Source organism: Bufo bufo, chromosome 10, assembly GCF_905171765.1.
Source record: "Bufo bufo chromosome 10, aBufBuf1.1, whole genome shotgun sequence".
In the NCBI taxonomy this organism is placed as follows: Eukaryota; Metazoa; Chordata; class Amphibia; order Anura; family Bufonidae; genus Bufo; species Bufo bufo.
In genome coordinates this window covers 67,298,729-67,370,817 of record NC_053398.1, presented here as the reverse complement: position 1 = coordinate 67,370,817, position 72,089 = coordinate 67,298,729, and the positions used below count along the sequence as shown (strand labels likewise).

The following is a 72,089-nucleotide window of genomic DNA, read 5'->3' as shown; positions in this document are numbered from 1 at the left end:
CAGTCTGGGCTGGATGGTATCCTTCTCCCATTGTGCCATAAACATATTGACATAACTGGGGTCAAACCTGGTGCCCATGGCCGTTCCTTTCATCTGTGCATAAAACTGTGAATTAAATAAAAAAAATAATTATGAGTTAAGATGTACTAGACATCCTCTAATATAAATGAAATCTGATCTTCATGTAACGTATTGTTGGAGACTAGTTGTTCCCGGAGAGCTTTCAAGCCTTGTGTATGTTCTATTATGGTGTATAGAGAATTTACATCTAAGGTCCCTAAGATCCAATGGTCTTCAAATTCTATTTGTTCCTGTATAGTAATGATATCTGTACTGTCTTTTATATAAGATGGAATGGTTTTTACAACTGGCTGTAATAACTTATGTATTAGAAGATATAGACCCGATGCTGGAAACTATCAGTCTACCGGGTGGGTTGTTACAATTTTTATGGATCTTTGGAATACTATAAAAGATGGGAATTATTTTTTGTGTATGTACTACATATTTGAATTCACGTTCCAAAAGGATACCTTTATCCAAACCCTTATTACAATATTTAATTAGTTCTTTATGGTAAATATCTGTCAGATTATTTTTCAATTTGTTATAGGTGGAATTATCATCCAATTGTCTCCTACATTCTTGCTCATAGTCATTTGTATCAAGAATGACTATGGCTCCTCCTTTATCAGCTGGTCTAATTGTAATCTCATTAATAGATTGTAATTGTTTAATTGCTATTTCTTTTTTGTTAGAATATTTCTGACTCTATTGTCTTTAATTTTTCTTAGATCTATCCCCACATTTTTCTTAAAAGTTGCTATTTCCTGACTTATTTCCTGTTTCGGATATTTTTTCGATTTCATTTTTAATTCTGTATGTATATACTTGTTAGGATCTGTAATTTCTCTAGTAATTGGGTTTCTAATATAATGTTTCTTTAAGCAGATATTACGAATGAATTTCTCAATTCCTAAATAGGTTGAAAATTTATCCATAGTAGTTGTTGGTGCAAATTTAAGACCCTTATCTAATAATGAAATTTGTGCATCTGTTAATTGTATGTGAATAAGATTATTCACTGTTGACATGTGAAAGGGATTTTTCATAATCTTACTTTTGATACATCACAGATTAGACATAGATTATACAAGACTCATCTCTTGTGGAATACAGTACCCCGAATTAGCACATCTCACACCCTTTGCCAGTTGCTGGACACAATAGCAGCCTCCCTTAACAAAAGGCTATTTAACGTCACACCTCACATACAATGACAGCAACCTATGACAAGTTATTCAACTTGAAAATGCAAATGTGATCGCACTCTACATCCAGCACTCTGCTCTGCCTCCATGCTGGATGAGGCATTGGTGTACATTTTGGCCAAAGCGTAATAAGCCACTCACCACGTCAAGGTTGCCTCATTTGAGTGGTCCCTAACACTAGTTCCTACCTGTTTATGGGCCATGACAGCCACACAAAGTCCAGGGAATGCAGGTCAGCATGCAAGCCAAGCACACTCTGCTTTTAACCCCGTCCGGTGCCATTACAGCTTTCATCGGATCCAGGGATGCAAGTACCAACATGCATGCTGAGCCCACCATATACTTCTCCTGGAGCCAAATGGCTACTGGTAGGTTCTATATAAGCAGACTCAGTTTTATACTGACTTTAAAACCAGCCTCCAGGACAGATTGACTGGTCAGATGTGCATGACTGCATGGAGATCGCCACGCCTCCAATATATACTACAAAGAAAAATTGTGGGGGGTTGAGTCAGCACAACCCGTATGTAGGTGCATATCACTATGGCGAAATACATATACAAATGGAAAATGCAAATGTGATCGCACTCTACATCTAGCACTCTGCCCTGCCTCCATGCTGGATGAGACATTGGTGTACATTTTGGCCAAAGCATAATAAGCCACTCACCACGTCAAGGTCGCCTCATTTGAGTGGTCCCTAACACTAGTTCCTACCTGTTTATGGGCCATGACAGCCACACAAAGTCCAGGGAATGCAGGTCAGCATGCAAGCCAAGCACACTCTGCTTGTTATTCAACTTATTAGCATGTAGAGTAAACCTGTTCAATATGTAAGATAACCCTTTTCATGTAATTGTATATAGCAGATACCAGTATTGTTTAATGAAGTTTCAATGTATCTTGTCACACACTATGTTCCCACCCCTAAAAAGCCCTATAAGTATGTGCTTATAAAGATTTCAGATATTTGACAACCTTAGTTGAGTCTGGGCTGTCGTATCTCCTGATCAGAAGCAAACCGGATATTCGTTGCACAGGGAAATATTCACGGGTTGGAGGTCTGATGCCTCATCATATAACCATCATAAACCTGCCTGAGAAAAACCGCTAACAGTTTGGTGTCAGAAGTGGGATCCACCAAAAAACAGTATCGGGTAAGTGATTCTATATTTTTTATATATATTATTACTGCCCTATACTGTAAGAGTGGATTATTTGAACCCGGTAAGCGCTTCTGATAAGCGCAGTGGCGTAACTATCAGGGAAGCAGGGGAAGCAGCTGCTTCGGGGCCCGAGCTCAGAAGGGGCCCGGGAGCAGTCACTGTACTTCGTCACCCCGGGCCCCTGTCAGAGCAGCTGACTTCTCCTGCACTTGCACCTCTGACCTGACATCAGGGACATCGCTCCGCCTCTCCCCCTCCTCAGTTCTACTGATGGACACTGACCAGCAACAGCCAGATGTGGGCGGAGCTATAATAGCCCCACCCCCTTTTCTACCCGCGATTCCTGTAGCTTGAACCTTCCATGCCCGGCAAGCTGAACATCAGTTGGATTGCCACAACTGCACCAGTGATGTGAGTGGCAGGGGAACTGGGGTTATATTCAGCTTTCCCAGACTGTGCACATGTGACATGCTGTACAGTGGGAAAGCTGGGTGAATTATATCATGAAATGTCATCCAGCTTCCCTGCTATCCTGCATGGCACAAGTGCAGAGGCATTAGAGTATGGGGGAGAGGCACAGCAGGAAAGCTGGGTGTCTATATACACTCACCTAAAGAATTATTAGGAACACCTGTTCTAATTCTCATTAATGCAATTATCTAGTCAACCAATCACATGGCAGTTGCTTCAATGCATTTAGGGGGGTGGTCCTGGTCAAGACAATCTCCTGAACTCCAAACTGAATGTCAGAATGGGAAAGAAAGGTGATTTAAGCAATTTTGAGCGTGGCATGGTTGTTGGTGCCAGACGGGCCGGTCTGAGTATTTCACAATCTGCTCAGTTATTGGGATTTTTACGCACAACCATTTCTAGGGTTTACAAAGAATGGTGTGAAAAGGGAAAAAGATCCAGTATGCGGCCGTCCTGTGGGCAAAAATGCCTTGTGGATGCTAGAGGTCAGAGGAGAATGGGCCGACTGATTCAAACTGATAGAAGAGCAACGTTGACTGAAATAACCACTCGTTACAACCGAGGTATGCAGCAAAGCATTTGTGAAGCCACAACACGCACAACCTTGAGGCGGATGGGCTACAACAGCAGAAGACCCCACCGGGTACCACTCATCTCCACTACAAATAGGAAAAAGAGGCTACAATTTGCACGAGCTCACCAAAATTGGACTGTTGAAGACTGGAAAAATGTTGCCTGGTCTGATCAGTCTCGATTTCTGTTGAGACATTCAAATGGTAGAGTCCGAATTTGGCGTAAACAGAATGAGAACATGTATCCATCCTCTGATGGCTACTTCTAGCAGGATAATGCACCATGTCACAAAGCTCGAATCATTTCAAATTGGTTTCTTGAACATGACAATGAGTTCACTGTACTAAAATGGCCCCCACAGTCACCAGATCTCAACCCAATAGAGCATCTTTGGGATGTGGTGGAACGGGAGCTTCATGCCCTGGATGTGCATCCCTCAAATCTCCATCAACTGCAAGATGCTATCCTATCAATATGGGCCAACATTTCTCAAGAATGCTATCAGCACCTTGTTGAATCAATGCCACGCAGAATTAAGGCAGTTCTGAAGGCAAAAGGGGGTCCAACACCGTATTAGTATGGTGTTCCTAATAATTCTTTAGGTGAGTGTATGTGTGCGTCCATGTATGTGGTGACTGTGTGTATGAGTGCGCCCCTGTATGTGAAGAGTATGTGTATGAGTGCGTCCATGTATGTGGAGAGTGTGTGTATGACTGCATCTATGTATATGGTGAGCGCATGTATGAATGCATCTATGTATATGGTGAGTGTGTGTATGAGTGTGTCCATGTATATGTTGAGTGTGTGTATGAGTGTGTCCATGTATGTGGAGAGTGTGTGTATGACTGCATCCATGTATGTGGAGAGTGCGTCCATATATGTGGAGGATGCGTGCATGACTGCGTCCATGTATGTGGAGAGTGCGTGTATGACTGCGTCCATGTATGTGGAGGATGCGTGCATGACTGCGTCCATGTATGTGGAGAGTGCGTGTATGACTGCGTCCATGTATGTGGAGAGTGCGTGTATGACTGCGTCCATGTATGTGGAGAGTGCGTGTATGACCGCGTCCATGTATGTGGAGAGTGCGTGTATGACCGCGTCCATGTATGTGGAGAGTGCGTGTATGACTGCGTCCATGGCTGCAGTATGAAAGGTACAGAGGCTAAAATACTTGTGGATATGTAGAGGTAAATCAGAGATGTCTCTTACAATTGCAGCGCAGGTTTTAAAGGGGTTGAGTTGAATACAAACTCTGTCAGCAACTGGAAATGTTAAAATTCAAAGTCGTGCTAAAAATGACAGTAAATACAGTAAACAAAAAGTCACAAAATAGCCATATAAGAGGGGTTTGCACAGGAGGAGGCGGTTTGTGAAGAAGCGTGTAAGTGTGTGTGGGGGGCCCCGTACAAAAATTTGCTGTGGGGCCCAGTCAGTTCTAGTTACGCCTCTGGATAAGCGTCTCCCCGAGGAATCTGATATTCCTAAAGAAATAGAGGGATCTGAAGTCCCGCAGGAATCTGATATTCCTCAAGAAAAAAAAGGGGTCTGGAGTCCCCTAATCTGAAAAACAGTATTGTGTGCAACGAATATCCTTTGCTAAACCTGTATATTGCTGTATAGTTGCTTAAAGGGAACCTGTCACCTGGATTTAGTGCACAGAGCTGGGGACATGGGCTGCTAGATGGCCGCTAGCACATCTGCAATAACCGGTCCCCACAGCTCTCTGCGCTTTTATTGCGCTAAAAAACAGTTTTGATCCATATGCAAATGACCTGATATGTGTCCTGTGTCCGGAGATGAGTCCAGCGGAAAGGAGCCCAGCACCGCCCCGCGTCCTCCGAATCTCCTCCTCGCTGGCTGACGTGACAGAGCTGGAGCGCCGAGATCTCGCGATGCGCGAGCTAGCGCATGCGCAGTGTCGGCATCATGTTCATTCCCTGTACTGGCATCAGCACAGGGAATGAACTACGCATGCGCTAGCTCGCAATGCGCGAGATTTCGGCGCTCCAGCTCTGTGACGTCAGCCAGCAAGGAGGAGATTCGGAGGACGCGGGGCGGTGCTGGGCTCCTTTCCGCTGGACTCATCTCCGGACACAGGACTCATATCAGGTAATTTGCATATGGATCAAAACTGTTTTTTAACGCAATAAATGCGCAGAGAGCTGTGGGGACCGGGTATTGCAGATGAGCTAGTGGCCATCTAGCAGCCCATGTCCCCAGCTCTGTGCACTAAATCCAGGTGACAGGTTCTCTTTAAGCATTTTTAGTCGTTATATATATATATATATATATATATATATATATGGTTGAATTTTACTGTATAGACTGTGTATAGATTATGTATAGAATGTATGCAAGTTCATGCTGAAATTGAAGGTATAAAATCTGCCATAAATACAGGAGTACGATAGTTATGAGCCTGAATTATAAGAAATAGAAAGAAAAAAAACATAAACTGATAAGCATAAGGTTTATCAGTAAGTATTTTTGCACTAAACACAAACATAATCATCCTTTGATAAACCTCCAAATTCAGCTGATCTCACTGTATATTTTAGCTAATTAAGATGGGCAATTCTTATGGTAAGAAGGATCCCAAAAAGAAACTGAAGTTTAAATTTAGAACTGAAAATCATGTTCCTAAGTCTGCTGCAAATCGCTCTATGGTGAAACTGTCTCCTAAAAATGAATTGGGGGGAAAGTCCAAAAATGTTTGTCCAGAGGTGTTTAGGTCCATTTTATACTGATCCTTGGGTTGATAATATGTGTAAATGGACAAAAGGAATGAAATGTACTGACTAGGGTTGTCCCGATACCACTTTTTTAGGACCGAGTACAAGTACCGATACTTTTTTTCAAGTAGTCACCGATACCGAATACCGATACTTTTTTTAAATGTCATGTGACCGTTTTGGGCGATCTGTGGATCTGTGGATGACGCACTGTCATGTGGGGGATCTGTGGATGGCACTGTTATGGGGGACCTGTGGATGGCACTGTTATGGGGGATCTGTGGATGGCACTGTTATGGGGGATCTGTGGATGGCACTGTTATGGGGGATCTGTGGATGGCACTGTTATGGGGGATCTGTGGATGGCACTGTTATGGGGGATCTGTGGATGGCACTGTTATGGGGGATCTGTGGATGGCACTGTTATGGGGGATCTGTGGATGGCACTGTTATGGGGGATCTGTGGATGGCACTGTTATGGGGGATCTGTGGATGGCACTGTTATGGGGGATCTGTGGATGGCACTGTTATGGGGGATCTGTGGATGGCACTGTTATGGGGGATCTGTGGATGGCACTGTTATGGGGGATCTGTGGATGGCACTGTTATGGGGGATCTGTGGATGGCACTGTTATGGGGGATCTGTGGATGGCACTGTTATGGGGGATCTGTGGATGGCACTGTTATGGGGGATCTGTGGATGGCACTGTTATGGGGGATCTGTGGATGGCACTGTTATGGGGGATCTGTGGATGGCACTGTTATGGGGATCTGTGGATGGCACTGTTATGGGGATCTGTGGATGGCACTGTTATGGGGATCTGTGGATGGCACTGTTATGGGGGATCTGTGGATGGCACTGTTATGGGGGATCTGTGGATGGCACTGTTATGGGGGATCTGTGGATGGCACTGGTATGGGGATCTGTGGATGGCACTGTTATGGGGGATCTGTGGATGGCACTGTTATGGGGGATCTGTGGATGGCACTGTTATGGGGGATCTGTGGATGGCACTGTTATGGGGATTTGTGGATGGCACTGTTATGGGGATTTGTGGATGGCACTGTTATGGGGATCTGTGGATGGCACTGTTATGGGGGATCTGTGGATGGCACTGTTATGGGGGATCTGTGGATGGCACTGTTATGGGGGATCTGTGGATGGCACTGTTATGGGGATTTGTGGATGGCACTGTTATGGGGATTTGTGGATGGCACTGTTATGGGGATCTGTGGATGGTACTGCTATGGGGTGGGATATCTGTGGATGGCATTGTTATGGGGTGGGGGGATCTGAGGATGGCATTGTTATTTGGTGGGGGATCTGTGGATGGTGCTGTTATAGGGGATCTGTGGATGGAACTGTTATGGGGAGGATCTGTGGATGACACTGCTATATGTCATCCACAGATCCCCCTCATAACAGTGTCCCCCAATACACCGGGCCCCGCCGCTCACCGAAGTATTTATAAACGTGAATCCTTATCCTGTTATTAAGTTGAACTAACGCTGCCCTCTCCCATGTTCCCCTGTATCCCCACAGCACTTACTTAAGCTTCCATAGCAGGCAGAGCGGACGGCACCAGTAACGTCACTCACTGACGTCGCGCGTCTGCTCCGCCTGCTTCATTCATAAAGTGGGCGGAGCAGGCGCTCTACGTCAGTGAGTGACGTTACTGCTGCCGTCTGCTCTGCCTGCTATTGAAGCTTACAGGGGGATACAGGGGAACATGGGAACATGGGAGAGGGCAGCGTTAGTTCAACTTAATAACAGGATAAGGATTCACGTTTATAAATACTTTGGTGAGCGGCGGGGCCCGGTGTAAGAGTACAGTGACTGCACCGGGCCCCGCCCCTAGTTACGGACTCCAGCCCCTCCTCTCTCCCGATGCTGCATCTTTGCCGGGCCGCAAAAATATTCATTGCGGGCCGCATGACACCCATGCAGTAAGTAATACCCAGTCACATACCAGCAATAATTATCGTTGCCGGCTCTCTCCACCCCTTCTCAGCTGCCGTTCACTGCCCCCTCTATGCACCGCTCACCAGCCTGCTTGATGTAAAAAAAAAAAAAAAGTATTCTATTTATGTATCGGGGCGGGGTATCGGCGGCTGAGTACCGCCGAGAAAACTCGGAATCGGTCCCGATACCGATACTAGTATCGGTATCGGGACAACCCTAGTACTGACCCGTTCCCAAAAGAAGGGTCTTTTTCAGACTTTCATATGGCCATGATCAAGGGCCTATGTCTGAATGACATAGACACTTTTTCATGGTACAAAGGAGACCCTCACTGGAACAAAATGTATATGAAAACTTGTGGACTCCAACTCCTGTCCCACCCCCATATGTGTCATTGTACCCTGTAGTAACCAAGTTAACAACAGTAGCAGATGATGAGATATGCGCACACTTGACTCTACCACAGGTTCCTGGCTTTACAGAACCTGAGGAACAGGTTTTGTCTGAGCATGCTAATCAGCCTATTGTACAGTCTGCACAGCCCAGTAGAACAATATATGCAAGGGCTGCAAACATTAAGGGTTTTGAACTAGGAGATTCAAGGGTTGACCAAAGACGCTAACGGTCTATGGTCAAAGGGAGGAGTAGTATTTGGATGGGGAGACCCTTTCCAATCCCATGGACAATGAGTCCATTAATTCTGATGCCTAGAGACTTGCAGCAGATACAAGAGGAATATGTGGCAAAACTGATTGAGAAATTAAACATTGATTGTGATGATATTTCACTCTTGTTTCCTTTGCCAACAGGTGCATCAACCCAACCCTCGTCTTACAGGAATAGATGGCGTTGGATTATCTTTTAGCTTCTAAGGGGGGGTTTCTGTGAGTTTATAGGAGAGGACTGCTGTACTTGGATCGCAGATACTAGTGATAAAGTCCAGGCCCATATGGATAAGGTCACTGTAAATGAGGGATGAGAGCTAGGGCTATTGCTAATGAGGGATGGAATCCTTTCACGGCTTTGGGTGGTTTTAAAGATTTCCTGTTTTCCATAAGTAACTGGTTGAAGGAGATAGGAGTATATATCCTCATGTTGTTGTTTTTCTCTTTATCATATATATCCTGGTGAGATGCTCCTGCTGTTTGATCGATTGGATTTCCCAGTCACGTGCAGATAATCCATCCTCATCGCAGCTCCCGGATATACCATGGATCAACCTATGTATTTGATGGAAAGGATGTCCAACTAAATGTTCATCGCCACGCCACGCCACACCTTACCACATCAGGACCTCCCTCAGAGACAACTCCCCGAAGAATCGAACCGAAGGATGGAGCATCATCATGGAGGCAATGACACCCAAGGAGCACTACAATCGACGAGGGCAAGTTGAGGAAACCGAAGATTCAGCAAGAGATTCAAAGAACACAGGGGACATATTACAGAGAGGAGGGAACTGTCGTGGAAAGTTTTATTAAGCATAGGATGACTATAGTGGACTTTCTTTTTAGCTTAGGAATGATATGTAGGTTTATTTTGTATATGCCTCCCTGTGTAAGGTCTGAGCTGATTATGGTTATGAGAGCGTGATCGGGTCAGGTCGTTGCAAGGGAAATTCTATAGATCAGCACTCTGGTTCCTACTTTCCATGTGAAAGCCGCCACCGTTGGTTTGAGGGGGATCTAATGGCTGATGGCTCTGAGAGCAATGTTCTTAGTGAAAGCTACCAGCGGGTCCTCATCAGCAAGGGTGGGGTATAGCACGCTGACGCCGGTCACACTGAACCATGGGCGCCCCAACATGAAACATTGGTTGGTGGGACTGGTGTCCATGTGAATGCTATATCACCTTTCTTGGTCGACCCTGTTTTAAAAGACCTTCCTCAGGGACTGATTCCCCCTTTCGGAACCATATCGAACAGAGGTTCATTTTGGGTCAGTAGCATATTTGTACCAGATTAAATAGATGTCCGATTAGGGCCACATTTGTTTAAAAAAAGGGCTGATTCATTTGGCAGCATTTGTGCATGTTCTGGGTGTGGTAGTGGATGGTGAGTGTTTGAGCTCCACCCACCGGCACTCTCAGGAAATGTGCAAATGTGTACCTTCCAGCTATAAAAAGTACTTCTATTGGTCAAGGCATGAGGTGGAATGTACCTGCCTATCTGTAATATTACTCGGCAGCCATGTGCCATGGAGGGCGGGGTTAGCCCAGTAAAAGGTCTGTCACGGCAGACGTGCACAGTTAAACAGATAACACACCAACCAGGCTCTGGACGAGAGACGGGGGAAGGGTCACCTCCTAATTAATCCCTGACCTCTTTCCCTACAATGCTCAGCCCACAGATCAAATCTTGATGGTAGATTTGCTGTGTCCACCAGCCTATGCTAACAGAACCCTGAACTCCCTGAGATGGTGAAGTGGGGAGAAAGGAGCTGCCAGCTCGCACAGAACCTGGATGGGATAGATGACATAAACAACCAAAGACACTTATCTGCTGAGAACAGGAACAAACAGCCAACCTTCCTTTCTAGCTTCCAAGACCACAATGAAGAGTATATCCGCTCAGAGCACCTTAGCTGGAGACTATTTAAACTAATGACTCCACCCAGTGCACCTGATGCGAGGCGGATCCAGCACAGCATCAAAACAAATACTAGACTTGTGCTGCAATCCTGGCTGACCTCCGCACATCGTCAGAGTGGGGCATGACAGTCTAACCCGAACATCCTATCTATGTGTAGAGCTTGCATGCCTTATGTTTTGTGTTTTTTCTTACTTTTCTTTCTTCTCTCTCTTTTCACTAAGCAGGAGATTTTTTCCTACTGTGCACCAAATTACACAGAAGCTTTTTTTTTTTATCTCCTTCATAGTCTTTAGTGTCTTCATGTGTCACACACACATATATACAGTACAGACCAAAAGTTTGGACACACCTTCTCATTCAAAGAGTTTTCTTTATTTTCATGACTATGAAGGCATCAAAACTATGAATTAACACATGTGGAATTATATACATAACAAACAAGTGTGAAACAACTGAAAATATGTCATATTCTAGGTTCTTCAAAGTAGCCACCTTTTGCTTTGATTACTGCTTTGCACACTCTTGGCATTCTCTTGATGAGCTTCAAGAGGTAGTCACCTGAAATGGTCTTCCAACAGTCTTGAAGGAGTTCCCAGAGATGCTTAGCACTTGTTGGCCCTTTTGCCTTCACTCTGTGGTCCAGCTCACCCCAAACCATCTCGATTGGGTTCAGGTCCGGTGACTGTGGAGGCCAGGTCATCTGGCGCAGCACCCCATCACTCTCCTTCATGGTCAAATAGCCCTTATTTTCAAAGTTTTCCCAATTTTTTGGCTGACTGACTGACCTTCATTTCTTTACATATTTTCAGTTGTTTCACACTTGTTTGTTATGTATATAATTCCACATGTGTTAATTCATAGTTTTGATGCCTTCAGTGTGAATCTACAATTTTCATAGTCATGAAAATAAAGGAAACTCTTTGAATGAGAAGGTGTGTCCAAAATTTTGGTCTGTACTGTATATATATATATATATATATATATATATATATATATATATATGATCCCCATAAGTATACACTCACCTTAAGAATTATTAGGAACACCGGTTCTATTTCTCATTAATGCAATTATCTAGTCAACCAATCACATGGCAGCTTCAATGCATTTAGGGGGGTGCTCCTGGTCAAGACAATCTCCTGAACTCCAAACTGAATGTCAGAATGGGAAAGAAAGGTGATTTAAGCAATTTTGAGCGTGGCATGGTTGTTGGTGCCAGACGGGCCGGTCTGAGTATTTCACAATCTGCTCAGTTATTGGGATTTTCACGCACAACCATTTCTAGGGTTTACAAAGAATGGTGTGAAAAGGGAAAAACATCCAGTATGAGGCAGTCCTGTGGGCAAAAATGCCTTGTGGATGTTAGAGGTCAGGGGAGAATGGGCCGACTGATTCAAGCTGATAGAAGAGCAACGTTGACTGAAATACCCACTCGTTACAACCGAGGTATGCAGCAAAGCATTTGTGAAGCCACAACACGCACAACCTTGAGGCGGATGGGCTACAACAGCAGAAGACCCCACCGGGTACCACTCATCTCCACTACAAATAGGAAAAAGAGGCTACAATTTGCACGAGCTCACCAAAATTGGACTGCTGAAGACTGGAAAAATGTTGCCTGGTCTGATGAGTCTCGATTTCTGTTGAGACATTCAAATAGTAGAGTCCGAATTTGGCGTAAACAGAATGAGAACATGTATCCATCCTCTGATGGCTACTTCCAGCAGGATAATGCACCATGTCACAAAGCTCGAATCATTTCAAATTGGTTTCTTGAACATGACAATGAGTTCACTGTACTAAAATGGCCCCCACAGTCACCAGATCTCAACCCAATAGAGCATCTTTGGGATGTGGTGGAACGGGAGCTTCGTGCCCTGGATGTGCATCCCTCAAATCTCCATCAACTGCAAGATGCTATCCTATCTATATGGGCCAACATTTCTAAAGAATGCTATCAGCACCTTGTTGAATCAATGCCACGTAGAATTAAGGCAGTTCTGAAGGCAAAAGGGGATCCAACACCGTATTAGTATGGTGTTCCTAATAATTCTTTAGGTGAGTGTATATAAAAAGACAGTGACAAAAAATGAGCACGGAAGAAAGTGATGTACATACTGATCAGTGCTAGGCAGTCAACAGCTGACACACAACTAATCGCATGGCTAACTGGGGAGTGATTGGTGGTGTCCATTTCAGCACTAATCACCCCCATCAAAGCCCACCTGCCGCGGCCTCCTCATAGCTCACTAAGCACAGCGTTGTCCATTGGATAGCGGCTGTGCTTTGTATTGCAGCCCAGCCCAATTAACTTGAATGGAGCTATGCTGCGCCTAGACCACGTGAGGTCACTGTCCTAGGACGAGGCTGCAGCACTTGCTGGAGCACCATGGCCTCTTGAAACAGCTGAACGGGAGTTGAACCCTTCCAATCTGATATTAAAGGGGTTGTCTGGGTTCAGAGCTGAACCCGACATATCCCCATTTTCACCCAGGCAGCCTCCCTGATATGAGCATCGGAGCAGTCCAAGCATTTTCTGGAGTGTTATTGTAAATAAAAGAGCCCTTGTCCTGCGAGATCCAGTGCAGGGCATGGGAGAGCATCGGAGCATGAAATTCTCCAATGCTAACATCAGGGGGGCTGCCTGGGTGAAATTATGGGTAAGTCCGGGTTCAGCTCTGAACCCAGACAAACCCTTTAATGATCTATCCTGAGGACAGGTCATCAGGATCTAATACAGGGTGGCCAACGAAAAAATAGCCCGCCTCCAGCGATAGTATGGCAAGATGAAAGAGCAAGTGGATTTTTTTTATTTTTTATTACCCACAAGTCACAAAAGATGCTGAAACTGGTCCCCGTTCAGTCTGTGCACCTTTGGGCACATCGGATTATGTTGGCTGATACTGCTTTTGATCCTGCGGATGGTGTTTGTGATGTTCTCCTTGAGCTCATCCAGGGGATGTGGATGGTTAGTGGACACTTTCTGTTTAAAATTTCTCCACAGATAAAAATTGCATGTGGACAAGTCTGGGAAACATGGTGGCCATAACCCCTTGCTCCCAGAGAGTTCCATGAGGTGCGGCATGTTGCCCCATCTTGTTGGAAAAAGCAGGACACGTTTTTTTCTGCAGCATCACTGTTGAAGATGTACAAGCAGCCGACGTAATCCAACGTGCCCAAAGATGCATAGATGTGAACAGGGACCACTTTCAGCATTTTTTGTGACTTGTGAGTAATTAAAAAAAACAATCCACTTGCTCGTTCATCTTGTCATACTATCGCTGGAGGCGGGCTACTTTTTAATGGACCACCCTGTAGTTATCCACTACCTTATGGATACGGGATAACTAGATATAACTGGAATACCAATTTAATCTGAAAAACAGATTTTAAATGTACCGTCATGGTCCTAGTCACTCTGGTACCTGCTGGTACTACAGCCGTTTCTGCACACCTAACGTCTGAGGCTGGTAGGACATGAATGTGACAAGAAATTCATAACTCTCAAAGGGGTTATCCAATGACTAATGTAGAAATGACATAATATAGTACATGACAACCTCTTTCTAACAAAGCTAGAACCAGCCCTGTACCTCACATGGATCCAGAGATCTCCGCATTCATTGATCTGCTAGACTTGTATCAAGCTGGCAGCTCAGGGGCATGTCCTTTCTGCCTCAGCTAAGGGGGCGTGTCCATGCTCTTCCTATCACAGCTCAGGAGGCGGTTGAAAGATGAAATGTGCGACCATCTTAGGCTACTTTCACATCTTTGTTTTTGCTGGATCTGGCAAGGTTCAGTAAAAACCGCTTCCTTCTGGATAATATAAGCGGCAGAATCTTATCTGAACAGATCCGGTTGAATTATCTCTAAAATAGCCATGACTGATCTGGCACTAAAACCATTGTAAGACAATGGGTGCCGGTGTTCTGCCAAATCTCTATACCTTGCCAAAAGTCTATACCGGAAGTGACGCGGTCGCACCGTAAGTGACGAGATCTCCAAGGAATCAGCTGGAGGAGGGTGTGCGCGGCGCGCCGCGATAGAAGTACTTCGTACACCGCACATGCGCACTTAGGGGAATAGAGATTTTGCAGCGCAAAATGTTTCATCAGATCTCCCTACCCCTGAGTGCGCAGGCGCCCACAAATCATCAGAGCTGAGTGCTGCCTACCGAGCTCACCACATAGTAGAGCTGAACTGCAACTGATGATTTGTGGGCGCCTTCACACTCAGGGGTAGGGAGATCTGATGAAACATTTTGCGCTGCAAAATCTCTATTCCCCTAAGTGCGCATGTGCGGTGTACGAAGTACTTCTATCGCGGCGCTGCAATAATTCTTTGCTAAGCCGGTGGATGTGCTCTTGCGCAGCGCACACCCTCCTCCAGCTGATTCCTTGGCGATCTCGTCACTTCCGGTGCGGCCGCGTCACTTCCGGTATAGAGTTTTAGCAAGGTATAGAGATTTGACAGAACACCGGATCCATTTTCTTTTGTGTCCGAGAAAACGGATCCGGCACCGTTGACTTACATTGTGTACCATGCCGGATTTCTTTTGTTCTGCATCCCATGCCGGACAGAAAAACGTTGCTTGCAGCAGCTTTCTGTCTATCATGGGAACGCAACAAAACGGAACGGAATGCATTCTGGTGCACTCCGTTCAGTTTTGTCCCCACTGACGATGAATGGGGACAAAACGGAGGCTTTTTCCTCCGGTATTGAGATCCATGAAACGCTGATGTGAAAGTAGCCTTAGTGAGCCAGGCAAAGAAATAAGAAAGATAGCAAACAGCAGGTGGCGCTATACAGATATTGAATAACTCACTGGCTATGCTAAATTTTGATTCACATGCAATTACAAAAGAATTTAGGTCCAGGTGCTCTTTACAGGTCGTACACATTACTTTACAAATTTAATGTTTCCTTTATGCTGCAACCAACATGTCAGACAAAGTGATATCTCTGTTATGCTATGGTGGCGGTGTAAAGGCTGTGTATGTGCTAACAATGCTGTACGTCATCACAATGGGTTTAAACCGAAAGCAGTATTCTGATTGGTTGCAGTATCATAACTAATCCAACCGGAGACCAGCTTTTATTAATGGATTTATTTGGGCAGTGGTTTTCTTTATAGCCGCCCCTTCTCCTGTGTACACCCTTATGTGCCCGGTTGTATTACGAATGGCTTTACTGGATGTCATCTCAGCGCTCATACTGAGTAGACAATTCACCACCACCCGGCTTCCGTCCATGCTCAGAACTCCCTAACCTGCCGAGGAGGCAGACACCCGCCCTCAACCAAGATGGCCGACTGCCGGAAGTAACTTATCGCGATTGACCGGAACTTTTTGATTCGAACAAGACTCCATCAAACCCATAGCGTGTGAGAGTAGCTGGCAGGTAGGTGGCCCACCTCAGTGACTGGCTGTGCGGACCTCCTGTTATATGGAGGAGATGGTAGTTGGTGTGGGGGTCAGCCGTCGGTAAATACAGGCATACAGCTTCTCTGTCCTGTCAGCTGTCCAAATGAAACTCAGCAAGAGCCCGGCAGTCCGAGACCTCTGAACTGAGGTATAGATTTCTATTATTGCATTTACAAGATTCATCCACAAAGTGTTTAGCTGGTTCCCATGTGCATGTTAGAGCCCTCATTCTATATTATTTCATTATTCGATGCAATTAGAATTTAAAAAATTTCCATATTCAGATAGTTTTTGCACTATTATGTAAGAGAAAACTATTGATGTGTACAGATATGCAGGAAAAATGGATCTTTTACACAATGAGCCATAAGCGTTCCTCATTGAATTTCCAAAAAGTAGGGGGGTATGGCGATTACCCACCTGCAGTGTCAGACAGGGGCCCACTCAGGGCCGGCTCCAGGTTTATGTGAGCCCTTGGGCGATAAATCCCAGTGGGGCCCCCTTGAAGCATTTTTTTACATTTACATGTCCCCCTGTGGCTTCCACATGGTATAATGACCCCCACTGGCCCCTATACGGTATAATGACCCCCACTGGCCCCTATACGGTATAATGACCCCCACTGGCCCCTATACGGTATAATGACCACTAGGGGCCCTTCACACAGTATAATGACCCCCCAGTGGCCCCACACACAGTATAATGACCCCCCAGTGGCCCCACACACAATATAATGACCCCACAGTGGCCTTCTATTCAGAATAATGACCCCCAGTTGCCCCCCCCCCCATTCAGAATAATGTCCCCCATTGGCCCCCACACTGAGGGGTTATACTGTATGGAGTTGGCATTTGACCAAGATATTTCTCTCACCCAGCATGGGTATATGTAAAATGACACCCCAAAACACATTGCCCTACTTCTCCTGAGTATGGCGATACCACATGATTGACACTTTTTTGCAGCCTAGATGCGCAAAGGTGCCCACATTCCTTTTAGGAGGGCATTTTTAGACATTTGGATTCCAGACTTCTTCTCACTCTTTAGGGCCCCTAAAATGCCAGGGCAGTATAAATACCCCACATGTGACCCCATTTTGTAAAGAAGACACCCCAAGGTATTCCATGAGGGGCATGGCGAGTTCATAGAAGATTATTTTATTTTTTGGCACAAGTTAGCGGAAATTTTTTAAAATTTTTTTCTCAGTCTCCCTTTCCGCTAACTTGGCACAAAAATTTCAATCTTTCATGGACTCAATATGCCCCTCAGCGAATACCTTGGGGTGTCTTCTTTCCGAAATGGTGTTATTTGTGGGGTGTTTGTACTGCCCTGGCATTTGAGGGTCTCCGCAATCATTACATGTATGGCCAGCATTAGGAGTTTCTGCTATTCTCCTTATATTGAGCATACGGGTAATGAGATTTTTTTTTTCCGTTCAGCCTCTGGGCTGAAAGAAAAAAGGAACGGCACAGATTTCTTCATTCGCATCGATCAATGTGGATGAAAAAAACTCTGCCAAAAAAAAAGAGGGGAAAGGCGTCTGCCAGGACATAGGAGCTCCGCCCAACATCCAAACCCACTTAGCTCGTATGCCCTGGCAAACCCGATTTCTCCATTCACATCAATCGATGTGGATGAATAAATCATTGCCAGGATTTTTTTATTTTTTTTATATACAAAGTGTTTGCCAAAGCATATGAACACCGCCTCCCCCTCAGCTCATATGCCTCGGCAAACGTATCTTTTACTGCAGAGGAGAAATCTCGTCTTGCAGCGCCGCATACACCGACTTTTGTGTAATCTGACAGCAGCGCAATGCTTCTGTCAGAATGCACATCTGTGCTGCAGCTCGTTCATCGGTTGGTCCACCTGGAAGGTAAAAAAAACAAAAAAAAAAGCCGCAACGCAATAAATTTATTAACATTAAGTTTATGTAACATTTGAACGGAACATTAACTTATATAAACTTTTACTTTTTGAACAGAACATTTTTTTTTTTGCTTACCGGTGATTTTTTTTTTTTTTTTTTACCTTTATAGGACAAACCTCTCCTTCCCCATGGCACAATGTGCAAAGCGCAAATCGCCCAGAGATGTGGCGAAGTACATTATGCACTCTGTCCCAGGTGAAAGGAGAGGTTTGCAGCAGCTGTGAGTGAAAGGGCCCTAATAGCCCTGTGTGCCTGTCCTGTGAGATGCAATCCCTATGCTAGGTGTACCTGTGTGTGGTACTTCCGGAAACACTCCCCTAAGCATAGGGCAGGGTGGTCCGGACAGTCAGGACAGAAATAGCGGGTGTCACGCCTTATTCCACTCCTGCTACAGACACAACATTTTTTTCGGGGTGGCGGTCGGTTTGAGGTACCAGCAACGACACTAGGGAAATGTCGCTCGTGTAGACGGCTCACTACACTGGTGGTTGGGGCCACGGAACCTCCTGGATACAGGAGGTTCGCGATGATCTCTTCCTGAAATTTGAGGAAGGATCCTGTTCTCCCAGCCTTACTGTAGAGAACAAAACTATTATAGGCAGCCAATTGAATCAAATATACAGACACCTTCTTATACCAGCGTCTGGTACGTCAGGAAACTAAATAAGGAGCCAACATCTGGTCATTGAAGTCCCCCCCCCCTCCCATCAGCAAATTATAGTCGTGGACACAGAGGGGCTTTTCAATGACACTGGTTGCTCGTTCAATTTGTATTGTCGTGTCTGCGTGAATGGAGGAGAGCATGTAAACGTCACGCTTGTCCTTCCATTTCACCGCGAGCAGTTCTTCGTTACACAAGGCAGCCCTCTCCCCCCTTGCAAGACGGGTGGTAACTAGGTCGCGCGGTGCCACAGCAGCCAATCTGTTCTAAAAACAAATGCCTGAAGAGGGGCACACTTGTGTAAAAATTGTCCACATAAAGGTGGTACCCCTTGCCAAATAAGGGTGACACCAAGTCCCAGACTGTCTTCCCACTGCTCCCCAGGTAGTCAGGGAAACCGACCGGCTCCAGGGTCTGATCTTTACCCTCATAGACACGAAATTTGTGGGTATAGCCTGTGGCCCTTTCACAGAGCTTATACAATTTGACCCCATACCGGGCGCGCTTGCATGGGATGTATTGTTTGAAGCCAAGGCGCCCGGTAAAATGTATAAGTGACTCGTCTACGCAGATGTTTAGCTCAGGGGTATACAAATCTGCAAATTTGGTGTTGAAGTGGTCTATGAGGGGCCGAATTTTGTGGAGCCGGTCAAAAGCTGGGTGGCCTCTGGGACGAGAGGTGCTGTTGTCGCTAAAGTGCAGGAAACGTAGGATGGTCTCAAATCGTGTCCTGGACATGGCAGCAGAGAACATGGGCATGTGATGAATCGGGTTTGTGGACCAATATGACCGCAATTCATGCTTTTTTGTTAGGCCCATGTTGAGGAGAAAGGAATCCCAGCTGCTGTGTCTTTGTGAATAAGCCTCTTTTTATTTTCTCAAAGTAGAATGTCCTACAACCAGGACCGGTTTCGGCATGCAAGCCTTTCTCAACAGATACATCCAATACAGAAAAATCAAGCTATATATAACATATAGTACCGCCCATCTAGGGACGTCTCCACCCATTCTAATGGGTGGTATTCAATTAATGATCAATCAAACTGATTAAACAAGGTGAGACAAAGTAACATAACTGAAATTTATATTTGTATTCTACCTTGTTGAAGAATCTAAATGTTCATATTTATTCATATTTCCATCATAAGGCTGAGGTCTTGATAAAGTGCATAAAAGTGTATATCAATCATCTATAATAAACGTATTAATCTGTTCACGACAATCTTATAAATGTATGACCTCATAGTCCCTGTTTAGACCCCTTGGATGCAGCGTATCTAAGGTGTGGATCCAAAAGGCCTCTCTTCTGAGGAAGTCTTTTGACATCACCTCCTCTTCTAGGTCTCTTTATTTGTTCCAACACTTGAAACCGCAATTGTGCAACTGTGTGTTTACATTTTTAAAAATAATATGGGACCGGTAACATAAGTTTTTTTTTTTGTCCTTTATGCTTACTAATACGATCCCTCACCGCCTGCATGGTCTCGCCCACATACAAAAGGCCACAAGGACATTTAATAAGCTATATTACGTTTGCTGAGTCACAGGTAAAAAACCCTTTTACTCCAAAGCTTTTCCCAGTATGTGGATGGTGAAATGAAGGGCCTTTGATTATATGAGAGCATTGCAGGCAGAGGGAAGTACCCATCCGTGGCGTGGATATCCGTTGCTGTTTCAATATGGCTTTAGTACTACCTAAATCTGCTTGTACTATTTTGTCACGATAACTAGGGTTCTTTTTATTACAAATCAAAGGTTTTTTTTTGAATTCCTCAACCTGCGGATATGATTTATTCAACAAATGCCAATGTTTCCTGACAATGTTGTCAATGCCCACATTAAATGGATGGTGTTTATGTATCAAAGCTATTCTAGACATATTGGCCCCATCTTTTGGTGTCCTATCAACTTGTATCCCTTCCCTAGCTTCATTCAGAACAGTCAGTGGATAACCACATTCCAAGAATCTTTCCGTCATTTCTACTATTCTTATATTTTGCATAATAGGGTCTGAGACTATTCGTTTTACCCTTTGATATTGCGATCTAGGGATCGCTTTTTTTAGGGACACAGGATGGGCACTCTTAAAATGGAGAATACTATTTCTATCAGTATCCTTGCGATAAATATCAGTGGACAAATGACCACCAGGGTCCTTAACGACCATAGTGTCTAGGAAGCTCACCATATTGGTGTCAGTGGTAACTGTAAACTGCAAACCATCAACAGCAGAATTGAGATACTCCATGAAACTGGATAGGGTCTCACGCGGCCCCGCCCATATGCAAAAAATGTCATCGACAAATCTTTTCCAAATAATAATTTTTTTTAAAAATAATTCATTATTGTATACGTTATTTTCTTCAAATGTCGACATAAATATATTTGCATAGGGCGGAGCCACGTTCGACCCCATCGCGGTACCACGCCTCTGTAGGTAAAATGTATCCATAAATAAGAAGTAATTTTCATACAGGACAAGATGTAATAAATCAAGAAAAAATTCTTGTTCTAATATCGTATAATTGGTCCCATTCAAAAAAAAAAACAAAAAAACTTGTTACCGGTCCCATATCATTTTGAAAAATGTAAACACACAGTTGCACAATTGCGGTTTCAAGTGTTGGAACAAATAAAGAGACCTAGAAGAGGAGGTGATGTCAAAAGACTTCCTCAGAAGAGAGGCCTTTTGGATCCACACCTTAGATACGCTGCATCCAAGGGGTCTAAACAGGGACTATGAGGTCATACATTTATAAGATTGTCGTGAACAGATTAATACGTTTATTATAGATGATTGATATACACTTTTATGCACTTTGTCAAGACCTCAGCCTTATGATGGAAATATGAATAAATATGAACATTTAGATTCTTCAACAAGGTAGAATACAAATATAAATTTCAGTTATGTTACTTTGTCTCACCTTGTTTAATCAGTTTGATTGATCATTAATTGAATACCACCCATTAGAATGGCTGGGGATGTCCCTAGATGGGCGGTACTATATGTTATATATAGCTTGATTTTTCTGTATTGGATGTATCTGTTGAGAAAGGCTTGCATGCCGAAACCGGTCCTGGTTGTAGGACATTCTACTTTGAGAAAATAAAGAGGCTTATTCACAAAGACACAGCAGCTGGGATTCCTTTATCTTTGATACATTGGAGGTTGCTCCTCTCCTGTGCAGCGTGCAATACCAAGGTGAAGTGCTGACCTGTTTCCTTCTTTCCATGTTGAGGAGAAGGCCCAGAAAAATTTTAAATTCGGAAACTTGGACTGGTTTCCACCGGAAAGACTGGGCATAATAGCTTCCCGGGTTGGCGGCTATAAATTGAGTGGCATACCGATTTTGTTTCTGCCACGACTAAGTCCAAGAGCTCCGCAGTCAAGAACAGCTCAAAAAACCCCAGTGCCGAACCGATCTGAGCTGTCTCAACCCGAACTCCAGACTGGTGCGGCTGAAGTTGGGGGCTGCCAATCAGGGTTTGTCAGCACCTCAGGGACTCTAGGGGCTCTACGGGCCTGTCTGTGCGACGGGGGAACTAATGCACGTGCCACCGTACCAGCTTCAACTGCCCTTCTGGTGCTCGCCACTTCACCATGTTCTACGGCAGTGCTGGTACTAGGTCCAGGAAGGGCTGCGCTGCTGGTGTATGCCTCACCACGTAATCCGACAGCGCCAGCCCCATTCTGCTGCCCTTGAAACGGATCCTGCACAACCTGTGGTCTAGCGACACGGGGCCTGGTACGCCTGGTGCTATCAGGGACCTCCACCTCCTCGTCCGAACTTTGGGTCAGAGAGCCACTGCTTTCTACAGGTTCATATTCTGACCCGCTAGATTCGTCAGATGAGGGTTCCCATTCCTCATCCGACTGGGTCAGAATCCTGTAGGCCTCTTCAGAAGAATACCCCCTGTTTGACATTTGGTCAACTAAATTTAGGGGTATTCCCTGAGACTACCCAAGAAAAAAAGCAAGCCTGTCTTACAAAGGGGAGGCTAGCGAAGTACCGGAAGCCCCTGCGATTGATAAAAAATATCAAAACTGATTTTTTTATCGCCGCAGCGCGTGTAAAGTGATTGTGCAGTGATTAAAAAATAATAATTTCTTTGCCACTGCGGCGGGGCGGGCGTGGGTGAACGCATGTGTGGGCGACCGATCAGGCCTGATCGGGCAAACACTGCGTTTTGGGTGGAGGGCGAGCTAAGGTGACACTAATACAATTATAGATCTGACCGTGATCAGTTCTGATCACTTACAGATACTATAAAAGTACAAATGCTGATTAGCGATACGCTAATCAGCGAATCAGTGAGTGCGGTGCGGTGGGCTGGGCGCTAACTGACGCTAAGCTACCTAACCAAGGGGCCTAAACTATCCTAAAACCTATCAGTCAATACCAGTGGGGGGAAAAAGTGACAGTTTACACTGATCACTTTTTTTCCCTTTCACTAGGTGATTGACAGGCGTGATCAAGGGGTTAATTGGGGTGATGGGGGGTGATCTGGGGCTAAGTGTGGTGTTTGGTGTGTACTTACAGTGATGTGTGCTCCTCTGCTGGGACCAACCGACGAAAAGGACCAGCACAGGAGCACAGAAGCCATTTAACACATTATATTTATAAATATGTGTTAGATGGCTTCTGATTCGATTTTTTTTTTTAAAATCACCAGCCTGCCAGCGACGATCATTGGCTGGCAGGCTGGTGACAAAACGCTCCTTTAACTTTTGCTGGCCCGCAATGCGCATGCGCGGGCCGGCTCTGCCCGAAATCTCGCGTCTCGAGAGAGGACGCGCCAGCGCGTCCAGGAGGAATAACAGGGCCGCCGCAAAGACGCAATCCTGCGTACGGCGGTCCTGTAGTGGTTAAAGCAAGAAGGATCCAATTGCATCCAATACCATAGGAGTCCCTATGAATGGCAGAAGCGTCAACCACTGATACTCATGCTAAGGACGTTAGGGACACAATTGGGTCCCATTTTATAGATGGTCTCCACATATGGCAGATAGAAGGAGATCACGGTAAAGAAGAATCATCAGGGGGAACAGCATATCTATTCAAATGGAAAAAAGAGAATAAATCTCATACAATGGACAAAAAAGGGGGGGAGGGGCACTGCTCTTCATTCAATAAAACATGCAATGAAGTCGCATCATTAAGGCCCTTTGGTTTAACAGTGTTTAGTGTAAAAATCTACTGTGCCTCCTTTCTGAGGAGCAGTGTATCAATATCCCCTCCCCAGGGCTGTGGTCTGACATGTTCAATACCCTGAAATTTGAAACAGTCGATTGTCCTGGGCGGGTGATAAGTTGCCACGTGTTGCGCAATAGGGGTATCACCAAGGCTTCTGATCTTCAATAGGTGCTCCTCTATGCGCCTCCTAAATTCGCGCTTAGTTTTCCCTACATATTGTGATCCACAAATGCAGGTCGCGAGATACACCACCCCTACTGTCTTACAATTGATAAAGGATTTGATGTTGTATTTGTGCCCTGTGGTTGAGCTGGTGAAATGTGCACCCTTCAAAATAACTTTGCAGGCTAAGCAGTTTCCACATTTATATGTGCCATTTGGTATATTTGCCCCTAACCAGGTCTCATTAGTAGTGGAATTAAAGGCACTGTGGACCACCTTATCCTTAATGTCCCCCCCCACGACGGTATGTGATCATAGGATAACCACTCACTAGATGCCCGACATCTGGGTCAGTTTTTACATAAGGAAATTATTGGGAATGTGTGTTTGTACAAATGGAGACTTGCTCACTGACGACGCACTTTGCCTGAGATCCACCTAAGTGTATTGGCAAACTGCACCGCAGGGGGTTTATCTTTCAGTCTAATCTCAATGTATCTCTTGTTTCTTCAGGTGATGTTTCTGCAGGACACAGCATATTTCTGAGCTTGGCATCCTCATGATATCTTCACAGCCCCAGGGGGTCGTTCCCCAGCTCAGGTACTACTGCTTTATCTCCCTTTTTTTTACCCATAACAACGAACATAAAATTACAGCACATAGAATACAATAATTAAAGGGGTTATCCAAACCCTGTAATGACCCCCAAAATTCCCGTGGTCTTCATACTGGTTATACTTACCCCGCTCCCTGGCACTTGCATTGCTTCTGATGCACAGCCACCGCTGCATCTCCCCGTTACGCGGATCAGCCAATAGCAAGAATGAGCCATCCTAGCATTACCCACAATGCTACGGAGGCTCGTTCCCATCGCGGCCTGCTATTGGCTGTCCCCCATCGCCGGATGTTTTGATACGAGAGACTGGGAGATGCAATGGCGGCTGTGCGGGGATCAAAAGCGACCCGGTTGTCAGGGAGTGGGGTAAGTATAACCAGGATGAGGGACCTGGGCATTTTGGGGGGGCATTATAGTTGTTGGATAACCCCTTTTAATTTTATTTTTTCTCTTTAGTTCATCAAAATCAATAACTTTATCAGTGCTCACTGTATCACAATGCCCATCTCTCTAAATGAGGAGCTGGATACATTTGGAAAAGAATTGGTTACTTGGACAGGTTCATTTAAAGGGGTTGTCCCATTACAGAAACTTATTCCCAGTCCGAAGGATAAGAAATAAAAGCCTGATCTGCGAGTTCCAACCGCTGGGGCCCCCGCAAATCACAAGAACCCGTTCCCCTCTTTGAATGGAGTGGCAGACATCCTTTCAGATCTATGGGTCTGTCAGAGATGGACGAGCAGTCCCATATAGCTGAATGGAGTGGCAAACATGAAAGCTCTGAGGCTTGCCATTGTAAACTGCCATCCCCTGTGTCCATTGCTGAGGAATGGCGACAACTGCTTCCTCTGGCTGCTCCTGGGTACCTTCTATTCTGCACAGGCGCTGAGTGGCAAGTAGACACGTCCAGCACTTGCACAGATAGTGGCAGCAGAATCTGCTGCATCTATGCAGACGTTGTATACGTCCACTCGCCGTTCAGCACTTGAATAGAAGGTACCCAGGGCAGCCAGAGAAAGTCGTCGCCGCCGCCTTCTTTTGAGTTATCAGAGGCGTATCAGAGAATCAGGCAAACCATGCACAATTTTCACTAAAAAGACTTCTACAAATATGTTTTAGTCCAAACACATGCAAATCAATAATAAAAAAATTGCTTTTAAGGCATCCATAGCCTTAAAGAGAATCTGTCAACATGAAATGCAGTGCAATCTGCAGGTAGCCCATTATAGAGCAGGAGGAGCTGAGCAGACGGATGTATAGTTTGTGGAAAAAGATTCAGCAGGACTGATTTTCTTGAATTGGACACTCCCCCCATGTACAGTTATCAGTGACTGACCGCTATCTTTGTATATACACTTACAGACAGTATGCTATCAGTCACTGGTAACACCTCCCCTGTGTACTGAAGTCACAAAAAGCTGAGATTTAAATGTATAAAATACTAGCTTTACTCAATCTTTTCTTTCAAAACACATTAAGCTCTGCTCAGCTCGCCCTGCTATAAAATGGTGCCTGCAGATTACATTGCATTTTCTGATATGTTCTAAAAAATTGTCTAGGATTTTACTATTCATGGCCTTTCCCTGCCGATCAGCTGTTCTGCAGTCACTTTAATGGGAGCAGCACTACAGTAACCAGCTCCATCCACTACACCGTGGACGGAGCTGTGTAGTTCCAATGTTGGAGCTACCCTGAAACAGCTGATCAGAGGTGATGCAGGGTGTGGACCATTCATTTTACTCCTGTAAACTAGTCCATCTCTAATATGTGGGTGGACTGAAGCCTCAGCCCACGTGACATTGTAATAGTAGCCTTTGATAACAACCCAGCGCCCCCCTCCTTTGTTCTTGTTTGTTGTAGCATGATCAGGACAAAGTACTTCTAGCTAATTTTGGGGCTAGATACACATGTGCAGCGAAGGGTTTTTTAGGAGCCTTGTTTGCAGATTCTGGCAAACATGCAGAATGAAATACCACAGTATGCTGCACTGTTTTGTCTGGCAGAATGACAGAAACAAAATGGACCCATTATATTCAGTGGAATCCCCTAGGCATGGTCGGTGTCTATTATACCATGGATCTGGTACCCTTTAACCCCTTCCCGACCTATGACTTACTACTACGTCATGGGAACCACTGCGTTACCGCAATTTGACGTAATAGTACGTCATGGTGATCACTTGGGAATCGGAGCGTTGCGCGCACGATCACTGTAGGGGCCCGGCAGTCCCTGGTAGCCGGGCCCCTGCTGTATCCGCCGGCATTGCTGTAAAAGCCGATGCCAGTGGATTATCTCCTTTGTCGCTGACCGCGACACAGAATGGGTTAGTGTCGGGTGGCGCTGCTCTGGCGGGGACCCGATGCATGATAAGGCAGCCCGATGCCGTGCAGAGGCTGCCTAATGCCTTGCACAGCATCGGGAACTGCCTACTACGGGAGCCGAGGAGATCCAGCCTCAGGCTAGGTCTCCTAGGCAACCTGTTAGTGTATTGCCATACACTAACAGGCAATGCATTACAATACAGATGTATTGCAGAGGGGATCAGACCCCCAAAAGTGAACATAAAGTAAAGAAAAAAAAGTGTTTCTAATAAAATTAATAAAGTAAAAAAGAAAAAAAAAAACGCCCTTTCCCCTTATTTTATAATAAAAAACTGAAAAAAACCCACAAACCCACACATATTAGGTATTGCCGCATCCGTAATGACCGGCTCTATAAATATATCACATGATCCACTTGGTCCGATAAACACCATAAAAAAAATAAAAATAAAAAAAAACGGTGTAAAAAAAAGCCACTTTTGTCGCCTTACATCACAAAAAGTGCAACACCAAGCGATCAAAAAGGCGTATGTCCCACAAAATGGTATCAATAAAACCGCCACCTCATACCGCAAAAAATGAGCCCCTATCTAAGAGAATCGCCCCAAAAATAATAAACTATAGCTCTCAGAACATAGAGACACTAAAACATAATTATTTTTTGTTTCAAAACTGCTATTATTGTGCTAAAGTGAAATACATAAAAAAAATACATATTGGATATCGCCACGTCTGTAACAACCAGCTCTATAAAAATATCACATGACCTAACCACTCAGGTGAACACCATAAAAGAAATATATAAAAAAAAAAATAAAGCAATTTTGTTCACATTACATCACTAAAATTCCAACAGCAAGTGATCAAAAAGGTGTATGCCCTCCCCCCCCAAAATAGTACCAATCAGACTGTCGCCTCATCCCGTAAAAAATGAGACCCTATATAAGAGAATCGGTCAAAAAATAAAAAAGCTATGGCTCTCAGACGATGGATACACTAAAATATCATTAATAAAAACTGCACCAAAACAGCCAATTTTTTGGTCACCTTGCCCCATAAAGTGTAATAATAAATGATCAAAAAATCATATGTACCCGTGATTGGTACCAATAAAAACATTCTCTTCCTGCAAAAAATTAGACCCTGCACAAGACGATCGGCAGAAAAATAAAAAAAATAGGGCGTTCAGAAAATGGAGATACAAAAACCAAATTTTCGTTTTCAAAAATGCTTTATGTAAAACTGAAACAAACATTATAGAAAGTAGACCTGATTGATATCATTGCATCCGTAACAACCTGCTCTATAAAAATAGTGCATGATCTAACCTATCAGATGAATGTTGTTGAAAGTAGAAAATAAAAACTGTGCCAAAACATACATTTTTTGGTTACCTTGCCTCACAGAAAAAAGTAATATAGAGCAAATAAAATCATATGAGCCCCAAAATAGTACCAACAAAACTGGCACTTTATCCCGTAGTTTACAAAATGTGGTCACTTTTTTGAGTTTATGCTGTAGGGGTTCATCACGGGGACTTCAAATGGGACATGGCATCTAAAAACCAGTTCAGCTAAATCTGCGTTCCTTTCCTACTGCACCCTGCCGTGTGCCCGTACAGCAGTTTACGATCGCAGGTGTTTCTGTAAACCGCAGAATCAGGGTAATAAATATAGAATTTTATTTGGCTGTTAACCCTTACTTTGCTACTACAAAAAATTGATTAAAATGTAAAATCTGCCAAAAAAGTGAAATTCTGAAATTTTATCTCCATTTTCCATAAATTCTTGTGGAACACCTAAAGGGTTAACAAAGTTTGTAAAATCAGTTTTGTATACCTTGAGGGGTGTAGTTTCTAATGTGAGGTCATTTTTGGGTGGTTTCTATTATGTAAGTCTCACAAAGTGACTTCAGACCTGAACTGGTCCTTAACCCCTTTAGGACACAGCCTTATTTCACCTTAAAGGGGTATTCTCATCTTAATGATCACTGTTAAATCTGTTAATGATTTAACAGTGATCATTTTTCTAAATATACACTGCTCAAAAAAATAAAGGGGACACAAAAATAACACATCCTAGATCTGAATTAATTAAATATTCTTCTGAAATACTTTGTTCTTTACATAGTTGAATGTGCTGACAACAAAATCACCCAAAAATAAAAAAATGGAAATCAAATTTTTCAACCCATGGAGGTCTGGATTTGGAGTCACACTCAAAATGAAAGTGGAAAAAAACACACTACAGGCTGATCCAACTTTGATGTAATGTCCTTAAAACAAGTCAAAATGAGGCTCAGTAGTGTGTGTGGCCTCCACGTGCCTGTATGACCTCCCTACAACGCCTGTGCATGCTCCTGATGAGGTGGCGGACGGTCTCCTGAGGGATCTCCTCCCAGACCTGGACTAAAGCATCTGCCAACTCCTGGACAGTCTGTGGTGCAACGTGACGTTGGTGGATAGAGCGAGACATGATGTCCCAGATGTGCTCAATTGGATTCAGGTCTGGGGAACGGGCGGGCCAGTCCATAGCATCAATGCCTTCGTCTTGCAGGAACTGCTGACACACTTCAGCCACATGAGGTCTAGCATTGTCTTGCATTAGGAGGAACCCAGGGCCAACCGCACTAGCATATGGTCTCACAAGGGGTCTGAGGATCTCATCTCAGTACCTAATGTCAGGCTACCTCTGGCGAGCACATGGAGGGCTGTTCGGCCCTCCAAAGAAATGCCACCCCACACCATTACTGACCCAATGCCAAACCGGTCATGCTGGAGGATGTAGCAGGCAGCAGAACGTTCTCCACGGCGTCTCCAGACTCTGTCACGTCTGTCACATGTGCTAAGTGTGAACCTGCTTTCATCTGTGAAGAGCACAGGGCGCCAGTGGCGAATTTGCCAATCTTGGTGTTCTCTGGCAAAGGCCAAACGTCCTGCACGGTGTTGGGCTGTAAGCACAACCCCCACCTGTGGACGTCGGGCCCTCATATCACCCTCATGGAGTCTGTTTCTGACCGTTTGAGCAGACACATGCACATTTGTGGCCTGCTGGAGGTCATTTTGCAGGGCTCTGGCAGTGCTCCTCCTGTTCCTCCTTGCACAAAGGCGGAGGTAGCGGTCCTGCTGCTAGGTTGTTGCCCTCCTACGGCCTCCTCCACGTCTCCTGATGTACTGGCCTGTCTCCTGTTAGCGCCTCCATGCTCTGGACACTACGCTGACAGACACAGCAAACCTTCTTGCCACGGCTCGCATTGATGTGCCATCCTGGATAAGCTGCACTACCTGAGCCACTTGTGTGGGTTGTAGACTCCGTCTCATGCTACCACTAGAGTGAAAGCACCGCCAGCATTCAAAAGTGACCAAAACATCAGCCAGGAAGCATAGGAACTGAGAAGTGGTCTGTGGTCACCACCTGCAGAACCACTCCTTTTTTGGGGGTGTCTTGCTAATTGCCTATAATTTCCACCTGTTGTCTATCCCATTTGCACAACAGCATGTGAAATTGATTGTCACTCAGTGTTGCTTCCTAAGTGGACAGTTTGATTTCACAGAAGTGTGATTGATTTGGAGTTACATTGTGTTGTTTAAGTGTTCCCTTTATTTTTTTGAGCAGTGTATTTAATTAACTAATTCCCACCCCTTAGAAGAAAATAAACATATACTTACCTGACTGACTTGCGCAGACGGCTTCTTCTCTTCTCCCGGCCGGCCGCGCACAGTCCTGAAAGCACACGCCGAGGCCGCGCATGCGCTATGATAATTTCTTCCTGGCCAGTATAGTATAATTGCCAGGAAGAAGTCACCAGGGCGCATGCGCGGCCTCGGCGTGTGCGTTCAGTCCAGCGTGCGACCCGGCCGGGAGAAGACTTCAATCAAGATGGAGCCCGCCGAGTGCCGAAACCAGGAAGTGGACAGCGTGCCGGGAAGCAGGTAAGTATGAAACGGCGTGTTGAGAATACCCCTTTAAGGACCGGGCCATTTTTTGCAAATCTGACCAGTGTCACTTTAAGTGGTGATAACTTTGAAATACTTTGACTTATCCAGGCCATTCTGAGATTGTTTTTTCGACACATATTGTACTTCATGACACTGGTAAAATGAAGTCAAAAAAATAAATTTCTATTTATAAAAAAAAATACCAAATTTACCAAAAAATTTGTAAAAAATTGCAAATTTCCATTTTCTCTACTTCTATAATACATAGTAATACCTCCAAAAATAGTTATTACTTTACATTCCCCATATGTCTACTTCATGTTTGGATCATTTTGGGAATGATATTTTATTTTTTGGGGATGTTACAAGGCTTAGAAGTTTAGAAGCAAATCTTTAAATTTTCAAAAACCCAATTTTTAGGGACCAGTTCAGGTCCAGTCACTTTGCGAGGCTTACATAATAGAAACCACCCAAAAATGACCCCATTCTAGAAACTACACCCCTCAAGGTATTCAAAACTGATTTTACTAACTTTGTTAACCCTTTAGGTGTTCCACAAGAATTAATGGAAAATAGATACAATTTCAAAATTTCACTTTTTTGGCAGATTTTCCATTTTAATATTTTTTTACAGTTACAAAGCAAGGGTTAACAGCCAAACAAAACTCAATATTTATGGCCCTGATTCTGTAGTTTACAGAAACACCCCGTATGTGGTGGTAAACTACTGTACGGGCACACGGCAGGGCGCAGAAGGAAAGGAATGCCATACGGTTTTTGGAAGGCAGATTTGCTGGAGTGTTTTTTTTTTTTGTTTTTTTTTACACCATGTATCATTTGAAGCCCCCCTGATGCACCCCTAGAGTAGAAACTCCAAAAAAGTGACCCCATTTTAGAAACTACAGGATAGGGTGGCAGTTTTGTTGGTACTAGTTTAGGGTACATACGATTTTTGGTTGCTCTATATTACACTTTTTGTGAAGCATGGTAACAAGAAATAGCTGTTTTGGCACCGTTTTTATTTTTTATTTACAACATTCATCTGACAGGTTAGATCATGTGGTATTTTTATAGGCCAGGTTGTCACGGACGCGGCGATACCTAATATGTATACTTTTTATTTATTTATGTACGTTTTACACAATAATATATAATTTTTGAAACAAAAAAAAATCATGTTTTAGTGTCTCCATATTCTGGGAGCCATAGTTATTTCAGTTTTTGCGCGATTATCTTAGGTAGGGTCTCATTTTTTTGCGGGATGAGATGACTGTTTGATAAGGTGACAAAAAATGGTTAATTTAGCACAGTTTTTATTTTTTACGGTGTTCATCTGAGGGATTAGGTCATGTGATATTTTTATAGAGCCGGTCGATACGGACGTGGCAATACCTAATATTTAAACTTTTTTTTTTTTTTTTTTTCCATGTAAGTTTTACACAATAACAGCTTTTTTAAAACAAAAAAAATCATGTTTTAGTGTCTCCATATTCTGAGCCATATTTTTTATTTGTATTTTTTTGGGCGATTGTCAGGTAGGGGCTAATTTTTTGCGGGATGAGGTGACTGTTAGTTTGGTACTATTTTGGTGGGCAAACGCCTTTTTGATCGCTTGCTGTTGTACTTTTTGTGATGTAAGTTTTATTTAGCACAGTTTTTATTTTTTACGCTTTTCATCTGAGGGGTTAGGTCATGTGATATGTTTTATAGAGCCGGTCGATACGGGCGTGGCGATACCTAATATGTATACTTTCTTCCCCCCCCCCCACCTTTTTTACCAATTTTTTTTTTTAACTTTATTTGGGGAAAATCACGTTTTTGTTTTTACTTGAAATTTTAAATTTTAGGTGGGGGAAACTTTATTTTTTCAACTTTTTTTTTCACTTTATTTTTTGTCTAACTTTGGGACTTTAACTTTTGGGGGTCTAATCCCTTTACAATGAATTCCAATACTTCTGTATTGGAATGCATTGGCTGTATGAGTAATACAGTGAGTATTACTCATACAGCTTCCTGCCTGTGAGATCCAGGGGGCTGGATCTCACAGGCTCATCACCGGAAGGCAGCGCGCTGCCTTCCATGCCATCGGGTATTCCCTACAGCCGCATGGGGACCCGATGGCATCTCCGATCGCCGCCACAACAGCCCCCCCGCGCATTTTAGCCAAGGTGCCTGCTCAATGATTTGATCGGAACTATACATGACGTACCAGTACGTCATGTGTCCTTAAGTACCGGTACTCAGGTTGTCCTGGTACGTCATGTGTCCTGAAGAGGTTAAAAAGTGGATTTTGGAAATTTTATGAAAAATTTCAAGATTGGCTTCCAAACTTCTAAACCTTCTAACGTCCCCAAAAAATAAAATGTAATTTTCAAAATGATCCAAACATGATGTAGACATATTGGGAATGTAAAGTAATTACTATTTTTGGAGGTATTACTATCTATTATAAAAGTAGAGAAATTGAAATTTGCTAATTTTTCAAAATTTTTGGTAAATTTGGTATTTCTTTATGAATACATTTTTTTTTATCTTTACTCATTTTTACCACTGTCATGAAGTACGATATGTGACGAGAAAACATTCTCAGAATGGCCTGGATAAGTAAAAGCGTTTTAAAGTTATTACCACATAAAGTGACACAGGAAGGTGAAAACAGGCCCGGGGTTGAAGGGGTTAAAAATGTTCTGTTCCTAAACAGAAGACGCAGACGTGAACCTAGTTTAAATGTGTAAATGAATATCTATACTATGCCAGCCAGTGTCGTCCATGGATAAGGCTGCTGGTGGGTAAATGATAATGGTTTGTTTTAGGGGTGGGCGATATAAATTTGGGCCACGATATGGATTTTCGCCATATGGCCTATATCGCCGGACCGCGATATGATCGCGCTCTCTGCGCGCACCATTTTCTCCTGAGCCGGCCGGCACAGTGGAGGGAGAAGGAGCCACTGTGCGCGGCTGCCACTGAACACCAATGAGGACAGAGTAGGAGGAGGAGGGGAGGAACTGGCCACAGTGCCACCAATGAATGTGCCGGCCATATCCCACAGGGTCCCCCCCCCCATCATTGGTGGCAGTGGGCAGTTCCGATCGGAGTCCCAGCAGTGTAATGCTGGGGCTCCGATCGGTTACCATGGCAGCCAGGGCGCTACTGAAGTCCTGGCTGCCATGGTATGTTAGTGAGCAGCATTATACTCACGTGCGCCGTGGCCGCTGGGCGCTCCTCCTTCTTTCTGTGCGGCGCGGATTGCTAATGCTTATAGCATTAGCAATGCGCCGCACAGACCTATGAGAAGGAGGAGTGACCGGCGGCCACGGCGCACGTAAGTATAATGCTGCTCACTAACATACTATCACAGCCAGGACTTCAGTAGCGTCCTGGCTGCCATGGTAACCGATCGGAGCCCCAGCATTACACTCCGATCGGAACTGCCCACTGCCACCAATGATTGGGGGGGGGGGGGGGGGACCCTGTGGCCACTGCCACCAATAATTAATACTGGGGAGGGAGGGGGGTGGGTTTGAGTTACCAGAGGGGGCGGATCAGAGGCTGGGGCGGCACATGAGAGGCTGGGGGGGGCGGCACATGAGAGGCTGGGGGGGGGCGGCACATGAGAGGCTGGCTGCCATGCACAGGGCAGCAGGGAGAGTGTAAAGTCCTATTCACCCTAATAGAGCTCTATTAGGGTGAATATGACAAGGGTTCTAGCCCTTAGGCTGGGTTCAGACCTGAGCGTTTTACAGCGCGTTCAAACGCGCTGTAAAACGCTCAACACATGAAAACCAATGCTTCCCTATGGCTCTGGTTCTCACTTGAGTGTTTTACAGCGCGTTTGAACGCGCTGAAAGACGCCCTACGCTCAAAAAAGTTCTTGAGCTTCTTTGGGGCGTTTTGTCGCGCGTTTGCGGCCATAGAACACTGCTGTCAATCACACAAACGCGCGTAATACGCGCGTTGACTATGGACAAAAACGCACGTTAAACGCGCATATCAAATACGCTCAAGTGTGAACCCAGCCTAAAGGAGGCTAATAGTTATTAAATAAAAAGTAAAAAAATAAGTTTAAACACCCCCCCCCCCCAATATAGAAAACAATATATCGCAATATATATATATCGCATATCGCACATGCTTAAAATTATATCGCAATATAGATTTTAGGCCATATCGCCCACCCCTAGTTTGTTTCTTTTAGTCACCTATCATCTCTATATCTATCTCTATCATCTCTATATCTATCTCTATCATCTCTATATCTATCTCTATCATCTCTATATCTATCTCTATCATCTCTATATCTATCTCTATCATCTCTATATCTATATCTATCTCTATATCTATATCTATCTCTATCATCTCTATATCTATCTCTATCATCTCTATATCCATCTCTATCATCTCTATCATCTCTATATCTATCTCTATAATCTCTATATCTATCTCTATCATCTCTATATCTATCTCTATATCATCTCTATATCTATCATCTCTATCCATCTCTATCATCTCTATCATCTCTATCTCATAGACAGAAACTCATTTTTATATCTGTCTGTCTAGACGTTCTTTATGCGCGACCAAACGACTGGACCGATCTTCACCAAATTTGGCACACAGGTACATCAGGTGTCCGGGTGGTTTTAGACTGGGTCTCAGCTCTCTAGGACGTACCGTTACTGAGATATTCCCCAAAAATTACCCCCCCACCCCCAAATACAAGCCTGCAATTCTTTCTCTTCAAAGCCCAACTGCCATAAACACAGTTTTACTCCAGGTGTCCATAACAACCCAGTCATATTTCTTTACTGCTTAAAGGGGCGGTCACAGTTAAAGGGGCGGTCACAGTGAAAGTGTATATAGATGTATGTGTGTGTATATATATATGTGTGTGTATATATGTAGATATATATATATATATATATATATATATATATATATATATATATATATATATATATATATATATATATATATATATATATATATATATATATATATATATATATATACACACACACACACACACACACACACACACACACACACACACACACACACACACACACACACACACACATACACACATACACACATACACACATACACACATACACACATACACACACACACATACACACACACACATACACACACATACACACACACTGTTGACAAAAATAACATCTTTATTATTTCCCCACCAATGGGCGTATTTGTAGAATTATGTTGAGGATGGCAGAGCAGGATGCCTGGTAGCCGAATTAATCACCTGCATAGAGGTGGCTGGGCATGGAACTATTCTGTGTGCTCTAGCAGCCAAGTTAGCATGCTCAAGATAGGTCTGGGACCCAGATCTATTAGGCATTAAAGCAGTTGTCCGGCTGTTAATATTGATGACTTATCGTTAGGATAGGTCAGTGGTGGGCAACCTTTTTTTTCAACTGAGCCAAATCTCGCCAAAACCACGATTGAAATTTATTTTGAGAGCCACATTTTTAAAACCGAAAATACATAGGATGGTACACTGTTTTTAGTTTCAATAAGTTTTTATTGAGAATATTGTGCATGCAAGTATCCACATAGGTCGGGTACTGTGGGACTCTTTGCACCGGCCCTGTCACGTGGACGTGACCAGAGCCTGTGCAAGGATTTTTTGGCAACACAAGCGAAGCTACATCTCGGTGACCCCCTTCTCCCACCGCCCCGCCCGCAGCTCACCTGGTCCTGGTTCTGTCTGCAGCAGCTGGCTTCTCCTCTGTGTGGTCCTGATATCTTCGATCTGGTTTGAGGACTGTACTTTTCGCCCTATAAGATGCACATAGGTTTTAGAGGAGTATAATCAGAAACAATATTTTCCATTATACCTCAGGTCAGACCACCAATCAGACCCCCAATGTTAATCATACCTCAGATCAGCCCCCTATATCAGCAGTCAGCACCCCATCCATCATGCCCATGTCAGCCCCCATCCATCATGCCCCCATGTCAGCCGTCATGCCCCTATGTCAGCCGTCAGCCCCCCATGTCAGCACCCCATCTATCATGCCCATGTCAGCCGTCAGCACCCCATCCATCATGCCCATGTCAGCCGTCAGCACCCCATCCATCATGCCCATGTCAGCCGTCAGCACCCCATCCATCATGCCCATGTCAGCCGTCAGCACCCCATCATGCCCATGTCAGCCCCCATCCATCATTACCCCCCATGTCAGCCATCAGCCCCCCATGTCAGCCATCATGCCCCCCATGTCAGCCGTCAGCACCCCATCCATCATGCCCATGTCAGCTTTCAGCCCCCATCCATCATGCCCCCCATGTCAGCCGTCATGCCCCTATGTCAGCCGTCAGCACCCCATGTCAGCCGTCAGCCATCAGCCCCCCATGTCAGCACTCCATCCATCATGTCCATGTCAGCCGTCAGCCCCCATCCATCATGCCCCCCATGTCAGCCATCATGACCTTATGTCAGCCGTCAGCACCCAATGTCAGCACCCCATCCATCATGCCCATGTCAGCCGTCAGCACCCCATCTATCATGCCCATGTCAGCCATCAGCACCCCATCATGCCCATGTCAGCCCCCATCCATCATTACCCCCCATGTCAGCCATCAGCCCCCCATGTCAGCCATCATGCCCCCCATGTCAGCCGTCAGCACCCCATCCATCATGCCCATGTCAGCTGTCAGCCCCCATCCATCATGCCCCCCATGTCAGCCGTCATGCCCCTATGTCAGCCGTCAGCACCCCATGTCAGCCGTCAGCCATCAGCCCCCCATGTCAGCACTCCATCCATCATGTCCATGTCAGCCGTCAGCCCCCATCCATCATGCCCCCCATGTCAGCCATCATGACCTTATGTCAGCCGTCAGCCCCCCATGTCAGCACCCCATCCATCATGCCCATGTCAGCCGTCAGCACCCCATCCATCATGCCCATGTCAGCCGTCAGCACCCATCCATCATTACTCCCATGTCAGCCATCATGCCCCCCATGACAGCCGTCAGCCCCCATCCATTATGCTCCCTAATGGGGGACAATGTTGGAGTCTGCACCATCGGGGGGGTGACATGATGAGGGACAATGTTGAAGTCGGTACCTGATATATCACTGGGGTCTGGCTGGAGTGGGGTCGGTCTGGTCCTGGCTCCAATCTCAGCTGGCTCTGCCTTAAGGTGTCTTCTCCAGAGTCCAGACTAGAGTCCAGCAGGGTCGGCCAAGTTCCAACAAGTCGTGCCTCAGTGTTACTCTGTGACTGTGTTCTTCTGCTGCCAGCCTGGAGGGGCAGCTTTTACAGGTCATAGCAGACAGAGCAGCTCCGCCTCCTCGCCTCCCTCCGCCGCGGCCCCACTGACAGTCAGTGACGCCTCCTTTGGCCTGAGCGCCGCACGGCACACATGTAGGCAGGACAGCCGCAGGCTGCCGCCCCCGAGAGGAGGGAGGGGAGCGGGCGCCGGGCACACAGAACAGTGCTCCAGACTAAAAAAAAATTCCAAGTAGCCATTGGCTCCTGAACTGAAAAATTTAGGAGCCAAATCAAATTTTTAGTTGCCAAATCGAAACTGAATCAAAATTTTGGTATCGTGACAACGCTACGCCGATCAGATCGGCGTAGGGTTGTTTTGAAACCAAAATTTTGATTCGCTTTCGTCACCATAAAAAAGTATTGTGATACTCAATACCGTGCAAAAAAAAAAAAACAACAAAAAAAGCTGTGTGCATTTCGCATTTTATGAAACATTCGGCCCATAATAGAACAGTCCTATGCTATTTTTTGGGGTGACAAGGTGACTAAAAAGGCTATGTAATATGTTTATTTATTTATTGTTTATATATTTTATATGTAAAATTGGGAAAGGGGGGATTTAAACTTAATATTTTAAAGTACTTTCACATTAGCGTTTTTCATTTCCGGCACTGAGTTCCGTCACAGGGGCTCTATACCGGAAAATAACTGATCAGTTTTATCCCCATGCATTCTGAATGGAGAGTAATCCGTTCAGGATGCATCAGGATGTCTTCAGTTCAGTCATTTTGACTGATCAGGCAAAAGATAAAACCGTAGCATGCTACGGTTTTATCTCCGGCGAAAAAAAATGAAGATTTGCCTGAATGCCGGCTCCGGCATTTTTCCCCATAGGAATGTATTAGTGCTGGATCCGGCATTCAAAATACCGGAATGCACCCGCACTAAATCCGGACCCATTCACTTCTATGGGGCTGTGCACATGAGCGGTGATTTTCACACATCACTTGTGCGTTGCGTGAAAATCGCAGCATGCTCTGTTGTGCGTTTTTCGCGCAACGCAGGCCCCATAGAAGTTAATGGGGCTGTGTGAAAATCGCAAGCAAGTGCGATTTTCACGCATGGTTCCTAGGATGAAAGTCTATTCACTGTATTATTTTCCCTTATAACATGGTTATAAGGGAAAATAATAGCATTCTGAATACAGAATGCTTAGTACAAGGTCAATATAATAAACATTGGTGGCGCAGTGCGCCCCCCCATCACCCCAATATAATAAACATTGGTGGTGCAGTGCGCCCCCCTCAATATAATAAACATTGGTGGCGCAGTGCGCCCCCCCCCATCACCCCAATATAATAAACATTGGTGGCGCAGTGCGCCCCCCCATCACCCCAATATAATAAACATTGGTGGCGCAGTGCGCCCCCCCTCAATATAATAAACATTGGTGGCGCAGTGCGCCCCCCCCATCACCCCAGTATAATAAACATTGGTGGCGCAGTGCGCCCCCCCCATCACCCCAATATAATAAACATTGGTGGCGCAGTGCGCCCCCCCAACACCCCAGTATAATAAACATTGGTGGCGCAGTGCGCCCCCCCCATCACCCCAATATAATAAACATTGGTGGCGCAGTGCGCCCCCCCTCAATATAATAAACATTGGTGGCGCAGTGGGCAGTGCCAATGAGGGTTAAAAAATAAAAAAATAATTAACTCACCTCCTCCAATTGATCGTCTCCTGTTCTTACTTCTTTCTAGTTTCTTCAGGACGCAGGACCTGTGGTGACATCACTGTGCTCATCACATGATCCATCACCATGGTAATGGGCCATGTGATGAGCTCAGTGACGTCACCACAGGTCCTGAAGAAACTAGAAAGAAGTAAGAACAGGAGACCGGCAGCTACCTGATCAACTGGAGGAGGTGAGTTAATTTTCTTTTATTATTTTTAACCCTCATTGGCACTTCCCACTGTGCCACCAACGTTTATTATACTGGGGGAGGGGGGGCGCACTGTGCCACCAACGTTTATTATACTGGGGGGGGGGGGGGGCGCACTGTGCCACCAACGTTTATTATACTGGGGGGGGGGGGTGGCGCACTGTGCCACCAACGTTTATTATACTGGGGGGGGGGGCACTGTGCCACCAACGTTTATTATACTGGGGGGGGGGGGGCACTGTGCCACCAACGTTTCTTATACAAATACAGGAGGCGGGTGCCGGAATCAAATAGCCGGCACCCGACCTTTGTGACAGGGAGCTGCGATCAGCGGCAGTTAACCCCTCAGGTACCGCACCTGAAGGGTTAACTCAACTGCAGCGGATCGCAGCTCCCTGTCACAGAGGTCGGGTGCCGGCTATTTGATTCCGGCACCCGCCTCCTGTATTTGTATTAACAGGTCAGTTTTCTTCATTGGTGGCGCAGTGGCCACAGCCCCTCCCCTCCTCCTCCTGCCTCTTCTTATTGGCAGAGGCGGCGGCAGCAGCAGCACAGGGGGGAGGGAGAGACTCCTCCTGCGCTGCTGAGAACGATCATCTCCTGTGCCCGCCGCTGTATTGAGCAGAGCTGCGGCGGCGGGTCTAGTCGCTAATGGCATCTGGAGCCCTGCAGAAGAGCCGCATTAAAGTGTGTAAAGAGCCGCATGTGGCTCGCGAGCCGCGGCTTGCCGACCACTGGGATAGGTCATCAATATCAGATTATTGGGACCCACGCCAATCGGCTGTTTGCAAAGAGATTCAAACAAAAAAGAGGAGCATGAGCAAGGGGTTAAGGACCGAGTAAGGAAGGGTGGGATATATGGAGGGAGTGGAGTGGGGAAGAGGAAAGATATAGGATAGGGGGGGTAGAAGGGTGGGGCGCCACGGGATGTTTGCGACTAGAAAGAAATGAAAGGAATATCATTCAGAGTAGAGGAGGCAGCTCACACCAAATGGGACCAGATGTCCCTGCCGGCCTGACTCGCAGGCTGTAGTAAATGTCAAAGGAACAAAAAACTGGGTGGTTGTGGAGCGCCAAAGTACTGTAGAGAAGTAAGGGAAAAAGGTGAACACCTGCAGATAGGGAGGTTGGTGTATCGAATGTTCCACCAGAAAATAACAGGCCAATTATAGTGCACTTATTAAAGGGAGTCTGTCATCAGCATTTCACTTTTTTAACCCTTCCCATAGCTCCCTAGCATGCTTACTTCCGGTCCCCCGACGCCTGGAATCACCTGCAACTGGCGGCACGGCCTTTCTACAATAAGAGTCCCAGATTTTATCCCACAAATAGAATCCACTATACCACCAGGGAATTGATCTGTGTGGATCTCTTTGAATTAACTTTATGTACCCTAATACCCCTGCTAGAAGTTGCGTTCCAGCGTGGTCATCTGAACCGGAAGTGACATCATTATTAACGATTTGGCGGTCCTTTTTCAAATCCCTATATACACACCACACATATACCACCTCTGTAATACAGCTATTCTATTGCTCCTGAAGAAGGGGGATTGATGTGACCCCTAAACGCGTCAAGCTCATACTTAAAGTTCTTTGTCTATAAATTGGAGTCCACCGGGTCATCCGTTGGAGGGACTACCTGAGAACCACTATTCTACAGACGACCTCGGCGACAAGTGTCTTGAGTTTATCTTACGCCATCCTCCCTGGCGAAGTGAGTAAATGATCTTTATCGTGCAGTATGCATTTTCTCAATTGAAATTGACAAAATGTTTTTTTTTTTTTAATACAATTTTAGTCTTTATCATCTATTTTCCTGCAGTGTGTTTTACCTCCACTATGGTCACAGAGAAGTAACAAATCATTTGCTATACAGAATCACGGTCTTCCTTTTTCATTATACACATCATCACCTATAGCAAGGGCTTTAATAAGTGCACTATAATTGGCCTGTTATTTTCTGGTGGAACATTCCATACACCAACCTCCCTATCTGCAGGTGTTCACTTTTTCCCTTACTTCTCTACAGTACTTTGGCGCTCCACAACCACCAATCAGCTGTTTGAAGAGGACGCAGTGCTCCATGCGAGCGCGCTTCCTCTTCATTACTCTGCAGTTCATCTCGGAAGTGCAGTGTAATATACACATACTCTCTCTATTCAAGTGAATGGAGCGAGTGCTTGTAGTTACATTACGCCACTGCTCCACAGGAGACGAGACGTAGTGTGATGACAAGAAAGCCTCCTGGTCTTAGGGCTGATCGGACGACCACTGATAAGATATTGAGGACCTATACTGACGATAGGTCATCAATAATAATGGCCGGACAACCCCTTTTAATTGTATATCCTGTGACTCTCCCAGTAAATGTCATATATGAAACTACCCCTATATGTAAACCTTTTCTGTTTTATTACCACACTAATTTTCTAGCTTTTTTTTTCTCCATACAGCCCACAGGAGCTTTCCCTTCAGATCAAGTCATTTTTAAGTGGCTCAGACCCCCAGCATGGGCAGAAACTAAGCCCACGTGACCATGCCAGATGCTCATTGCTGCTATTACGTTGCCTTCCACCTGCACGGCTTGCTGTACTGGAACATCTACGATCTGTTTTTCATGACTGTGTCTCATCATTCTTAAATGAGAGGGACTCTCAAGACTGCCTCCCACAGTCATCATCCTCTCAACGGAGAGGCCCACCACCACCATCTACTCCAGGTCTGGAAGAGGTGACGCAGGAAGTACAAAAGGTGTTAGAGGAGTTCATAAAGCTGAATCCTCGGTCATGGGCACCTCTCATTTCTGCCTGGTCTATTGAACTTATGGGACAGTTAAGCAGCAAACATGCAAGTAGACAGGGCATGCCACACTCTACAAGTCTCAATGAACTGTTGCAACTTTGGATGTCCTGTGGAGCTACACGCGTTCTTATGGACATCTACACACTTTGTCTGTTTACCATGATTGACAGCTGCCCAGATGCTTGTGTAGATGCTCTGTTGGATACCTCTGTGCAACATTCTCCACACTTTGACTGGGTGGTAGCTCACATCGGGAATTCCTTTCCAAGCACCATAATTAATAGAGTGTTGACCTGTGGCCTCAAGGATTTCTGTGCGCACAGCTCAAGTTCTGAAACTCCTGAGAAACGTGTGCCAAAGTTGGGTTCAGTGGTTGGCATTCTGGGCCATTTGAGCTCACGCCATGGAAATAGCATTCGTCAAGAGATTCTCAGAATGTTTCATGAAAGTTTGCGCCCTGGGAGCAAGCATCAAAGGGCAACATTACCTTATCTCCTACAACTTGCAGCTCTCTCACCATCTTTATTGGGAACTGTCTGCCAAGACTTGGTGGACTCTTTGAAGCCCTCCACACTGGCCCAGCTGCAGCAGCACTGTTCTACACTTCCTAGAGAGGAACTGGACAATATGCTAAATTTATGTATCCACCTGGCATGTCAGACATCCACAGGTGCCCCACGGCTGTTGCGTTTTCTTCTGGATACAGCAATGCCAGCCTCTGTTATAACAACCCCAGGACTTGCAGTACATGATTCTGTGAGGGAAGCTTGTGATCGTATTGTAAGGCTTCTGCTACTCAGCCTTCAGAAACAGGTCTATGGAAGGACAGCGGGAAGAGCAGCATCTGATACTCCACCAAAAGCTGTGCCTTTCTTGGATGCAATGAGGGGATATTTGCCAGAATTGTGTGCGGAAATGCTTCGCTTAGAAAGGAAACGCCATCTGTGGCTTCATCAACTCTTGGGTCTACTCTGCATATATAGTAGCCCCCCATGTGCCCCAGAAGCACTTTGCCTTTTACTCACCTTGGCCCAGAGTTCTGAGGAGTTGGGCCTAGCAGTTCAGCTTCATGCAGTGCTGTCTTCCTCTATGCAAGGTTTAGCTCAAGCAGCAGTAATACGTTGTGTGGCTCAGGTTCATGCTGGTGCCCTGACAGATAAGAGAGCACTTCAGCTGTTGCAAAATCTGGCACTAATTGTTCAGAGTGAAGAAGGTGGCATGGGTAGGGAGGTAGGAGTGGCGCTTTCTGAGTACTTATCTGATTTTGGACAGCTTCTATTGCACAGCAATCCTGCAGTGTGTGAAGCTGCCGGTCTGCTACTGTGCTGCTGCCCGTTACCTTCATCTATACCTTCAGCCCAGCTCCATCTTCTTATTCGCTCAGCTTCTTACCTGCTCTTCCATTCCATGCATATACGTAGTAGTGCTGGAATAAGCAGTGCTTCCAGACTGCTCTTAAGGCTCTGTAAAGTATCTCATGCTGCTAGGAAATCTGTATTACACCAGCTAGTAGAAGGGGCTCTGCATCAGGGAAATGTAGGGCTTTTTGGAGGGCACAATTCAAAACCAGCTCCTCAAAACCTAGAGGGAGCATCTGCCTCCCTTTTGGAGAATAACAGCCATCTTGGCTCAACTGTAGACTTCTCAGGAAGTGTGTGGTCTGTCTTTCATGCAGGTGTCATTGGTTTGGGGCTAAAACCTGAAGTAAAACATAGACAGTGTGGCCAGGTAGAATGTATAGAAAACACCCAAAGCCTTCTTTCCCTCTTATGCTCCTGCTGTGCCAAAACTGAAGAGGATGGGCTGCTGATTACATTGGATCCTGAAGCACTTAAGACGTTGGCTGTAACAATAACTGAATGTGCTTGCCCTGATGTGACAAATAGTGAGTTGTCTTGGCCTCCTGAAGAGCATGCACGAACCACAGTACAAAGAGACCTGCTGATTTACACTTGCTTCCGGAGGAACCCATTACTTTTCCAGCTTCTCCATCTAGTTGCTCAGGGTCGCCCTGCCCTTTGCTACTGCTCAGTTCTGCTTAGAGGTCTTTTAGCTGCGTTGTTAGCACATTGGGAAGCATCACGCGAGTCATCTTCTGCACACTCACCTTGGCATCTCATGGCATCTTGTGAATTAGTGTCTTGCATGGGTGAAGGACAGCTGCTTCCTCCAGCACTTGCAAATATGCATGAGATGTTTTCCCTCCTTGCACCATATGAAGTCCGTCTGCTGCTTCTCAGTGTCTGGGAATTTGTTCGCGAAAATGGGCCATTTCCCCAAAGGTTTGTGTTCCAGGCAGGTAGAGGGATATTTAGTAGAGACTTTACTCGAGAAGGTGATCATACAAAATACATGAGTATTGTACATAGTGTTTTACACCGTAACATTGACCGTCTTGGGCTGTTGTCTGGCAGGTTCCAGTTGTGACATAAAACATTGACTATTATGTTACAGTAATTATCCACTGAATATATCTACATGAATTGAATACATTTGTTTTCTGCAGTATTTTAATGTTTCCTGTGACAACACAATGTAAATAAAGAAGACATTGTTACCCTCCAGACATGAACATAGAAGTGATAAATTGTAGAAGATATTTGGCATGCTAGTCAATTGTGATACGTATAACTCATTACTGAATGTGATGGTATCAGGTTATTGTTTTAATATGATTTCTCTGTGTACAACATCTTCATCTTGACTCGACAAGTCCCAGAAGCCAAATTAGACAATGCTCTTAAAGGTTATGGACACCTAAGGGGGTAATTTTATTACTGTATTCTACTCATTTTGGGCTAAAAATGATTTCAATTGGTCTTTTCCTGTACAACTTATATTTTCTGTGTATTTGCAGACTGACAGTTTCTCCCTCTCCCTACCAGCCGTCAGAGCAATTCTGTGATGGGGTCAGTATAAACAGCCTGCTAGTCTGCAAATACACTTAAAGTTAAAGCTGTACCTAAAAAGCTGTTGAACTCTTTTAATAAAGACAAACTAGAAAAAAATGATTTTTAGCCCCAAATGAGTCAAATGCAATAATACCATAAAAAAAATTGCCCCAAAGGTTTTCTTAGCCTTTAAGAATGTGTCCCTGCCATCTGGACCGTGCCTGGAGACTGGACCTCTTAGGCTTCTGTACCTTGCAGGGCCGAAGGCCTTTGTAAGGTTTCTGGGAGCCCTGGCAGTCATCAGGAGTTTGTGTTGCAAGTTGCTGATGGGTTGAGAGAGGGAGCCCTTTACCTCTGTTAACCCCTTAGATACCATAGTCCGCATTGACCACACCATCTTAGTGGATAATCCACTGGTATCTGTGTTTTCAGGCAGGGAAACTCCGGTCGCCATGTCATAGCACATGGCTGACACTCCATGGTAATACAAGAGATAGGGATAGTGTTTCAATCACAACATCCTACCTGGATGGTGTTCCTCAATTGTCAGTGTGCACTAGGTTTACACCCTTCATCCCCTCCTCCCACTTGAATGGGGTCCGCGATCCGCATTTTGCGGTGCGGAGGCATGGACAGAAACCCCACGCAAGCACTCCATAGTAGTTCTGTGCCACTGTTCCACACAGCACCTTCCGGATTGTGGACACATTCAAGTGAATGGGTCTGCATCCGTGATGCGGTGCAAAAACGTCCGGACCTGTATTTTGCAGACCTAAGGGCTCCTGGCCCGTGCTGCGGACCGCAATTTGCAATGCACAGTCCATGGGGCCACTGCATGTGGATCGCGGACCCATTCCCTTAAATGGGGTCCGCATCCAACGGTCTGCACCGCAAAAAAGTAGTGCATGATGTCCTTTTTTATAGTGCAGAGGCACGGACGGAAAACCCACGGAAGCACTCTGTAGTGCTTCCGATCCATTCCTCCGTTCCGCATTGCATCTCCCGGATTGCGGACCCATTCAAGTGAATGGGTCCGCATTCGTGTTGCGTGGTGCATACGGCCAGTGCCCTTGTATTGCGGACCGCTCTATGCGGGCCGCAATATGGCAACTGCTGCGTGCATGAGCCCTAACACTGAGAGAAGTTAAGGGAAGAACAGAGAACCATCAAAAACCAAAGCAGAGCTTGACACATTATTGTTAAATTAGGCAGCAACGCCATCTAGGTGAAGGACGTACACGTACTCTGCAAAAGCAAAATGGTAGGAAATCCATAAAACAGGACTATAGTTAATACACTTGAAAAAATACTAAGTCCATCAAGTTCAACCAATGGATAAGTCCTTTTTAAAACTGTCCACTGTTCCTTTTGTGACCATGTCCTGAGGTAACTATTCCACAGATTCACAGTTCACTGGAGACTGAACTTTTTCTTCTCCCAGATGGAGGCAGTGCCCCCTTGTGTTTTGAGGGGATTTCACATGTAACCGTTTCACCATATTTTTTTGTATTGCTCATTTACAGTTGCAAGAAAAAGTATGTGAACCCTTTGGAATGATATGGATTTCTGCACAAATTGGTCCTAAAATGTGATCTGATCTTCATCTAAGTCACAACAATAGAGAATCACAGTCTGCTTAAACTAATAACACACACAGAATTAAATGTTACCATGTTTTTATTGAACACACCATATAAACATTCACAATGCAGGTGGAAAAAGTATGTGAACCCTTGGATTTAATAACTCGTTGAACCTCCTTTGGCAGCAATAACTTCAACCAAACGTTTCCTGTATTGCAGATCAGACGTGCACAACGGTCAGGAGTAATTCTTGACCATTCCTCTGTACAGAACTGTTTCAGTTCAGCAATATTCTTGGGATGTCTGGTGTGAATCGCTTTCTTGAGGTCATGCCACAGCATCTCAATCGGGTTGAGGTCAGGACTCTGACTGGGCCACTCCAGAAGGCGTATTTTCTTCTGTTTAAGCCATTCTGTTGTTGATTTACTTCTATGCTTTGGGTTGTTGTCCTGTTGCAACACCCATCTTCTGTTGAGCTTCAGCTGGTGGACATATGGCCTTAGGTTCTCCTGCAAAATGTCTTGATAAACATGGAAATTAATTTTTCCTTCGATGATAGCAATCCGTCCAGGCCCTGACACAGCAAAGCAGCCCCAAACCATGATGCCCCCACCACATTTCACAGTTTGGATGAGGTTTTGATGTTGGTATGCTGTGCCTCTTTTTCTCCACACATAGTGTTGTGTGTTTCTTCCAAACAACTCAACTTTGGTTTCATCTGTCCACAAAATATTTTGCCAGTACTGCTGTGGAACATCCAGGTGCTCTTGTGCAAACTGTAAACGTGCAACAATGTTTTTTTGGGCAGTGGCTTCCTCTGTGGTATCCTCCTAGGAAATCCATTCTTGTTAAGTGTTTTACGTATCGTAGATTCGCTAACAGGGATGTTAGCATATGCCAGAGACTTTTGTAAGTATTTAGCTGACACTCTAGGATTCTTCACCTTATCGAGCAGTCTGCGCTTTGCTCTTGCAGTCATCTTTACAGGACGGCCACTCCTAGGGAGAGTAGCAGCAGTGCTGAACTTTCTCCATTTATAGACCATTTGTCTTACCGTGGACTGATGAACAGCAAGGCTTTTGGAGTACTTTTATAACCCTTCCCAGCTTTATGCAAGTCAACAATTCTTAATCGTAGGTCTTCTGAGAGCTCTTTTGTGCGAGGCATCATTCACATCAGGCAATGCTTCTTGTGAAAAGCAAACCCAGAACTGGTGTGTTTTTTATAGGGCAGGGCAGCTGTAACCAACACCTCCAATCTAATCTCATTGATTGGACTCCAGTTGGCTGACACCTCACTCCAATTAGCTCTTGGAGATGTCATTAGTCTAGGGGTTCACATACTTTTTCCACCTGCACTGTGAATGTTTACATGGTGTGTTCAATAAAAACATGGTGACATTTAATTCTTTGTGTGTTATTAGTTTAAGCAGACTGTGATTGTCTATTGTTGTGACTTAGATGAAGATCAGATCACATTTTATGACCAATTTGTGCAGAAAGCCGTATCATTCCAAAGGGTTCACATACCTTTTCTTGCAACTGTATATATTTGTATAGGTTAATCATGTCCCCCCTTAGACGTCTCTTCTTAAGACTATAAATTTTATTCGTTTAGTCTTCCCTCATAACTAAGACCCTCCATGCCCCTTATCAGTTTAGTCACTCTCCTCTGTACTTTTACCAGCTCCAGGAAATCCTTTTTGTGGACTGGTGCCTGGAACTGAACTGCATATTCCACATAAAGCCGCACCAATGCTTTGTAAAGTGGTAATATTACATCCCTGCCCCGCGAGTCCATGCCTCGTTTAATACATGACAATATCCTGCTAGCTGTCAGCTGAGTGACATTGTATGCTGTTATTTAATCTATGATCTACAAGGAGACCCAAATTCTTCTCTAAGTGACTTTCCCCAGTGTTACATCCCCTAGGACATATGATGCTCAGAGATTATTACTAACCAGGTGCATAATTTTACATTTATCCACATTGAACCTTATTTGCCAAGTTGATAGCCAAAACACTCACTATGTAAAAAAAAAAAAAAAAAAAAAAAATCCTTACCTTTCCAGGTGCCCTGTGCTGCACAGACCAGAAGTGACTGGTACCCATTCTTGGTCCCAAGACTGCTGCAGCCAGTCAATGGGCTCAGCGTTCACATGTGCGAGAACGACACATCACTGCTGAGCTTCTAAATACACCATATTTATTACACAGCAAAGGCACTGTAATAAATTTGGTGCATCTTTAGATTACCTGGTCTGAGTTTTTTTTTTTTTTTAAATGCTGTTGCCCTTTTATTTTTTTTTAGCCAAAGCCAAGTGTGGATTCAAAATAGATAGGAAGGACTACTTCTGCTTTGGTTCAAATAACTGCAGTGATGCTTTTCCAAAACAACACTTTGTGGAGATTTCCCAAGACCTGTGCTTTCTGTGCTGCTCTAGATATCCCCTGTGTTGCAAGAGGATGCGCCTAATTTCTGATGAGGCACACGCCTTGTCATAAATTAGGCGCATCCTGTAGCAGTCTGTGCACCTGAACAGAAATCTGGCTTCATTTGCACCAGTAAACTGGTGTAAATGAAGATAAATTTGTCTTGGCTTTTTAAAACCACTTCTGGCGCAAGGGAAATGTCCCCCTATGTGTGAAGCTACCTTAGAGTTTGTTCATGTGATGTACTATGCAAGGTAAAATCTCTGCATACTACAGATTTAAAATCCACACTATGGGTTAGTTTCCTAGCAGATTTTTTTTTCTGCATCATGTGGATATAAAATTTTGTAAAATCTAATTTCCTTTGCTGCTATAAATGTGCTAGCTTTTCCGCCTGCAATTCTGTATGAATAATTCCACAGCATATCCATTCCTGCATACTGTCGCAATACTTCATCGAAAAGGCTCTTTGCTGAATCATATTAGAAATCATGAGCTGATCACAGACACTTCTTTTCTGGGATTTTAATATTGATGACCTATCCTCAGGATAGGGTGGGGGTCCGACACCTGGCACACCTGCCAATCAGCTGTTTGAAGAGAAAGCCGCGCTCCGTGCAGAGGCAAGCGTGGCCTTCTCTTCAACCAGCTGATTGCCGGGGGTGTTGGGTGTCAGACCGCCACCAATCTGATATTTATAACCTATCTGGAGAATAAGTAATCAATATTAAAATCCCGGAAAACCCATTTAATATGCACAGTAGAAAAACATATCTAATGGGAGATGCTATGGAGTAGAGAGGAGCGATTCGTCTAGATCAGTCTTGTGAATCGAGTGGAAGACTGACATGCACTACTGATTAACCCCTTAAGGACCAGCGCTATACATGTACGGCGGGCTGATCGGGCAGGTGCAGGAGCTGCAACCGCCCGATCAGCGGCAGGGGTCCGGCAGTCACTGATACCCTTTAAACACAGATGCCGACGCATTAAACCTTGCACTGCCGCGGTCAGCACTGACCACGGCACATGTGGGATCCTGCCGGGTGCGGGGTGGCCATTGGGTTCTCGCGCTGCAGTGATGGGGACCCGATGGCAGGGAAGGCAGCCCGAAGCCAATGTCATTTACAAAAGATCCAAACATGAAGTAGACATATGGGAAATGTAAAGTAATAACTATTTTAGGAGATATCACTATCTGTTTTAAAAGCATAGAAATAGAATTTTTTTAAATTGCAAATTTTTTGTAAATTTGGTATTTTATTTTTTTTATAAATAAAAATGAAATATTTTGACTCAAATTTACCACTGTCCTGAAGTACAATATGTGACGAGAAAACAAGTGACATGTCAAATTTAGCAAAAAAATGTCTGGGTCCTGAAGGGGTTAATTCAGAGTAAATTACTTAACTATCCATGGGATAGTATTGACATGACAGGAGGTCCAACCCTTGTGTTGTGACCCCCCCCCCCACAATGATCTTGAGAAGGAAACCTTCCCCCCTCTGAATAAGGCGGTAATGCACATGTAATTTCTACACTGCATTCCTAGGAGAATGTAGATAGTACTCTGTTGATAGACCCGAGTAGAGTGGTGGACTGACATATGCATTACCACTCTATTAAGAGGAGACTCTGGATTCCAATGGGGAGTGGGGGTGGAAAGTACTCCCCCCTGTCCATTGGTCTCCCATCAGGGTAAAGAGAAATGAAAGTACCCACAGGAGACTCAACAGGGAGAAATGACATGCTTAGCAGTATCTGTATGCATAAGATCTCTCATGAACTGTGTGGAAGAGTGAAAAATTAAATCTTGAAAAGGAACACCCTTCAAGGTACAATGAGAGTAGATAAAAACTCTGATCAACAGAAGCTAAAGGACCTTTGATGTCATGGGGGGGGGGGGGGGGGGCAGAACCAGAACCAGGAAGAGAATACTGTGATGTAAGTGTATGTAGGGAACTGTGATCTTTTAATAAAGATAATTGTGTGTCTGTGTGAGAGAGGCATATATAGCAGTGCTGTGTTCCCGTATGTCAGCTGTGTTCCCGTAAGACAGTGTTTGTCATGGGGTGTATGCAGCTGTGCTATGTGTGTATGTCAACGGTGTAGTCACAAAAGCCCCCCATCTGTAACAGCCACTACATCTGTATTGCCTTTTTTTTTTTTTTTTTTTTATAGATGTGTGGTAGGTGTAGATGCTGTAAGGTCATAAAAAACATACATATTGGGCATATTATAGACTAGGTTAATACATTGTATTTAATGTGCTTTAACATTAAAAACTCTCCCCCAAAAGTAATATTTTAGTGGGGGAATAACTGTATAGATGGGGTCACGTGATCTCGCTTGTGAGCGGTCACATGACCCGTTGTCATGGCACTCAGACGCTTCAGGGGTGCTCGCCGGCTGCAGGGATTAGTTTTCTTCTGGTCACGTGATCGCAGTGGGTGCTTTGTTTAGATCATGTGATTGCTATCAGCGCGATCGCATGGCCTTAAGGATATTAGCACAGAAACAAAGGACCGCCTGAGTGAAAAAACAGCATGGAAATGGCATGAATTAAATAAAAAGAATGGAGATAAGACCCTAATGATAATGACATATAGCTAGACGAAATAAAAATGCCCAAAAATATTATAATATAATCAATAATATGATCTAATACAAACAAAGGACCGCCTGGCTGAGAAACAAATGTAAAAACCAGCATGAAATGACATGGATTAAAAATGGAGACTATAATAAGACCCTCATGGCGGGGGTATATCAATATAAATGGATGAGAATACCCAAACAGAAAGTAATCGTAGTATAATTTTATCATAATGTCTGAAGTACACATGGGGGAAATTTAATTGCCTGGATAAATACCCTACGCTATAGCGGTGTATGGGGAGAATGCAAAGGGTTACTGATCACTTGTAAATATATAGTGAGTCTTGGGGGTTTAAAAAGGGGATACAATTAGTGTAGAGTAGAGCTATATGAGGTTACAAATAGATAAAGAGAGAGGGGCGTGGCCTGACCGAGCTTGATGGCGGCTGCTTGAGAGCGGAGCTCCCGCTACTAGATTCCACTACAGCCTATTTATCAGCACTACCCGAAAGCTGGGATGAAGATCCAACCAAAAGACCCTCCTAGAGTCCCAACAGACCAGAAGCGGGACCCTCCTCAACGCCCTGACATGGAAAAATACTTCCAGAAGTCGAACCCCCAGACACCAGCACGCTCCGGCAAGATGGCGCAGAAGCGGCATGGGGAAGAAAGCACCTCAGGAGATGCGGGCTGTGAGACACAGCGTACAGAGATGGGAGAGGTATGTGGGCTGCAACTCAGATGACTCAGCGGTACTCACCCGAGATTTTCTGGAGGAAGCTCTCCACAAATCGCTGGCCCCGATCGCAGCAGACCTTGCTACCATCAAGGCGGATGTACGCCATATCGGGGAGAGGGTTGAATCCCTGGAGCAGGTGCAAGACGCCATGCTGACCTTCAATACAGCAGTTAAAGATTCGCTGGGGTCACATACTAGGGCCATGAACAGTCTGCTCCTCCAGATGGAGGATCAAGAGAACAGGAGTCGTCGGTGCAATATTAGAATAAGAGGATTGCCAGAGGCAGAGGAGAAAGAAGACCTGACAAACGCCATGGGCCTGCTTTTCACTTCACTGCTAGGCCCGGACAGGGCCATTAGAGGTAATTGTGGAACGAGTACACAGGGCATTGAGGCCAAAACCTGGGTCCTCTGAAAACCCTAGAGATGTTATATGTGGCTTGTTAAGCTATCTGGACACGGAAGAAATTTTACAAAAGGCAAGGGCCAAAGGAAATGTACAACTACTGGGGAGAAGCATTCAAATTTACCAAGATCTGGCGGCATCTACGCTCCAAAAAAGAAGATTGCTTAAACCGTTAACGGACATACTCCGGTCTTCCAAGTTGCCTTATAGGTGGTTATTCCCATTTGGCATATTAATTACAGCGGGGAACCGTAGGTTCACTGTCAGAACCCCTGCGGATTTAATACCAGTCTGGGAAATGCTTGATCTGACGCCGGTGGAGGTCCCTTCATGGCTCCCTGTCCCTTCAGAGGAAGAACTTCCACCATTGCCTCAAATCTCACCTTGGCAGAAGCCGAAGCAGCAGAGAACCGGTCGCAACAAGAAGACAGCAAGCAGAGATATGGACGCTTGAAATTAGACCGTTGGGCGGATGCTTTAGGTCTTGTAAGCATATGGAGACATTGCTAATCAGAATGTTATTAACAATGCAATTTGCCCCTTTTCTTCCCCCCCTCCTCTGTTTTCTTCTCACCTAAGTTTATCCGTATAACGCTGGTTATGTATATGGAAATGCAACTATGGTTCACATAATTTCTCTATGTAGTTACCTCAGACTAGGAAAGTCGACTTTATGGCACTATTACTACTGCTGGGTAGTTATTCAAACTTTATTACCTGCACAATAGGTTGTAAGGGGAATCTAGGCCGATCAGGGAATATTGATGATATTTAATTCTCTACCCCTCCTTCCTCAACAGGAACTCTTAAAGAGTTACCTGGTATGTTTCCTCTATAAAGGATTCATGTTCAGTTGGTTATCTTTTATTAATGTTTGTGCTCCACCTTCTGGTTACTCGTATATTTACAAGGGATTCTCTTGCACATTGATAGCACATGAATGGCACCTTTAGTTTTTAATGTTGCCACTTACAATGTACATGGCTGCAATAGTCCGGTAAAAAGGAGTCGTGTCTTCCGGAGTATTAAAAAGGTGGCAATAGATATTATCATGCTACAGGAAACTCATTTCACTACTCAGCACATCCCCAACCTGGGTAACTCTACTTTCCATCACTGGCACCACTCATGCTCTGATAATGCTGCATCGAGGGGAGTCAGTACAGGGTTTAAAAAGAATGTTCCGTTCATTCTACATTCAAAATTAGCAGACCCGGAAGGGAGATATCTCCTACTAAACTGCGAGATAGGACAGAATAAATATACAATATGTAACTTATATGCACCTAATATAAAAACAGTTCACTGGCTCATGGAAATTCTGGATAAGATAGCAGCATTTGCCTTTGGTTGGCTGATTATTGGAGGGGATTTCAATCTAACTCTAAATCCGTTATTGGACTCCTCATCCAAGAAGTCGGCTATATCGTTTAGGGCATTGCAGGCATTGCAGACGCGCTTGAGGGAAATTCAGGTAGTAGATATATGGAGGTCGATTCATGGAGATAGAAAGGACTTCACTTTTTACTCGAATCCTCACAAATCGTACCAGAGACTGGATTATTTAATGATCAAGGAAAATTGCCTGACCTCAGTTCAGTCAGCTACTATAGATAGTATCACAATTTCCGATCATGCTATGGTGTATTGTAATTTGCAGATACCTAGCATGAGAGGGAAGGAGTGGTCATGGAGATTAAATCATACTCTATTAGATACCAAATCAGAGGTAGAAGCTATCACTAGGAAATTGAAGGAATATTTTGATCTTAATGCGAATACCGCCTCTTCATCCGCCATTGTGTGGGAAGCCCATAAGGCGGTCATAAGGGGAGAATTCATTGCCGTAGGTTCACATATTAAAAGAGAAAGGACAAAACAATTGACAGTTATTGGCTCGCATCTCCCAAGTAGAAAGAGCACATAAAAGATCTTTAGCAGAGAAGGATTTAGAGACTCTTGTGAGGCTTAGACAGGATCTTAAGTCATTGCTTAATGTTAAAGCTGCTAAAGCATATTTAAGAATAAAGCACAAACACTACATACATGGGAACAGAGGCAGTAAGGTACTGTCCGCCATGATTAAGAAACGAACAGAGCAAACTTTCATTAAGCAAATGACAACTCAAGAGGGGAAAGTTACAGTAGATGACCTGGAGATTTCTGACGTATTTACTACATATTATTATGATTTATATAATCTACGCAAAAGTGAGACTAACGAGGAGCAGCAAATTAGACCGGAAAAGACAGAGTCCTTCTTGCAAAACTAGGGTTGCCATCTGTGTCAGTAGAGGACAGGGAGTCTTTAATAGCTCCAGTAACACTTGGGGAGGTTGAGAAGGTCCTAAAATCAACGCCCAAAGGGAAAAGCCCTGGTCCTGACGGGCTGACTGTAGCCTACTATAAAAAGTTTTTTCCAGTACTAGGCCCTCATATTGTCTCTCTCTTTAACTCTCTGATGAATGGAACCCCTCTGCCAAAGCAATCATTGGAAGCCCACATTACAATACTGCCGAAACCTGGGAAAGACCAGAACCTACCATCTAGCTATAGGCCAATTTCACTGCTTAATGCAGATGTTAAGTTATGGGCGAAGATCCTGGCTTATAGAATATCCCCCTTACTTAACGGCCTAATCTCCCCTGAGCAAGCGGGTTTTGTGGGCGGTAGGGAGTGCAGGGATAGCACTTTCCGAGTTATAATGGCGCAACAATATGCTTTGTCACAACATTACTTTGTTAAGCACCGACGCTGAGAAAGCGTTCGATAGAGTGGACTGGCAATTCATGGCAGCAACTCTTCGCAAATTCGGCTTTCCTCCTCAATTTGTTTCCGCGGTGCTATCCCTGTACTCCTCCCCCACGGCAAAAATTCGCATAAATGGCAACCTTTCTGCCCACTTTGATATTAGAAATGGGACTAGGCAGGGCTGCCCTTTATCGCCAACACTATTCATCCTCTGCTTAGAAACCTTTCTCCAGGCAATTAGGCAGGACAGTGAAATACAGGGTGTTAAGATTGGTACCCACACTCATACCGTTGCAGCGTTCGCTGATGATATGCTCTTGATGCTGTCAAACCCTAGAGTAGCTTTTCCAGCGCTGCTAAGACTATTAGATGATTTTGGGTTTGTGTCAAATTTTAAAATAAATTTAGCCAAATGTGTCGCTTTAGGCTACTTTCACACTAGCGTTCGGAGCGGATCCGTCTGATGTTTCATCAGACGGATCCGCTCCGATAATGCAGACGATCGCATCCGTTCAGAACGGATGCGTCTGCATTAAAACTTAGAAAATTTTCTAAGTGTGAAAGTTGTCTGAGCGGATCCGTTCAGACTTTACATTGAAAGTCAATGGGGAACGGATCCGCTTGAAGATTGAGCCATATTGTGTCATCTTCAAGCGGATCCGTCCCCATTGACTTCCATTATAAGTCTGGACGGATCCGCTCGCCTCCGCACGGCCAGGCGGACACCCGAACGCTGCAAGCAGCGTTCAGGTGTCCGCTCACTGAGCGGAGCGGAGGCTGAACGCTGGCAGGCGGATGCATTCTCAGTGGATCCGCCTCCACTGAGAATGCATTGGGGCCAGACGGATGCGTTCGGGGCCGCTCGTGAGCCCCTTCAAACGGTGCGCACGAGCGGACACCCGAACGCTAGTGTGAAAGTAGCCTTAGGGGTTAATACCCCACAGTCGACCATAGCACATCTAAAAGCGAATTACCCCTTCAAATGGAAAACGGACAGCATTGATTATCTTGGAGTGCAAATAACAAAACACCCTGACCAATTGTTCTCCCAGAATTACCCAAAACTATTAGAAGACATTAGACTGCAGCTTAAAGATCTTAAAATACCATTCTTGACATGGCTAGGGAGAAAAAATGTAATTAAAACCTATATCTTACCCAAACTACTGTATTTAATGCAGACTGTGCCAGTAGCATTGCCCCGCCAGTTCTTAGGTCAGGTAAGAAGGATTTTTTCCTCATTTGTGTGGAACCAGGCAAAACCCAGGATCGCCTACAAGAGGCTAACATTGCCCAAACATAAGGGCGGATTTGGACTGCCACATGGGAATAATTACTACAGAGCAATACAGATAAGGCTTCACTCTGAGATAATAAACCCAAAGGTCGATAAATTAGGATGTCAGATAGCGAGGAAACTGTTAGGACCCAGAGGGCTATCCTTGTTATGGGGAGTTGATCACAGACCCATTAGTGGAGGTGATATTCCGAATTCACTTAAAGGTGTAGTTGACTCCTGGTACAAATTATCTGAATTCTTGCACCCTATTAGCTATATCTCACCCCTAACACCCATTAGATTACTACCCTATTTGTTGGAATTGGAGTTTAGAGACAACATGGGACTATGGGCTGCCCTGGGTGACATAGCAGTAGGGGATGTGCTAGTAAATCGTAAGATACCAGATCTAGCATCTTTGAGGGACACTTTTCAGAGGTTACCCTGGATATTGACACATCACTCGCAATTCAAAAAAATCTGCCAGCAATATTTAAATACTGCCTCTAGTAGTTATACCCCTACTTGGTATGATGGGATATGGAACCAGTCAATTAACAGGAAAGGAGCCATTTCCCGGATTTATAACAAGGTTCTGGAAATAGGTTCGGATACCAGACCAAAGTTCATTGAACAATGGGCTTCTGAAATGGATTTTAAAATTAGCAATGACACTTCAGAGAGAATACTTGCCCATTCACATGGATACTCTCGCTGTATAAAAATACAAGAGAATTCTTTTAAAATAATCACAAGATGGTATAAGACCCCTGACAAATTACATATCATCTCACCTTCTAATTCAGCAGTTTGCTGGAGATGTGGGGGGGCCAGAGGAACCATGTTTCACATCTGGTGGGCCTGTCCATTAATTAAAAGATTCTGGGACATGGTGTCAGAGAAAGTGCAACAAATATGCAAGATTGGATCTCCTATCACGCCACAAGTAGCTATTCTAAATTTGCCAGATTGTAATTATAGGTTGACTACACATTCCTTACTAGCACAAATGATAGCAGCCGCAAAACTACTGATACCAAAATATTGGCTATCCAGAGATGTACCGAGTCTGCGTGAATGGATGAACAAAGTGCAGGAGATAAGCCAGTTAGAAGAGTTAACAAGCTGGGAAACCTTATCCCATGACAAGTTCTTAATGTCCTGGAGTAAATGGAAGGATTGGTACACTTCTGTCTCAGATGCTGTGTAAAGAGAATGCCATACTCGTACTCTAGATCATATAGAGGTGCAGGCAGGGGAGCTAATCTTTACAGTCATACCACATAAGATGGTTGGAGAAAGTCTTTATGTTGCTGGCCAATTGGGTGGATTGGGATGTTTGCATGGGATTTATATTTAGTAATGTACACTGTACGTAGGCTTATGGTTATGTGGCGATTCATGGATTTACTATCTAAGCTTTGTGCCTTATTGATATATACTATGTTCAGTCTGCAGAATTGAACCCCTACATGTACCTCAATTTTCTCAACACATGTAACCAGATATGTTCTTTATTATGGAGCAGTTATTCTTATTTAATATTTTATTTTCACATGTACTTGTAAAATTGCATGAAAAAATCTTAATAAATAAAGATTTGATAAAAAAAACAGATAAAGAGAAATCTCGAGGAATTGTGGAATAGAATGGTTCCATTGTATGGATGAACACATTGGGGTATCTTACATTATAGCAAAAAGAAGAGTAAATGGTGCTACATAGAGGTGTATCGACAATTTTTTGACCAGATAGACGAGTATGTAATAAGGATATCTAAATATTTGTGATAAAGTACGTACAAAGCTACTTTCACACTTGTGGCAGGACGGTTTCGACAGGCTGTTCACCCTGTCGGATCCGTCCTTCCGCTATTTCCCTGGACCGCTGCTCCATCCCCATTGACTATAATGGGGACAGGGGCGCAGCTCCGGCGAAGCATGGCAGTGCACGGCGAAAGGCCGCCGCACTAAAAGTCCTGCCTGTCCAACTTTTTAGTCCGGCGGCCTCTCACTGCAAACTGCCGTACTGCGCCGGAGCTCCGCCCCGTCCCCATTATAGTCAATGGCGTCGGAGCGGAGGCATGGCGAAATAGCGGAAGGACTGATCCGACAGGGTGAACAGCCTGTCGAATCTGTCCTGCCGCAAGTGTGAAAGTACCCTAAGGTGTTTTTTAAAAAGTTATAGTCAAGTGTGAGTTTTGGGTTATCAACAGGATAATTTATAAATACCGTATTTTTCACCCTATAAGACGCACCGGCCCATAAGACGCACCTAGGTTTTTGAGGAGGAAAATAAGAAAAAATAATAATTTGAACCAAAATGTGTGCTTTTAATGGGTTTTAAATTAATGGGGGATCTGTGGGTGACACTGTTATGGGGGATCTGTGGGTGACACTGTTATGGGCGATCTGTGGATGGCTCTTATTGGGGTCTCTGGATGACACTGTTATGGGGGGGGGATCTGTGGATGACACATATATAGCATCTTATGCTATGTGTCATCCTCAATCCCCCCCATAAGTGTCCCTGCAGTGTGAATGACCCCCAATACAGGGGGTGGGGGTCGCATCTGGTTTTATAATGACAGCGGGGCCCGTGCAGTGACTGTATTCTACTACATGGGCCCCGCTCACTGTATATAATCTTATCTATAATTGTAGGCATTGTTAATATATTAAAGTTAAGGGTAATCAGCGCCTGTACACCGTACTTACAAGCGCTCGTAGCAGAGAGGAGGCAGGCCAGGAGGACGGGCGCTGGCAGCGTGAGTCACTACGTCATGCGCCCACGCCGCCTGCTTCATTCATAAAGTGGGCGTCGCAGGCGCGTGACGTAGTGACTCACGCTGCCAGCGCCCGTCCTCCCGGCCTGCCTCCTCCTCCCTGCTACGAGCGCTTGTAAGTACGGTATACAGTCGCTGATTACTCTGAACTTTTATTATATTAACAATGCCTACAATTATAGATAAGATTATATACAGTGAGCGGGGCCCGTGTAGTAGAATACAGTCAATGCACGGGCCCTGCTTTCATTATAAAAGCAGATGCCGGCCCCCAGGCCCTCCTCCCTCTCAGCTGATATGCCGTGCAGCGTATCATTGAAAATTCGGAAAAATGCAGCATTCGCCCCATAAGACGCAGTGCTATTTCCCCCCCACTTTTTTGGGGGGGGGAAAGTGCGTCTTATAGGGTGAAAAATACAGTAGATTTCGAAGGCTTCATTGAGGCCATATGGATTTAAAGTGTTCAGTTTGTGTGTCCAATACATTTCACTTCATCTTATGCATTGTGGGTTGTTTCGCTGGTGGATTGGAATTTGCTCAATCTGTGTTATTTTGAACGCTAAGAACAGTCCCCCATGAAAATTTGCCGCGTGTCTGGATACGCTGTATAATGGTTCCGGACTCCACACTCACCATTTTTTATCACCTTCCCAAAATCCATAAAAGCCTTGTAGACCCATTATCTCAGTAGTACAATCCTTCACTCGCAACCTATCACAATATATATATATATATATATATATATATATATATATACTTCCTACAGAAACATGTTACAAGCCTCAGATCATATATTAACCTCTTTAGGACACAGCCATTTTTTGCAAATCTGACCAGTGTCACTTTAAGTGCTGATAACTTTAAAACGCTTTGACTTATCCAGGCCATTCTGAGATTGTTTTTTCGTCACATATTGTACTTCATGACACTGGCAAAATGAAGTAAGTTTTATTTATAAAAAAATAGCAAATTTACAAAAAAAAAATTAAAAATTGCAAATTTACAAGTTTCAATTTCTCTACTTTTATAATACATAGTAATACCTCCAAAAATAGTTATTACTTTACATTCCCCATATGTCTACTTTATGTTTTGGGAATGATATTTTATTTTTTGGGGATGTTACAAGGCTTAGAAGTTTAGAAGCAAATCTTGAAATTTTTCTGAAATTTTAAAAACCCAATTTTTAGGGACCAGTTCAGGTCTGAAGTCACTTTGCGAGGCTTACATAATATAAACCACCCAAAAATGACCCCATTCTAGAAACTACACCCCTCAACGTATTCAAAACAGATTTTACAAACGTTTAACTCTTTAGGTGTTCCACAAGAGTTAATGGAAAATAGAGATACAATTTCAAAATTTCAAATTTTTGGCAGATTTTCCATTTTTATATTTTTTTTTCCAGTTACAAAGCAAGGGTTAACAGCCAAACAAAACTCAATATTTATGGCTCTGATTCTGTAGTTTACAGAAACACCCCATATGTGGTCGTAAACCGCTGTACGGGCACACGGCAGGGCACAAAAGGAAAGGAATGCCATATAGTTTTAGGAAGGCAGGTTTTGCTGGACTGGTTTTTTTGACACCATGTCCCATTTGAAGCCCCCCTGATGCACCCCTAGAGTAGAAACTCCATAAAAGTGACCCCATCTAAGAAACGACACCCCTCAAGGTATTCAAAACTAATTTTACAAACGTCGTTAACCCATTTAGGTGTTCCACAAGAGTTATTGGCAAATGGAGATGAAATTTCAGAGTTTCAAGTTTTTGGCAAATTTTCAATTTTAATCCATTTTTTCCAGTAACAAAGCAAGGGTTAATAGCCAAACAAAACTCAATATTTATGGCCCTGATTCTGTAGTTTACAGAAACACCCCATATGTGGTAGTAAACTGCTGTACGGGCACACGGCAGGGCGCAGAAGGAAAGGAATGCCATACGGTTTTTGGAAGGCAGGTTTTGCTGGACTGGTTTTTTTGACGCCATGTCCCATTTGAAGCTCCCCTAAAGTGACCCCATTTTAGAAACTACGGGATAGGGTGGAAGTTTTGTTGGTACTAGTTTAGGGTACATATGATTTTTGGTTGCTCTATATTACACTTTTTGTGAGGCAAGGTAACAAGAAATAGCTGTTTTGGCACCGTTTTTTATTTTTTGTTATTTACAACATTCATCTGACAGGTTAGATCATGTGGTATTTTTATAGACCAGGTTGTCACGGACGCGGCGATACCTAATATGTATACTTTTTTATTTTATTTATGTAAGTTTTACACTGATTTCTTTTTTTTTAAACAAAAAAAAATCATGTTTTAGTGTTTCCATAGTCTGAGAGACATAATTTTTTCAGTTTTTGGGCGATTTCTTTGGGTAGAGTGTGATTTTTGCGGGATGAGATGACTGTTTTGTTGGCACTATTTTGGGGTGCGTGTGACTTTTTGATCGCTTGCTATTACACTTTTTGTGATGTAAGGTGACAAAAAAATTGTTTATTTAGCACAGTTTTTATTTTAAATTTTTACGGTGGTCATTTGAGGGGTTAGGTCATGTGATATTTTTATAGAGCCGGTCGATACGGACGCAGCGATACCGAAATATGTTTACCTTTTTTTTATTTATGTAAGTTTTACACAATAACAGCTTTTTAAAAACCCCAAAAAATTATGTTTTAGTGTCTCCATATTCTGAGCCATAGTTTTTTTTTGGGCGATTGTCTCAGGTAGGGGCTCATTTTTTGCGGGATGAGGTGACGGTTAGATTGGTACTATTTTGGTGGGCAAACGCCTTTTTGATCGCTTGCTGTCTTTGTGATGTAAGGTGACAAAAAAATGGTTTATTTAGCACAGTTTTTATTTTTTACGGTGTTTATCTGAGGGGTTAGGTCATGTGATATGTTTAAAGAGCTGGTCGAGACGGATGCGGCAATACCTAATAATATGTATAGTTTTTTTTATTTTTATTTTTTTCCTATTTTTACCTTTTTTTTTTTTTTTTACTTTATTTGGGGAAAATTACGTTTTAGTTTATTTTTACTTGAAACTTTTAATTTTTTTGGGGGAAAACTTTCTTTTTTCACTTAATTTTTTTGTCCCACTTTGGGACTTGAACTTTTGGGGTTCTAATCCCTTTACAATGCATTCCAATTCTTCTGTATTGGAATGCATTGGCTGTATGAATAATACAGTGAGTACATTACTCATACAGCTTCTGGCCTGTGAGATCCAGGGGGCTGGATCTCACAGGCTCGTCACCGGAAGGCAGAGCGATGCCTTCCTTAGGCTTCGCAATGCCTCCCATGCCATCGGGTTCCCCCTACAGCCGCATGGGGACCCGATGGCACCGCCGATCGCCGCCGCAAACCGCAGGTCTGAATTGGGTAAATGCGGTGGGGGGGTTATCAACAGGATAATTTATAAATAGATTTCGAAGGCCTCATTGAGGACATATGGATTTAAAGTGTTCAGTTTGTATATCCAATACATTTTGCGGCATCTTATGCGTCTTTATGAGTGAAGTGGAATCCTTAACCTCTTCAGGACACATGACGTACCAGGCACTTTTGTTCTGATCACAGCCCGCCGGGCGGCGGCGATCGGAAATACACATGACGTACTGGTACGTCATGTGTCCTGAAGAGGTTAAGGATTCCACTTCACTCATAAAGACGCATAAGACGCCGCAAAATGTATTGGATATACAAACTGAACACTTTAAATCCATATGTCCTCAATGAGGCCTTCGAAATCTATTTATAAATTATCCTGTTGATAACCCAAAACTCTGACTTGACTATGTAACTTTTTAAGAAACTCCTTATATGTACTTTATCACGTATATTTCGATACCCTTATTACATACCCGTCTATCCGGTCAAAAAATAGTCGAAACACCTCTATGTAGCACCATTTACTCTTCTTTTTGCTATAATGTATGATACCCCAATGTGTTCATCCATACAATGGAACCATTCTATTCCACAATTCCTCTATTTTTTTTATTTTTTTTTACCTTGTATAGATCTACTCTACACTAATTTTATCCCCTTTTTAAACCCCCAAGACTATATATTTACAAGTGATCAGTAACCCTTTGCGTTCTCACCATATACCGCTATAGACATTATGATTAAGCTCTACTATGATAACTTTGTTTGGATATTCTCATCCATATATTTATATTGATATACCCCCACCATGAGGGTCTTATTATCGTCTCCATTTTTAATCCATGTCATTTCATGCTAGTTTTTACATTTGTTTCTCACCCAGGTGGTCCTTTGTTTGTATTAGATCATATTATTGATTGATTATATTTTTGGGCATTTTTATTTAGTCTATCTACCCGTATTTTTCGCCCTATAAGACGCTCCGGCCCATAAGACGCACCTAAGTTTTTGAGGAGGAAAATAAGAAAAAAAATATTTTGAACCAAAAGGTGTGCTTTTGGTGGGCTTTGAACTAATGGTAGCCTGTGAATGACACTATTATGGGGGTCTGTGGCTGACACTGTTATGGGGGCGTCTGTGGCTGACACTGTTATTGGGGCATCTGTGGCTGACACTGTTATGGGGGCGTCTGTGGCTGACATGACACTGTTATGGGGGTGTCTGTGGCTGGCATGACACTTGTTATGGGGGGTGTCTGTGGCTGGCATGACACTTGTTATGGGGGGCGTCTGTGGCTGGCATGACACTTGTTATGGGGGGCGTCTGTGGCTGGCATGACACTTGTTATGGGGGGCGTCTGTGGCTGGCATGACACTTGTTATGGGGGGTGTCTGTGGCTGGCATGACACTTGTTATGGGGGGCGTCTGTGGCTGGCATGACACTTGTTATGGGGGGCGTCTGTGGCTGGCATGACACTTGTTATGGGGGGCGTCTGTGGCTGGCATGACACTTGTTATGGGGGGCGTCTGTGGCTGGCATGACACTTGTTATGGGGGGCGTCTGTGGCTGGCATGACACTTGTTATGGGGGCGTCTGTGGCTGGCATGACACTTGTTATGGGGGGCGTCTGTGGCTGGCATGACACTTGTTATGGGGGGCGTCTGTGGCTGGCATGACACTGTTATGGGGGGGGTCTGTGGATGGCATGACACTGCTATGGGGGGGGGATCTGTGGATGACAGATAAATAGCATCTTATGCTATTTGACATCCACAGATCCCCCCCCCCCCCTCCATAACAGTGTCAGTCACTGTGAATGAACCCCAATACAGGGGCTGGCATCTACACTAGTTTTTAAATGGCAGCGGGGGCCCAGTGCAGTCATTGTATTCCATTGCACTGGGGCCCGCTCACTGTACTAATGGTATCTACTGTAACTGCAGGCAGGCAATGGTTAACTATAGATATGTTCGATCCAGCACTGAGCAGCCTGTACTTACGATCATAGCATGCTGGAGGCAGGAGGCTGGGCAAGCGGACACTGGCGGCGTAACTTCCTACGTCACGTGCCTGCACCGCCTGCTTCATTCATAAAGTTGGTGGAGCAGGCACGTGACGTAGAAAGTTACGCTGCCAGCGCCCGCCCGCCCAGCCTCCTGCCTCCTGCCTGCTATGATTGTAAGTACAGGCTGCTCAGTGCTGGATCAAACATATGTATAGTTAACCATTGCCTGCCTGCAGTTACAGATACCATTAGCACAGTGAGCAAGGCCCGATTCAATAGAATACAGTGACTGCACCGGGCCCCGCTGCCATTATAAAACTAAAGGCCGGCCCCCAGTCCCTCCTCCCCCCTCGCTGATACACACGCCGGCCCCGCTGTGCAGCTTGCGGTCGGCGGTGTATCAGTGTAAAAATGGCAGCCTTCGCCCCATAAGATGCACTGCCATTTTCCTCCCACTTTTGGGGGGAAAAAGTGCGTCTTATAGGGCGAAAAATACGATATATGTCATTATCATTTTGGGTTTTATCTCCATTCTTTTAATTTAATTCTTGCCATTTCCATGCTGTTTTTTGACTCAGGCGGTCCTTTGTTTCTGTGCTAATATCCTTAAAGGCCATGCGATTGCTCTGTTGGCGATACTTGTGTATACCGCTCCATGACAACCCGGACACGTGGTAGTGCGGATACGTCTGCGCGGCCGGAAGTAAAACTCATCCTGCACATCGCTCCTTGGCCTCTTGGTCGCGCTAACTGCGATCACGTGACGGGAATAAAACTAACCCCTGCAGCGTCTGAGCTCACAAGCGCGATCACGTGACCTCACCTAATATATTACTTTTGGGGGAGTGTTTTTTTTTATGTTGAAACACATTAAATACAATGTATTAACCTAGTCTATAATATGCCCAATATGTATTTTTTTTTTATGTTGTTTTATTAATGTGCTAATTAGGCAAGACCTGTGGACAGTACCACTCCCAGAGGTGCTCTTTTTGGCGTTTTTCTTTGTTAAATACTTGTGTACACTCCATAGTCAATTGAGCAATTTTTATCTGATGAAGGGGACTTGATTATCCCCGAAAAGTGTAGTTTTACTTGGCTAATAAAGAAGAAACGTATTTATCCTACATCCAAGTGTCCTGGGCCGTGTATTTGCGCCATCTTGCGGTCCTGCTATATTCACAATATTTCCTTTAGATCAGGGGTGTCAAACTCCTTTTCACAGAGTGCCACATCAGCATTATGTTGCCTTCAAAGTGAAGTAATTGTAAGAATGTATAAGTGTTTGGCATCCGCAACCCCAGAATTGCAATAAATCGAATCTGATCAGATTTTTTACGATTCTGGGATTGAGGTTGTGGCAAACCTACAAGTCAGGTTGCAACCCCATTCATTTCTATTGGAGCACTGCAATACTTGTGCATGACAGTTGTCGTGTGACAGAGTTAGCCAATCCTAAATGTAACTACTTGATAAATAAACACCATATCACACACTTGCAGAAAGCAGAGACTGAGAAATGGAGTATAAGGTCAGCAAGACATAATGAGGAGAACTTACCACAAGGATAATGGCGTCTAGAGCGGGGCGTAGGGAGCAATTGTGGAGTGGGGACAACAGCATCCTAAAGTACTAGGGACTGTGCCTGCCCAGGGTGGAGACGCCCCATGGGGAACTGGTTAAGGCACTTTGGAGCACATTTATTAAAACCTGTGTTTTAGATGCCGATCTTAATAAACCCGTAAGCCATAACTTCGGCCGATCCTCCGCCAGTTCTAAATGTAAGACAGCTTCCTAGTTGCCTTACATTCGGACCTTTTTCTACGCCTGAAATAGGCATAGAAAATAGTAAATGAGACGGGCCTCCTGGCCTGTCCCTTTCCCCGGCCACTTTATTAGACCTGGCATGAGCAGCAGCAAGCAAGCGATGCGCTGCAATCTGTGCCTGAAAAATGCCTAATATAGGCATATGCATTAGTAGGGAATCTGAGCCAAAATAGTAGGAGCAGGTGCCGTAGCTTGTGTACGAAGCCGGTATCTAGCAGAGATCTGTAGGGGGGCAGCTGCTATGAAAGACGCTTGGCACTAGCGATATGGTTAGTGTGGGTGCAAGCACAAAGTGTCCTCCAGTGGAAGTGGAAAGCCGGTCCATCTGTGTCCAGAACTCACAAGGCCACATAAAATGATGTGGCGGGCTGTATTACACCTGTGGCCCTAGAATTTGACGTGCTTTAGATCGTTGTCTTTTGTAAGGGTAGTTAAATTGAGGTTTATTTTATTTAGCACTGCGTCTACATACCATGCGTTTTTCATGTGTTCTTGTATGCAATTAGCATTTATATGCATTTTTACCCAGTTTATTTTTTTATTTTTTCACACCATGTATTTTTGCTTAGATCACATAAGCTATATGATATGTACGCAACAGCATCTCTTTGTTGGATAAGGCTACTTTCACACTTGCGGCAGGGTGATCCGGCGGCCAGTTCCGTCGTCGGAACTGCCCGCCGGATCCGCCGATCTGCATGTGACTGAAAGCATTTTTGAGACGCATCCGGATGTGTCACAAATGCATTGCAAGAACAGATCCGTCTCTCCGCTTGTTATGTGGACAGACTGATCCGTCTTGTATCTTTTTTCAAATTTTTACCGGTATGCGCATGCGCAGACTGGAAGGACGGATCCGGCATTCCGGTATTTTGAATGCCGCATCCGGCACTAATACATTCCTATGGGGAAAAATGCCAGATCCGACATTCAGGCAAGTCTTCGGTTTTTTTCGCCGGAGATAAAGACGGAACTCAGTGCCGGAAAAGAAAAACGCTAGTGTGAAAGTACCCTAAGTTGTATGTCCTTCCGGTATTCCGGTATTTTGAATGCCGCATCCGGCACTAATACATTCCTATGGGGATAAATGCCAGATCCGGCATTCAGGCAAGTCTTCGTTTTTTTTTGCCGGAGATAAAGACGGAACTCAGTGCCGGAAAAGAAAAACGCTAGTGTGAAAGTACCCTAAGTTGTATGTCCTATGTATGTTTGGCGTTGGGAGTGTCATGGTTTGGGGCTACATGAGTGCTTCCGGCTGCGGGGAGCTACAGTTTATTGAGGGAGCCATGAATGCCAACATGTACTGTGACATACTGAAGCAGAGCATTATCCCCTTCCTTCGAAAACGGGGCCGCAGGGCAGTATTCCAACACAATTATGACCCCAAACACGCCTCCATGAAGACCACTGCATTGCTAAAGAAACTGAGGGTAAAGGTGCTGGACTGGCCAAGCATGTATTCAGACCTAAACCCTATTGAGCATCTGTGGGGCATCCTCAAACAGAGGGTGGAGGAGTGTAAGGTCTCTAACATCCACCAGCATTGTGATGTCGTCATGGAGGAGTGGAAGAGGATTCCAGTGGCAACCTGTGAAGCTCTAGTGCAGGGATGCTTAACCTGCGGCCCTCCAGCTGTTGTAAAACTACAACTCCCACAATACTGAAATAAAATTAGCCTTTACATAAGACAGTCGCCCAAAAATAAAAATAAAACTCTTGACTTTCAGAATATGGAGACACAAAAATTTTTTTTTTTTCAAAAATATTTTACTATGTAAAACTGAAACAAACAACCAAAAAAGAAGTCATATTTGGTATTGTCGCATCCGTAACAACCTGCTCTATAAAAATGCCACTGATCTAACTTGTCAGATGAACATTATAAATAACAAAAATAAAAACTGTGCCAAAGCAGCTATTTTTTGTTACCTTGCCTCACAAAAAGTGTAATATAGAGCAACCAAAAATCATATGTACCCTAAAATATTACCAACAAAGCTGCCACCTTATCCTGTAGTTTCCAAAATGGGGTCACTTTTTTGGAGTTTCTACTCTAGGGGTGCATCAGGGGGGCTTCAAATGGGACATGGTGTCAAACAACCAGTCCAGCAAAATCTGCCTTCCAAAAACCATATGGCATTCCTGTCCTTCTGCCCAATGCTGTGTGCCCGTACAGCAGTTTACGACCACATATGGTGTGTTTCTGTAAACTATAGAATCTGGGCCATAAATATTGAGTTTTGTTTAGCTGTTAAGGCTACTTTCACACTTGTGGCAGAGTGATCCGGCAAGCAGTTCCGGCGATGGAACTGCATGCAAACGGACATCCGGATGCAGATCCATCTCATAAATGCATTGCAAGAACGGATCCATCAGTCCGTTTGTCATACGGACTACGGATCTGTTTCTATTTATTTATTTTTTCACATTTTGGACGGAACCGGCATTCCGGTATTTTTAATGCCAGATACGGCACTAATACATTTCAATGTAAATTAATGCCTGATCAGGCATTCCGGCAACTGATCCAGAATTTTGGACAGAGAGAATACCGCAGGATGCTGCAGTATTTCCTCCATCCAAAACGCTGTTCAGTGACTGAACTGAAGACATCATGAATCATCCTGAACGGATTTGTCTCCATTCAGAATGCATGGGGATGAAACTGATCAGTTCTTTTCCGGTATTGAGCCCCTAGGACAAAACTCGGTGCTGGAAAATAAAAACGCTAGTGTGAAAGTACCCTAACACTTGCTTTGTAACTGAAAAAAACTTATTAAAATGGAAAATCTGCCAAAAAAGTGAAATTCTGAAATTTCATCTGTTTTCCATTAATTGTAGTGGAACACCTAAAGGGTTAACAGAGTTTGTAAAATCAGTTTTGTATACCTTGAGGGGTGTACTTTCTAAAATTGGGTCACTTTTCTGGAGTTTCTACTCTAGGGGTGCATCAGGGGGTCTTCAAATGTGACATGGCAGCATAAAATTATACCAGTGAAATCTGCTTTCCAAAAACCATATGGCGTTCCTTTCCTTCTGCGCAATACAGTGTGCCCATACAGCAGTTTACGACCACATATGGGGTGTTTCTGTAAACTACAGAATCGGGGCAATAAATATTATTTTGGTTTTTTTATTTGGCTGTTAACCCTTGCTTTGTTAGTGGAAAAAAATGATTAAAATTGAAAATCTGCCAAAAAAAGGGAAATTCTGAAATTTCATTTAAATTTTCCATTAATTCTCATGGAACACCTAAAGGGTTAACAAAGTTAGTAAAATCAGTTTTGAATACCTTGAGGGGTGTAGTTTCTAAAATGGGGTCATTTTTGGGTGGTTTCTAATTATGTAAGCCTCACAAAGTGACTTCAGATCTGAACTGGTCCTTAAAAAGTGGGTTTTGGAAATTTTTGAAAAAGTTTCAAGATTTGCTTCTAAACTTCTAAGCTTTCTTACGTCCCCAAAAAATAAAATTGCATTCACAAAATGATCCAAACATGAAGTAGACATATGGGGAATTTGAAGTAATAACATTTTTTGGAGGTATACTATCTATTATAAAAGTAGAGAAATTAAAATTTGGAAATTTGCTAATTTTTCCAAATTTTTGGTAAGTTTGGTATTTTCTTTAAATAAAAATACATTTTTGGACTCCATTTTACCACTGTAAATAAGTACAATATGTGACGATAAAACATTCTCAGAATGGCCTGGATAAGTAAAAGCGTTTTAAAGTTAACACCACATAAAGTGACACAAGTCAGATTTGCAAAAAATGGACTGGTCCTTAATGTGAAATATGGCAGGGTCCTTAAGGGGTTATCCAATTTCACAAACACCCCCCACCCCATGTGCTGGACCCCTTACAGGTAATATACTTACCCCGCTCCCCTCCTGGTCCCCGCACCGCCGCTGCTGCTTCTCTGTACACCGATGAAAACATCCAGTGTCGGGGGGGGGGGGGGGGAAAGCAGCCAATGGCAGACGGGGACGAGCCTCCCTAGCATCGTGGGTGACTCTAGGGAGGCTCGTTCCCGTCCCCGCCTGCCATTGGCTCCTACCCCCCGACACTAGATGTTTTCATCCGTGTAAAGGGAGAAGCGGCGATGTGGGGACCAGGATGGGAGCGGGGTAAGTATATTACCTGTGAGGGGCCCGGCACATGGGGGGCTGTTTGTGAAATTGGATAACCCCTTAAACCACTTAGGGACCCTGCCACTTAGCATTAGAGTTTTGTCATAAAATTCTAATTATCTTGATAACCGCCAATAAGATATCCTCCAGTGTTGGCAAATAAGGGAAAATGGAAAACGAGGTGAAGGAATGATTATAAATAGACCTTATAGGGGAGAGAAGGGACAGATGAATGAAGATATGCGCATTTTGGATAT

The 72,089-nt window shown here is 44.3% G+C and overlaps 1 protein-coding gene across 1 annotated transcript; it reads left to right on the top strand.

Moving 5' to 3' along the window:
* The first annotated feature begins 16,067 nt into the window (after window positions 1-16,067).
* On the top strand, window positions 16,068-45,610 carry INTS5 (integrator complex subunit 5). Its single transcript, XM_040410087.1, has 3 exons — window positions 16,068-16,169; window positions 24,657-24,743; window positions 42,666-45,610. Exons 2-3 carry the CDS (start codon window positions 24,703-24,705, stop codon window positions 45,439-45,441), a joined length of 2,817 nt encoding a protein of 938 aa, XP_040266021.1. The 5' UTR covers window positions 16,068-16,169; window positions 24,657-24,702; the 3' UTR covers window positions 45,442-45,610.
* Window positions 45,611-72,089: the final 26,479 nt, after the last annotated feature.

What these genes read in the sequence shown, in the direction of transcription:
- INTS5 (XM_040410087.1), top strand. Translation starts at nt 24,703, where the DNA reads ATGATATCTTCACAGCCCCAGGGGGTCGTTCCCCAGCTCAG. An exon ending in GGGGTCGTTCCCCAGCTCAG is followed by an intron (nt 24,744 to 42,665) that starts GTACTACTGCTT and finishes TTCTCCATACAG; the next exon opens with CCCACAGGAGCTTTCCCTTC.